Raw genomic sequence first — 72,089 nt, forward strand, 5'->3', positions numbered from 1 at the left:
TTTTAATACATTTTCATATTTCTTTGTAACTGAAATTCTGTGAAAGAATGATAATAAAATAGGAGTGTAAGTCGTTGTTTTTCTATCATGAGCCGATGTGCTGATGATGACTGTGAGTAATCAAGTCAGCATGTGTGAGTCATCAAGTCAGCATGGTCTTGGTGTTGTAAACAAGTCAGCATGATGCTGAGTCATCAAGTCAGCATGACTATGAGTCAACAAGTCAACAAGTCAGCATGATGCTGAGTCATCAAGTCAGGATGGTCTTGGTGTGTTAATACATTTTAAGTAAAGGGTATCTTGGGTATTTTCACAATCTTGTAAAGCCTATAAAGGTTTAGGTTGGGAAGTAGTTTAGTAAGCTCTTATCTTATCGAAGTCATTTGTATACACTGTGATATACTGAGTTGGGGATTGCGAAAACACAAGAGTTTCTTGAGAGGAAACTGTTTCAATCATGTTTGTTAAGCCCAAAATATACCTAAAATATCATTAATATTTACATCATTATTATTACAAATTTATGTTGTTTATATCTGTTTAGATTACTTTTACTCTCGAATATCTTTCTTTCTTGCAAGGTACCTAAATATTTGGTAAAATCCAAATAGGAACGAAAAAGGATCTAAAACAGAAGAAAAACCCTACAAAAGGAGTCAAAGACGACGTAAATCGAAAGCACCAAGTCGAGGACACGAACGAAAGCAAAGAAGTGAGAAAACTCACCGTGCCGCGACAGTGAATCCCCAACCCGCGGCCGCGACACGCGTGGTTTAACCATTTCCCCCCTTCGTCCAAAGCTCAACTTAATGCTACGTCATTCACGGCCGAGGATTCCTATCCTCGGTAAGTGCAGAAATTTTGCAAAGAGCATTTAACACATGTTGAAATCCAAGAAACGCGTTCGTTCAAGTGGATAAAGACGTCCTTTCACAACGGACACGACTCTTAACCAAAGGATACATCACTTCAAACACAACCCTTCAACATCTATAAATAAAGAGTTGATGTTGAGGAGAAATATGATATGAAATGTTATAATATAGATATAGAATCAGAGCGTAGAACTTATGTCTAAGTTCTAAGTAAAAACATTTCGAGAGTTAGAAATTAGATTCTGTACAAAACAAGATGAGGTACACATATTGTTTATAGTTTAATTACAACTCAGTAGCGTTTAGACATTGTTCCAGTTTTAGTTTGCATCATGGTAGTGGCCGACCGAATCCCTATTACGAAGTTATAGCGAGAAGATTGAGTAGAGTGTTCACCCCTGAGCCTGACAACCTCTAAGGAAACCCAAGGAAAGGAACCGATCAAGCCGTTCACTTGCACGCCCTCGAAGAACTCGATGCTCCATGTTCTCTGTAAACTTGTATCAATTTATATTTCATCTAATAAAGTCCGTTCTATTCGACAAATCGTTATGCAGCACTTATGGTAACCAATCCAATATAAGTGAGGCTGGTGTTTGTTGGTCCCTTGTAAGGTTGCAAATATAGTTCCAAGGGGGGGTTAGGAACTATTTTACCTTTTTTAAAATAATTAGGGCAGATTTCTTTTCTTTGAGAAAAGATTATATAACAGCGGCGCTTAGCAATCAGCAAGACACTGGCTTAGTCAACTAGTGACTAGGACAGCTTCGTTGCTTAGGTCAGGAGATAGCACTTAGAGTCTATTCCTGAACCAACTCGTTGGTAGCGCACAACTCAGCTTGACCTCTTTTACTTGGTCAGTTTTAGTTTGTTTTAAGCAAGCAATATCAATAAGGAGTTAAGGTTTAGAAATACTTCACTCAGCAGATTTATCCAGGTTCGGCTTCTTCTAAGCCTACGTCCTGTCCTCGGAACACTTCCGAGATTTCAAATCCTCTACTGAGCTCTTTAAAGGTAGAGCCTCAAACCTTTTACAAATCAGAAGCTGAGTATAACAAGAGTACCTTCCTCTATACCTCTACTCACTTCTATTCTAATTCACCAAGTACTAAAACCGAGTACTCAGCTTCTCCTTTCTACTTCTAGAAATGATAAAGATTTGTCCTAAACAACAATTGCTAGAACACCTTAGATGATTGAGGATCAATCACTCTAGACTTTTACACAAATGAATAGACTTGTAGTGTAAGAATTTGCTTTGCTTTTGATGGAGAACTTTTGTATACGTTTGATCAGCGTAACGGCTTTTGCTCAAAGTTCTCTGTTGAATGTGGATTCTGAATGCTCTATTTATAGAGAGCTGTGAGAGCTTCTGGTTATTTCGAATTTCGAAATAACCGTTGGAGGGAAACGGCTACAGGTCGTTTTCACTCAGTCTGCCAGTAGTTCTCTTAGCCAATCAGATTCCAGCGTCTTCTGTTCTTCGGTCAGTGTGACAGTATGTTCCTCCATTTTGGGTAACGTCAACCAGACAGCTTGCTGTGTCTTCTGATCTTTATTTAAAGAGGAAACACTTTGTCTGGAAGCTGTCTTGTGGTCAGCGGCTGTCTTGAACGTTTTGTCGAGACAACTCAGCAGCTTCATGCCGAAGTTGTCTACGTGGATCTTTTCGATCCTTCTTTGCTCAGCATGCGTTTCACTACTTCAACGGCAGTGTTTTGGAAATACGCGGGCTGAGTGCTCTTGGGCTTGTTTGACTTGGGCCTTGGCTTCCGTATAGGGCTTGAGCCTTATGATCTTTATGTCTTATAATCAATTATAAACTCAACATTGAACAAACACATTAGTAACAATAAATCAAAGCATTTAAACTTAGTGTGTTGTAGAATATTTAATTTCACTTAATTAATTTTGTCAAATCAAAATCCTGTGGAAATGTGTTTCAACAAACTCCCCCATTTTGATGTTGGCAAAACTAATCAGCAAGGAACTCAGTATGAGCTCCCCCATGATGGTTGACCTTATATCGTTTAGTAAACTCCCCCGTAAGGGTAGCACTACTGACTTAGTTTTAAGTGCAACATTTAAGAATTTAAATGAGTGAGACTAAGGTCAGTGTTTCGGTGAAGGTCAGCTATATTACATATTCTATTTACTCAGTCTTAAGCGGAAGTTTTAGATATACAGAGCGCGCCGAGCAAATTATTGTTCAATGAGTTCTTTATCAGAATGTTTCATAAGATCATAGTATGATGTCAAACATGTAATCAGCATATCATTTAGTCAATAAATATTATAGATGTTAAGCATAGCTGATATAAATATTGATAGAAGTCAGCAGTTACACGGCAGATAAAAATAGCACATATAGCACACATTACAGAACGTTAAGCCCTAGTCTAACTATTTCTTTTTCTTGCCCTGTGTCTGACTTCTCTCGTACCGACGTCGCTCATGCTGAGCTCTAGCAGCTTGCGCTTTCTCCCCCGTTTTGTCAACTTCAGGGAGTTTAAACGCATTGGTTAAGACAGCGCGAGTCAGTTCTTGTGAAAGCTCTTTGAGTTTGTCGGCACTGTCATTGACCCCATCAAAGATGGCAACGCCATCAGTCGATACTTCGACTAGTATATGAAGATCAGCAGCACTGAGCATATTTACACTGAAGGCTTGTGCTTTGGCTTGCCAAATAAGAGCTTCAGTGAGACCAGCAAAGACTTGGTGGAAGGTTTTCAAGAGTGCTGAGTCATAATGAGCACGCTGGATATTGTTATGACGGATGTGATTGAAGGATTGCTGTGCAAGAGATAACAACTCATTTTGCTTCATCGCGTCAGTATCCATCTCTTGTTTGTTGAGATTAAGTAACCGTATGGCCTCACCAATTTGCTCGACTGAGCACTGACTATAGGATACCATTTTCTCATTTGTCTTAAGTTGCTCAGTATGAAGCTGAGCAAAGAGCATCTTGAGTTCTGAGGAAGTGGCGTAGTCAGTGTTCACAGCAGACAACTTCTAAACTTGCTGATGGAGTGAGTTCAGATGTTGGATTATTGACAGCTATATCTCTGCCAACTTGGCAATTGAATCCTGCTTAGCTTGCTGGCTTGTAATGATAGGACAACATTCAGCAGATCCTTGAGTCCCTTGACTTCGTTGAGAAGTAGAGTGACTTGAGAGAGCTGAGTTGCATAAGGAATTGAAGATCCAGCAATAGGCGAAGCGGAATGTTGAAGATCGTGAATGAGTGCTTGTACTGAGTCAAGGAGCTTTTTCCCGGACTCAGTGGCATCCTGATGTACATCAGTATAACCAGAAAAAAGTGGGGTGAAAGGAGTACCATGGTCAGTGACTGGATGACTTGGCTCAATCTGCACTTGAGTTGGAGGTAAGTGTGATCGATCAACAGAGAGGTGGTTGATGGAAGTCATAACCCGAACACTGTCAGTGCTGACGGCAGAGGGATGAGGAGTCAGCATCATGCTTGAGGAAATAGCATGGGCAGTGCTTGGTTCAACCTGACTTGTAGAAGTGGTTGAAGTGTTATGCTCGGCATGTTCCTGTTGAGAAGAAACAGAGGCTTGTTTTTCCAACGGCGTTGTAGTAGAGGAAGTTGAGGGCCGTTTGAAAAACTTTAATTGGACGGTAGAAGGATCCTTTGTTGTCTTGGAGAGGACAAGTTCAGGAATGGATGGTGGTTGCACATGAGGGTTACTGACTATTACCTCACTGGCCTTAACCAGTTTTCGCCTTCTACGTGGTGGAGTGGTATGATGAGCAGGTTCTTTTGAGTGAGTAGGAGAAGGTTCCTTTTGCTCAGTATGAATCTGGTCAGCTTGCTCTTCAACTTGTTCAACTCCCGCAGCCAACTTAGTGTCAGTCTGCATAGCTCCACCTGCTAACCCAGTGTTAGCATTCTCAGCTTCTATTGCACTGTCATATTTCTCAGAGTCATCAGCGTCATCCTGACTGCTGGCTTCAACTTCTTCTTCTTCAGCAGTGCTATCTCCATCAAGCTCTTCCTCTACTTGGGAGATGAAGTGGTCATCTAACTGGACGTCTGTTCCCTCAGCATCAGTACCTTGGCATTGAGTGAAGTAAGAATCACCTGGTACAATAAAGTCCATCGGTATGACGTCGAGAGTGGCCAGTGTTGAAGACTTCTGCTTCTTCTGAGGGAGCTCAGCAGCTTCCTCAGTGTCAGGCTCATCTTGCCTGCTTCTCTTCTCAGCTGACTTTCCAGCTGACCTCTGCCTCTTTGCTGGAGACACAACATTAGGTGTCTCAGCAGATTTTCTCTTGCGGGAAGCTGGGGCCTTAGTTCTTTGCCCTTTCTTAGGCTCAGCTATAGTCTCCTCAGTCTGATCAGCTTGGCCAGCAGCAGCAACAACTTTTCCTTTCTTCAAGGGCTGCCCATATTTCAGTGCCCACAGCGAGGCAGCTATGATCTTGGTTCCTCTGACGGATTCGTCACCTTTGAGGTCAATCTTGTGGTCGATGAGGATCCTGGTAATGATTGATCCCAACCTCATTGTACCTGTGCTGCGTAGGAACCCAGCAACTAGGAAGACCGGTATGTTGATGGGGGTGTACGTCAGCATGTGCCATATGAAGCACTGTTCAAAGTTCGTTGCGGAGGTCGTGCTGTTTATCTTAGGGTAAATGAAGTAGCTCAGCAGGTAGTGAGCCATCTTTTGGTGCTGTCCCATTGAAGATGCTGAGATCTCGCCTGAGTGACCCTTAGGTTTGCAGAAAGTATGGACGTAGTTGGTCTTGTCCTGATCTCCAGACTTCCTCAGCCTTACTCCCTCAGTTTTAAGCTGGAGGAGATTGCCTATGTATAGAGGGTTGATGAAGATAGTCTTTCCTTTTACTTTAGTGCTTAGATAGTCAGGGGAATCACTGGCAACCATGAGATTGTGGTAAAACTCCCTTACCAGGTCAGGATACGTTTCATCTCTGACAGAGAACAACCCAGTCCATTCGTTCTTTGCAATCCATTCGGCAAACGGTTGTTCATGTTGGACAAATTGCTCAGAAACCCATCTTGAGGGCTCAACTTTCCAATCGAGGACACTTTCGAAAACTTTGGAATAGGTCCGTACCTTCACAGCTTTTTCTTTTCCAGGGTTTTGATCAGTTTTACCCTTGCTAGAGATGGAAGGGTTTCGTGGAGGTTCATTGGAGCTGGACTTATTTTGTTCGGCACCGGAGACGTTGAAAGATGGCTCAGTCATTCTTCTAAGATGGAGAGAAATAGAGGTATTTGAGAGAGAGAGGTTTGAGTAATTTCTTAGCCTTAAGAATTTGTTAAGCGTAAGGAGTAAAAGATGGGGAAATCCCGATAATTTATAGACGAGTTGAACGGTGTGGATCTTAACCAAATCCATGTGTCAGTTTTGCCTTGGGATCATGTATCGACAAGGATCCTGACATTTATGACACATTACGGCGAATACGTCATCCTAGGTTATACACGTGCTTTGAATTTATGCTAACGGGTTAATCACTCAGTATTAGAATGTCAAGCGTTTGATATTCTGAGTGGTCAGTGCATTCTTTAAGGATGGTTTTAAGTTCAAGTTCTAAACTAATTTACTCAGTGTGCAAGATTACTCAGTATTGTATATTCAGTGAGTTTCAATGACATACTCAGCAAACAATAAATCATTCAGCATGTAATTCACTCAGCATTCAATATTCATTTAGCACAGAAGTTTACTGAAGAGCATTAAACATACCAATTGCTTCTCTCAGTATGCTAAATTGCTCTCGTGCTAGAGGCTTTTTAAAGATATCAGCAAGCTGCTCATCTGTTGGCACATAAGTCAGCTTAATTTCTTTCTTGAGTACATGATCTCTGATGAAGTGATGTCTTATGCTGACATGCTTCATCCTGCTGTGCTGGATTGGGTTCTTTGAGAGGTCAATTGCACTTTTGTTGTCGCATTTGACTTCAATTGTCTTTGTTTGAACACCATAATCTTCAAGCTGTTGCTTAATCCATAGGACTTGAGCAACACAGCTTCCAGCAGCAATGTACTCAGCTTCAGTTGTGGACAGGGCTACTGACGCCTGCTTCTTGCTGAACCAAGATACAAGACAGCTTCCTAGGAAATGGCATCCTCCAGAGGTGCTTTTTCTTTCCAGCTTGTCTCGTCCATAGTCAGCGTCAGTGTATCCGATGAGTGTGAAGTCATGAGTATTTGGATACCACAAACCTGCATTTACTGAGCTTTGCAAATATCTAAGGATCCTTTTTACAGCTATGTAATGGGATTCCTTAGGATTAGCTTGATATCTAGCGCAATAACATACTGAGAACTGAATGTCCGGCCTACTTGCTGTTAAGTAAAGTAAAGAGCCAATCATACCTCGGTATAACTTGCTGTCTACTGACTTACCATTTTCATCAGCACAGAGGATAGTGTCAGTGCCCATAGGAGTGGATATTGGCTTACAATGTTCTAGTTCATATTTCTTTAATATCTCCTTGGCATATTTAGCCTGACTGATGAATATGCCATTCTTTCCTTGCTTAATTTGAAGTCCGAGGAAGAAGTTGAGTTCTCCCATCATTGACATTTCGAATTCAGTCTGCATTTGTTTGCTAAATTCCTTGCACATAGATTCATTAGTAGCACCAAATATAATGTCATCTACATATATTTGTGCCAGCAGGGTATCTTTACCCTTTCTCTTAATGAATAAAGTTGTATCAGCTTGACCCCTGACATAATCTCTAGTCAGTAAGAAGTTGGTCAGCCTCTCATACCAAGCACGTGGTGCTTGCTTGAGGCCATACAGAGCCTTTTTGAGTTTGTAAACGTGGTTTGGGAACTTAGAATCCTCAAACCCTGGAGGCTGATTGACATAGACCTCCTCGTTTATTACTCCATTAAGAAATGCACTTTTAACATCCATTTGAAACAGTTTAAAATTCATATACGATGCATATGCACATAAAATCCTAATAGCTTCTAGCCTTGCCACTGGGGCAAAGGTCTCACCGTAGTCAATACCTTCTTGCTGACTGTAGCCCTGAGCTACAAGTCTTGCCTTGTTTCTGACTACGTTTCCTTGTTCATCCAGCTTGTTCCTGAAGACCCATCTCGTTCCAATGGTCTTTTGGCTCCTAGGATGTGGCACTAGCTCCCATACATTATTCCTCCTGAATTGATTGAGTTCATCTTGCATGGCATTCATCCAGAATTCGTCATTCTCAGCTTCAGCAAAGTTCTTCGGCTCCTGTACTGAGACAAAAGCTACATTGCCGAGATACTTCCTTAGTTGATTCCTTGTCATCAGCGTATTTCCAGCTGAGTCAAGAATTGCATTTTCTGAATGCCCTCTTGGGACTCTTATCTCCTTGGGTAAATTTATGTCTTGTTCTTTCTGTGTTTCAACATTCTCTGCAGAAGTAGATTGGTCAGTGAAAGTAATTTTAGGTTCACTCTTACTCTTGGTCAGCCGTTTTGTGAAGGACTCAGTAGCTGGTTCTTGATCAGCAAGTGCTGAGTTTGGTTCATCTTTTATCAGCGGCTGGTATCTTCCTGCAGGGTCAGTTTCATCGAATTGCACATGTATAGATTCTTCTAATACTTGAGTTCTCTTATTAAAAACTCTGTATGCTTTGCTGTTTGTTGAGTAGCCTAGAAAGATAGTCTCATCAGCTTTTGAATCAAATTTGGCTAAGCTATCTTTGGTATTCAGAATAAAACATCTACAGCCAAAGGCACGAAAGTAACCAATGTTGGGCTTTCGTCCTTTCCAAAGTTCATAAGGGGTTTTCTTGAGTATAGGTCTAACTAGAGCCCTATTCAGAATATAGCATGCTGTGTTAACAGCTTCTCCCCAAAAATACTTTGGAAGCCTATGCTCATCCAGCATTGTCCTGGCAATCTCAACCAGAGTTATGTTCTTCCTTTCAACAACCCCATTTTGCTGAGGCGTTCTAGGAGCAGAGAAGTTGTGGTCAATACCGCTGGCTTCACAGAATTCAACAAACTTTTGGTTTTTGAATTCTCCACCGTTATCACTACGGATATGAGCTAATTTTAGGTCTTTCTCATTTTCAATTTTTCTAACCAAGTTTGAAAATGTCTCAAAGGTCTCATCCTTGCTGGTCAGCAAGATAACCCACGTAAACCGAGAGAAGTCATCTACAATGACCAAGGAAAATCTTCTTCCACCCAGACTCAGCGGCTGGACTGGACCGAAGAGATCCAAGTGTAGTAACTCTAACGGACGTTTAGTTGAGACAATGTTTTTACTATGAAAAGATTGTTTGGTTTGTTTTCCAGCTTGGCAAGCATGGCATAGTTGATCTTTTTGAAATTTAAGTTCAGACAGTCCCTCAACCAATTGCTTTCTTGCTAATTTGGCCAGGAGGTCCATGCTTACATGACCAAGTCTCATGTGCCATAGCCAGGAATTTTCTTCCTTTGTGAGTAAGCATACAGTTTTTGAAAACTTCTTTTCTAGGTTTAGCATGAAGACATTGTCTATCCGAGGGGCAGTTAAGATTAACTCATTTGTTTTTCCCTCATATATTTTACATCCAGTATCGTCAAATATAACTTTTCTCCCATTATCACATAGCTGAGCTACGCTGAGTAAGTTATATTTGAGTCCGCTGACTTGGGAGACAGATTCAATAGTGGGATTACCTCCAACGGTGCCTGATCCTACTATTTTACCCTTTTTGTTGTCTCCAAAACTTACGCTTCCTCCTCGTTTACGTTCAAACGTGATGAATTGAGTTTCATCACCCGTCATATGCCTTGAGCATGCGCTGTCAATATACCACATTTTTTACTTCTCGGCACATCTCAGGCTTACCTGCATTGTGATCAGTTTCCTTTAGGTACCCAATTCTTTTTGGGTCCTGACTTGTTAGGTTCAACAGGTAAAGCATCATATTTTATTTTGTGGCGGTATATATTGACAATATGGCCACTTTTTCCACAGAAATCACAACTGACTTTCTGTTTAGGACTCTTTACTGACTTGTCAGCACCCCAGTGCTGAGCGTGCCAGCACACCTTAGTGGTGTGTCCTAACTTCCCACAAAAGTCACACTGAACTCTTCGCTGGGGATTTCGTCTCTGCTGAGTACCTTGATACTGAGTTCTCAGAGGAACATGGTTTTTGTTTGGAACCTTAAATTGGTTCTGGAGGGTTGTGACGTCCTTTCTCAGTTTCTTTGAAACTGACTAGACTTCAGAGACATACTCATGTATGATTTTCATATTATCATGCAGAGTTGAGTTGTCCTGAAGAAGGAATCTGAGGTCACTCAGTTTAACCTCTTCTACTTCATCACAGCGCCGGCTGAGTGCTCTAATCTTTTTATTACACTTTTTGACAAGTGTATAGAGATCACTCAGGGCATTACCCATTTCATTTCTGAGTTGAGAGAGTGAGATTACCTCATTAGATTGCTCTTCATTTTCTGACTTATCAGATTGGTCAGCATGCTCAGAAATGCATGGCTCAGCAAGTTCGTCAGCCATGAAGCATATCTTTGCTGACTCTGTGGCCTCAGCTTCAGTTGATGAAGAATCATCACTGTCACTCCATGTTGCCACCATTGCTTTCTTTTTGTCTTTCCTCAGAGTTGGGCAGCTTGACTTGATGTGTCCGGTTTGATGGCACTCAAAACATGTAATGGGCTTTGAGTTGTCCTTCTTGAATTTGCTGTCACTTGAGTCAGCCTTATACTTGTCAAATTTTCTATAAGGCTTTTTGGAGTATTTGTCATTCCTTTTGAACAACCTCTTCATCTTTCTTGTGAACATAGCCATCTCCTCATCGTCAGTTGAGCCATCATCGGTTGAGTCAGCTTTCATGACAAGTGACTTTTGTTTCTTGTCTTCGGATTTTTCCTTCACCTCGAAATTCTTCATGGATATCTCATGGGTCAGCAGTGATCCGATGAGTTCATCGTATTTATAGGTGGTTAAATCCTGAGCTTCTTCAACTTCTGTCTTCTTGGCTTGCCAGTCCTTAGGAAGACTTCTGAGTATCTTCTTGACTTGTCCTTCTTCAGTGAAGATTTTTCCAAGTCTCTTGAGCTCATTTATGATGTTGGTGAATCTTGCATTCATCTCAGAAATCCCCTCATCATTGTTCATTTCGAACAGCTCATACAATCTCATTTGCTGGTTGACCTTGGACTCCTTCACCTTGTTGGTTCCTTCGTAGGTCACCTCCAGCTTTCTCCAGATCTCCTGTGCGGACTCACAACCTGATATTTTGTTGTATTCTACAGCATCCAGGGCACAGTGAAGCATATTTATAGCCGAGGCGTGGTTTTGCAGCTTCTTGAGATCATCCTCTGTCCATTCAACCTCAGCTTTTACAACTGACTGGCCAGCAACAACTTTCACAGGTACAAACGGGCCTTGGACTATAGATAGCCAGGCACTCATGTTTGTAGCTTGAATGAAGTTCTTCATCCTATTCTTCCAAAAGGTATAGTTTGACCCGAAGAATAGGGGAGGCCTGGTAATGGACAGCCCCTCAGGTAATATCTGAGTTGTCTGGTTTTTAGGGAGAAACCGAGTGCTGTTTTCACCCATGGTATGGATCAACTCAAGGTTGTTAGACCTTTAGTAATGAGCTATTAGGCTCTGATACCACTTGTTGGTCCCTTGTAAGGTTGCAAATATAGTTCCAAGGGGGGGTTAGGAACTATTTTACCTTTTTTAAAATAATTAGGGCAGATTTCTTTTCTTTGAGAAAAGATTATATAACAGCGGCGCTTAGCAATCAGCAAAACACTGGCTTAGTCAACTAGTGACTAGGACAGCTTCATTGCTTAGGTCAGGAGATAGCACTTAGAGTCTATTCCTGAACCAACTCGTTGGTAGCGCACAACTCAGCTTGACCTCTTTTACTTGGTCAGTTTTAGTTTGTTTTAAGCAAGCAATATCAATAAGAAGTTAAGGTTTAGAAATACTTCACTCAGCAGATTTATCCAGGTTCGGCTTCTTCTAAGCCTACGTCCTGTCCCCGGAACACTTCCGAGATTTCAAATCCTCTACTGAGCTCTTTAAAGGTAGAGCCTCAAACCTTTTACAAATCAGAAGCTGAGTATAACAAGAGTACCTTCCTCTATACCTCTACTCACTTCTATTCTAATTCACCAAGTACTAAAACCGAGTACTCAGCTTCTCCTTTCTACTTCTAGAAATGATAAAGATTTGTCCTAAACAACAATTGCTAGAACACCTTAGATGATTGAGGATCAATCACTCTAGACTTTTACACAAATGAATAGACTTGTAGTGTAAGAATTTGCTTTGCTTTTGATGGAGAACTTTTGTATACGTTTGATCAGCGTAACGGCTTTTGCTCAAAGTTCTCTGTTGAATTAGGATTCTGAATGCTCTATTTATAGAGAGCTGTGAGAGCTTCTGGTTATTTCGAATTTCAAAATAACCGTTGGAGGGAAACGGCTACAGGTCGTTTTCACTCAGTCTGCCAGCAGTTCTCTTAGCCAATCAGATTCCAGCGTCTTCTGTTCTTCGGTCAGTGTGACAGTATGTTCCTCCATTCTGGGTAACGTCAACCAGACAGCTTGCTGTGTCTTCTGATCTTTATTTAAAGAGGAAACACTTTGTCTGGAAGCTGTCTTGTGGTCAGCGGCTGTCTTGAACGTTTTGTCGAGACAACTCAGCAGCTTCATGCCGAAGTTGTCTACGTGGATCTTTTCGATCCTTCTTTGCTCAGCATGCGTTTCACTACTTCAACGGCAGTGTTTTGGAAATACGCGGGCTGAGTGCTCTTGGGCTTATTTGACTTGGGCCTTGGCTTCCGTATAGGGCTTGAGCCTTATGATCTTTATGTCTTATAATCAATTATAAACTCAACATTGAACAAACACATTAGTAACAATAAATCAAAGCATTTAAACTTAGTGTGTTGTAGAATATTTAATTTCACTTAATTAATTTTGTCAAATCAAAATCCTGTGGAAAGGTGTTTCAACAAACTCCCCCATTTTGATGTTGGCAAAACTAATCAGCAAGGAACTCAGTATGAGCTCCCCCATGATGGTTGACCTTATATCGTTTAGTAAACTCCCCCGTAAGGGTAGCACTACTGACTTAGTTTTAAGTGCAACATTTAAGAATTTAAATGAGTGAGACTAAGGTCAGTGTTTCGATGAAGGTCAGCTATATTACATATTCTATTTACTCAGTCTTAAGCGGAAGTTTTAGATATACAGAGCGCGCCGAGCAAATTATTGTTCAATGAGTTCTTTATCAGAATGTTTCATAAGATCATAGTATGATGTCAAACATGTAATCAGCATATCATTTAGTCAATAAATATTATAGATGTTAAGCATAGCTGATATAAATATTGATAGAAGTCAGCAGTTACACGGCAGATAAAAATAGCACATATAGCACACATTACAGAACGTTAAGCCCTAGTCTAACTATTTCTTTTTCTTGCCCTGTGTCTGACTTCTCTCGTACCGACGTCGCTCATGCTGAGCTCTAGCAGCTTGCGCTTTCTCCCCCGTTTTGTCAACTTCAGGGAGTTTAAACGCATTGGTTAAGACAGCGCGAGTCAGTTCTTGTGAAAGCTCTTTGAGTTTGTCGGCACTGTCATTGACCCCATCAAAGATGGCAACGCCATCAGTCGATACTTCGACTAGTATATGAAGATCAGCAGCACTGAGCATATTTACACTGAAGGCTTGTGCTTTGGCTTGCCAAATAAGAGCTTCAGTGAGACCAGCAAAGACTTGGTGGAAGGTTTTCAAGAGTGCTGAGTCATAATGAGCACGCTGGATATTGTTATGACGGATGTGATTGAAGGATTGCTGTGCAAGAGATAGCAACTCATTTTGCTTCATCGCGTCAGTATCCATCTCTTGTTTGTTGAGATTAAGTAACCGTATGGCCTCACCAATTTGCTCGACTGAGCACTGACTATAGGATACCATTTTCTCATTTGTCTTAAGTTGCTCAGTATGAAGCTGAGCAAAGAGCATCTTGAGTTCTGAGGAAGTGGTGTAGTCAGTGTTCACAGCAGACAACTTCTAAACTTGCTGATGGAGTGAGTTCAGATGTTGGATTATTGACAGCTATATCTCTGCCAACTTGGCAATTGAATCCTGCTTAGCTTGCTGGCTTGTAATGATAGGACAACATTCAGCAGATCCTTGAGTCCCTTGACTTCGTTGAGAAGTAGAGTGACTTGAGAGAGCTGAGTTGCATAAGGAATTGAAGATCCAGCAATAGGCGAAGCGGAATGTTGAAGATCGTGAATGAGTGCTTGTACTGAGTCAAGGAGCTTTTTCCCGGACTCAGTGGCATCCTGATGTACATCAGTATAACCAGAAAAAAGTGGGGTGAAAGGAGTACCATGGTCAGTGACTGGATGACTTGGCTCAATCTGCACTTGAGTTGGAGGTAAGTGTGATCGATCAACAGAGAGGTGGTTGATGGAAGTCATAACCCGAACACTGTCAGTGCTGACGGCAGAGGGATGAGGAGTCAGCATCATGCTTGAGGAAATAGCATGGGCAGTGCTTGGTTCAACCTGACTTGTAGAAGTGGTTGAAGTGTTATGCTCGGCATGTTCCTGTTGAGAAGAAACAGAGGCTTGTTTTTCCAACGGCGTTGTAGTAGAGGAAGTTGAGGGCCGTTTGAAAAACTTTAATTGGACGGTAGAAGGATCCTTTGTTGTCTTGGAGAGGACAAGTTCAGGAATGGATGGTGGTTGCACATGAGGGTTACTGACTATTACCTCACTGGCCTTAACCAGTTTTCGCCTTCTACGTGGTGGAGTGGTATGATGAGCAGGTTCTTTTGAGTGAGTAGGAGAAGGTTCCTTTTGCTCAGTATGAATCTGGTCAGCTTGCTCTTCAACTTGTTCAACTCCCGCAGCCAACTTAGTGTCAGTCTGCATAGCTCCACCTGCTAACCCAGTGTTAGCATTCTCAGCTTCTATTGCACTGTCATATTTCTCAGAGTCATCAGCGTCATCCTGACTGCTGGCTTCAACTTCTTCTTCTTCAGCAGTGCTATCTCCATCAAGCTCTTCCTCTACTTGGGAGATGAAGTGGTCATCTAACTGGACGTCTGTTCCCTCAGCATCAGTACCTTGGCATTGAGTGAAGTAAGAATCACCTGGTACAATAAAGTCCATCGGTATGACGTCGAGAGTGGCCAGTGTTGAAGACTTCTGCTTCTTCTGAGGGAGCTCAGCAGCTTCCTCAGTGTCAGGCTCATCTTGCCTGCTTCTCTTCTCAGCTGACTTTCCAGCTGACCTCTGCCTCTTTGCTGGAGACACAACATTAGGTGTCTCAGCAGATTTTCTCTTGCGGGAAGCTGGGGCCTTAGTTCTTTGCCCTTTCTTAGGCTCAGCTATAGTCTCCTCAGTCTGATCAGCTTGGCCAGCAGCAGCAACAACTTTTCCTTTCTTCAAGGGCTGCCCATATTTCAGTGCCCACAGCGAGGCAGCTATGATCTTGGTTCCTCTGACGGATTCGTCACCTTTGAGGTCAATCTTGTGGTCGATGAGGATCCTGGTAATGATTGATCCCAACCTCATTGTACCTGTGCTGCGTAGGAACCCAGCAACTAGGAAGACCGGTATGTTGATGGGGGTGTACGTCAGCATGTGCCATATGAAGCACTGTTCAAAGTTCGTTGCGGAGGTCGTGCTGTTTATCTTAGGGTAAATGAAGTAGCTCAGCAGGTAGTGAGCCATCTTTTGGTGCTGTCCCATTGAAGATGCTGAGATCTCGCCTGAGTGACCCTTAGGTTTGCAGAAAGTATGGACGTAGTTGGTCTTGTCCTGATCTCCAGACTTCCTCAGCCTTACTCCCTCAGTTTTAAGCTGGAGGAGATTGCCTATGTATAGAGGGTTGATGAAGATAGTCTTTCCTTTTACTTTAGTGCTTAGATAGTCAGGGGAATCACTGGCAACCATGAGATTGTGGTAAAACTCCCTTACCAGGTCAGGATACGTTTCATCTCTGACAGAGAACAACCCAGTCCATTCGTTCTTTGCAATCCATTCGGCAAACGGTTGTTCATGTTGGACAAATTGCTCAGAAACCCATCTTGAGGGCTCAACTTTCCAATCGAGGACACTTTCGAAAACTTTGGAATAGGTCCGTACCTTCACAGCTTTTTCTTTTCCAGGGTTTTGATCAGTTTTACCCTTGCTAGAGATGGAAGGGTTTCGTGGAGGTTCATTGGAGCTGGACTTATTTTGTTCGGCACCGGAGACGTTGAAAGATGGCTCAGTCATTCTTCTAAGATGGAGAGAAATAGAGGTATTTGAGAGAGAGAGGTTTGAGTAATTTCTTAGCCTTAAGAATTTGTTAAGCGTAAGGAGTAAAAGATGGGGAAATCCCGATAATTTATAGACGAGTTGAACGGTGTGGATCTTAACCAAATCCATGTGTCAGTTTTGCCTTGGGATCATGTATCGACAAGGATCCTGACATTTATGACACATTACGGCGAATACGTCATCCTAGGTTATACACGTGCTTTGAATTTATGCTAACGGGTTAATCACTCAGTATTTAGAATGTCAAGCGTTTGATATTCTGAGTGGTCAGTGCATTCTTTAAGGATGGTTTTAAGTTCAAGTTCTAAACTAATTTACTCAGTGTGCAAGATTACTCAGTATTGTATATTCAGTGAGTTTCAATGACATACTCAGCAAACAATAAATCATTCAGCATGTAATTCACTCAGCATTCAATATTCATTTAGCACAGAAGTTTACTGAAGAGGATTAAACATACCAATTGCTTCTCTCAGTATGCTAAATTTCTCTCGTGCTAGAGGCTTTTTAAAGATATCAGCAAGCTGCTCATCTGTTGGCACATAAGTCAGCTTAATTTCTTTCTTGAGTACATGATCTCTGATGAAGTGATGTCTTATGCTGACATGCTTCATCCTGCTGTGCTGGATTGGGTTCTTTGAGAGGTCAATTGCACTTTTGTTGTCGCATTTGACTTCAATTGTCTTTGTTTGAACACCATAATCTTCAAGCTGTTGCTTAATCCATAGGACTTGAGCAACACAGCTTCCAGCAGCAATGTACTCAGCTTCAGTTGTGGACAGGGCTACTGACGCCTGCTTCTTGCTGAACCAAGATACAAGACAGCTTCCTAGGAAATGGCATCCTCCAGAGGTGCTTTTTCTTTCCAGCTTGTCTCGTCCATAGTCAGCGTCAGTGTATCCGATGAGTGTGAAGTCATGAGTATTTGGATACCACAAACCTGCATTTACTGAGCTTTGCAAATATCTAAGGATCCTTTTTACAGCTATGTAATGGGATTCCTTAGGATTAGCTTGATATCTAGCGCAATAACATACTGAGAACTGAATGTCCGGCCTACTTGCTGTTAAGTAAAGTAAAGAGCCAATCATACCTCGGTATAACTTGCTGTCTACTGACTTACCATTTTCATCAGCACAGAGGATAGTGTCAGTGCCCATAGGAGTGGATATTGGCTTACAATGTTCTAGTTCATATTTCTTTAATATCTCCTTGGCATATTTAGCCTGACTGATGAATATGCCATTCTTTCCTTGCTTAATTTGAAGTCCGAGGAAGAAGTTGAGTTCTCCCATCATTGACATTTCGAATTCAGTCTGCATTTGTTTGCTAAATTCCTTGCACATAGATTCATTAGTAGCACCAAATATAATGTCATCTACATATATTTGTGCCAGCAGGGTATCTTTACCCTTTCTCTTAATGAATAAAGTTGTATCAGCTTGACCCCTGACATAATCTCTAGTCAGTAAGAAGTTGGTCAGCCTCTCATACCAAGCACGTGGTGCTTGCTTGAGGCCATACAGAGCCTTTTTGAGTTTGTAAACGTGGTTTGGGAACTTAGAATCCTCAAACCCTGGAGGCTGATTGACATAGACCTCCTCGTTTATTACTCCATTAAGAAATGCACTTTTAACATCCATTTGAAACAGTTTAAAATTCATATACGATGCATATGCACATAAAATCCTAATAGCTTCTAGCCTTGCCACTGGGGCAAAGGTCTCACCGTAGTCAATACCTTCTTGCTGACTGTAGCCCTGAGCTACAAGTCTTGCCTTGTTTCTGACTACGTTTCCTTGTTCATCCAGCTTGTTCCTGAAGACCCATCTCGTTCCAATGGTCTTTTGGCTCCTAGGATGTGGCACTAGCTCCCATACATTATTCCTCCTGAATTGATTGAGTTCATCTTGCATGGCATTCATCCAGAATTCGTCATTCTCAGCTTCAGCAAAGTTCTTCGGCTCCTGTACTGAGACAAAAGCTACATTGCCGAGATACTTCCTTAGTTGATTCCTTGTCATCAGCGTATTTCCAGCTGAGTCAAGAATTGCATTTTCTGAATGCCCTCTTGGGACTCTTATCTCCTTGGGTAAATTTATGTCTTGTTCTTTCTGTGTTTCAACATTCTCTGCAGAAGTAGATTGGTCAGTGAAAGTAATTTTAGGTTCACTCTTACTCTTGGTCAGCCGTTTTGTGAAGGACTCAGTAGCTGGTTCTTGATCAGCAAGTGCTGAGTTTGGTTCATCTTTTATCAGCGGCTGGTATCTTCCTGCAGGGTCAGTTTCATCGAATTGCACATGTATAGATTCTTCTAATACTTGAGTTCTCTTATTAAAAACTCTGTATGCTTTGCTGTTTGTTGAGTAGCCTAGAAAGATAGCCTCATCAGCTTTTGAATCAAATTTGGCTAAGCTATCTTTGGTATTCAGAATAAAACATCTACAGCCAAAGGCACGAAAGTAACCAATGTTGGGCTTTCGTCCTTTCCAAAGTTCATAAGGGGTTTTCTTGAGTATAGGTCTAACTAGAGCCCTATTCAGAATATAGCATGCTGTGTTAACAGCTTCTCCCCAAAAATACTTTGGAAGCCTATGCTCATCCAGCATTGTCCTGGCAATCTCAACCAGAGTTATGTTCTTCCTTTCAACAACCCCATTTTGCTGAGGCGTTCTAGGAGCAGAGAAGTTGTGGTCAATACCGCTGGCTTCACAGAATTCAACAAACTTTTGGTTTTTGAATTCTCCACCGTTATCACTACGGATATGAGCTAATTTTAGGTCTTTCTCATTTTCAATTTTTCTAACCAAGTTTGAAAATGTCTCAAAGGTCTCATCCTTGCTGGTCAGCAAGATAACCCACGTAAACTGAGAGAAGTCATCTACAATGACCAAGGAAAATCTTCTTCCACCCAGACTCAGCGGCTGGACTGGACCGAAGAGATCCAAGTGTAGTAACTCTAACGGACGTTTAGTTGAGACAATGTTTTTACTATGAAAAGATTGTTTGGTTTGTTTTCCAGCTTGGCAAGCATGGCATAGTTGATCTTTTTGAAATTTAAGTTCAGACAGTCCCTCAACCAATTGCTTTCTTGCTAATTTGGCCAGGAGGTCCATGCTTACATGACCAAGTCTCATGTGCCATAGCCAGGAATTTTCTTCCTTTGTGAGTAAGCATACAGTTTTTGAAAACTTCTTTTCTAGGTTTAGCATGAAGACATTGTCTATCCGAGGGGCAGTTAAGATTAACTCATTTGTTTTTCCCTCATATATTTTACATCCAGTATCGTCAAATATAACTTTTCTCCCATTATCACATAGCTGAGCTACGCTGAGTAAGTTATATTTGAGTCCGCTGACTAGGGAGACAGATTCAATAGTGGGATTACCTCCAACGGTGCCTGATCCTACTATTTTACCCTTTTTGTTGTCTCCAAAACTTACGCTTCCTCCTCGTTTACGTTCAAACGTGATGAATTGAGTTTCATCACCTGTCATATGCCTTGAGCATGCGCTGTCAATATACCACATTTTTTACTTCTCGGCACATCTCAGGCTTACCTGCATTGTGATCAGTTTCCTTTAGGTACCCAATTCTTTTTGGGTCCTGACTTGTTAGGTTCAACAGGTAAAGCATCATATTTTATTTTGTGGCGGTATATATTGACAATATGGCCACTTTTTCCACAGAAATCACAACTGACTTTCTGTTTAGGACTCTTTACTGACTTGTCAGCACCCCAGTGCTGAGCGTGCCAGCACACCTTAGTGGTGTGTCCTAACTTCCCACAAAAGTCACACTGAACTCTTCGCTGGGGATTTCGTCTCTGCTGAGTACCTTGGTACTGAGTACCTTGATACTGAGTTCTCAGAGGAACATGGTTTTTGTTTGGAACCTTAAATTGGTTCTGGAGGGTTGTGACGTCCTTTCTCAGTTTCTTTGAAACTGACTAGACTTCAGAGACATACTCATGTATGATTTTCATATTATCATGCAGAGTTGAGTTGTCATGTAGAAGGAATCTGAGGTCACTCAGTTTAACCTCTTCTACTTCATCACAGCGCCGGCTGAGTGCTCTAATCTTTTTATTACACTTTTTGACAAGTGTATAGAGATCACTCAGGGCATTACCCATTTCATTTCTGAGTTGAGAGAGTGAGATTACCTCATTAGATTGCTCTTCATTTTCTGACTTATCAGATTGGTCAGCATGCTCAGAAATGCATGGCTCAGCAAGTTCGTCAGCCATGAAGCATATCTTTGCTGACTCTGTGGCCTCAGCTTCAGTTGATGAAGAATCATCACTGTCACTCCATGTTGCCACCATTGCTTTCTTTTTGTCTTTCCTCAGAGTTGGGCAGCTTGACTTGATGTGTCCGGTTTGATGGCACTCAAAACATGTAATGGGCTTTGAGTTGTCCTTCTTGAATTTGCTGTCACTTGAGTCAGCCTTATACTTGTCAAATTTTCTATAAGGCTTTTTGGAGTATTTGTCATTCATTTTGAACAGCCTCTTCATCTTTCTTGTGAACATAGCCATCTCCTCATCGTCAGTTGAGCCATCATCGGTTGAGTCAGCTTTCATGACAAGTGACTTTTGTTTCTTGTCTTCGGATTTTTCCTTCACCTCGAAATTCTTCATGGATATCTCATGGGTCAGCAGTGATCCGATGAGTTCATCGTATTTATAGGTGGTTAAATCCTGTTTCAACTTCTGTCTTCTTGGCTTGCCAGTCCTTAGGAAGACTTCTGAGTATCTTCTTGACTTGTCCTTCTTCAGTGAAGATTTTTCCAAGTCTCTTGAGCTCATTTATGATGTTGGTGAATCTTGCATTCATCTCAGAAATCCCCTCATCATTGTTCATTTCGAACAGCTCATACAATCTCATTTGCTGGTTGACCTTGGACTCCTTCACCTTGTTGGTTCCTTCGTAGGTCACCTCCAGCTTTCTCCAGATCTCCTGTGCGGACTCACAACCTGATATTTTGTTGTATTCTGCAGCATCCATCGCACAGTGAAGCATATTTATAGCCGAGGCGTGGTTTTGCAGCTTCTTGAGATCATCCTCTGTCCATTCAACCTCAGCTTTTACAACTGACTGGCCAGCAACAACTTTCACAGGTACAAACGGGCCTTGGACTATAGATAGCCAGGCACTCATGTTTGTAGCTTGAATGAAGTTCTTCATCCTATTCTTCCAAAAGGTATAGTTTGACCCGAAGAATAGGGGAGGCCTGGTAATGGACAGCCCCTCAGGTAATATCTGAGTTGTCTGGTTTTTAGGGAGAAACCGAGTGCTGTTTTCACCCATGGTATGGATCAACTCAAGGTTGTTAGACCTTTAGTAATGAGCTATTAGGCTCTGATACCACTTGTTGGTCCCTTGTAAGGTTGCAAATATAGTTCCAAGGGGGGGTTAGGAACTATTTTACCTTTTTTAAAATAATTAGGGCAGATTTCTTTTCTTTGAGAAAATATTATATAACAGCGGCGCTTAGCAATCAGCAAAACACTGGCTTAGTCAACTAGTGACTAGGACAGCTTCATTGCTTAGGTCAGGAGATAGCACTTAGAGTCTATTCCTGAACCAACTCGTTGGTAGCGCACAACTCAGCTTGACCTCTTTTACTTGGTCAGTTTTAGTTTGTTTTAAGCAAGCAATATCAATAAGAAGTTAAGGTTTAGAAATACTTCACTCAGCAGATTTATCCAGGTTCGGCTTCTTCTAAGCCTACGTCCTGTCCCCGGAACACTTCCGAGATTTCAAATCCTCTACTGAGCTCTTTAAAGGTAGAGCCTCAAACCTTTTACAAATCAGAAGCTGAGTATAACAAGAGTACCTTCCTCTATACCTCTACTCACTTCTATTCTAATTCACCAAGTACTAAAACCGAGTACTCAGCTTCTCCTTTCTACTTCTAGAAATGATAAAGATTTGTCCTAAACAACAATTGCTAGAACACCTTAGATGATTGAGGATCAATCACTCTAGACTTTTACACAAATGAATAGACTTGTAGTGTAAGAATTTGCTTTGCTTTTGATGGAGAACTTTTGTATACGTTTGATCAGCGTAACGGCTTTTGCTCAAAGTTCTCTGTTGAATGTGGATTCTGAATGCTCTATTTATAGAGAGCTGTGAGAGCTTCTGGTTATTTCGAATTTCGAAATAACCGTTGGAGGGAAACGGCTACAGGTCGTTTTCACTCAATCTGCCAGCAGTTCTCTTAGCCAATCAGATTCCAGCGTCTTCTGTTCTTCGGTCAGTGTGACAGTATGTTCCTCCATTTTGGGTAACGTCAACTAGACAGCTTGCTGTGTCTTCTGATCTTTATTTAAAGAGGAAACACTTTGTCTGGAAGCTGTCTTGTGGTCAGCGGCTGTCTTGAACGTTTTGTCGAGACAACTCAGCAGCTTCATGCCGAAGTTGTCTACGTGGATCTTTTCGATCCTTCTTTGCTCAGCATGCGTTTCACTACTTCAACGGCAGTGTTTTGGAAATACGCGGGCTGAGTGCTCTTGGGCTTGTTTGACTTGGGCCTTGGCTTCCGTATAGGGCTTGAGCCTTATGATCTTTATGTTTTATAATCAATTATAAACTCAACATTGAACAAACACATTAGTAACAATAAATCAAAGCATTTAAACTTAGTGTGTTGTAGAATATTTAATTTCACTTAATTAATTTTGTCAAATCAAAATCCTGTGGAAAGGTGTTTCAACAGTGTTTTCATTAATACGCAGTTGAATTCAAAATCATTACAAGGAAACTTTGTTGAACACTTAGGCAAATTATCATCTCGAAAGAGTTTTAATTTGAGCAAGGGCAACTATCCCGAAAGGGTTTTGTCGCGTTCAAAGCCAATTAATTAGAGGTTTCGTCATTTATTTCATCATCATAATTGATACAAAGTTTAAGTTGTTTTCTTTGCTTAATGCAAATGAATACATTCATTTGTTTTTCTAAAAAGTTCTAAATGTTCCTGTTTTGTAAAATTCATCCCTAAATCAGAAGATCTTTCTAACAATCGATATATTCTAATATATAATCTTATTCCAGCATTTTCAAGTACTCAAAGTTCACAAATTCAATTAAATAAATTTCACTTTTTCAATTAAACAAATTTCACTTTTCATTTACAATTAATAGTAAATCTAACAAGTTCGAAATTAACAGATTCAAAAATAAGTTTTTTCGTTAAAAAACGTATCCCTGTGGGATCGATATTTTTATTACTACAAGCGAAACCGTGCACTTGTGGAAATCGCTCAACAAGTTTTTGGCGCCGTTGCCGGGGATACGCCAAAATTTTTGACAAAATTTTTATTTTTCGCATTTTATTTTCGAATCTAGGTTTACCATTATTTTTATACAACTTTTATATTTTATTTATTTTCAGTTTATATAACATATTTGTTTTCAATTTTGTTTTGAAGGTAGTTTGGCTCGTGTAACAATTTCAAGTTCATGCGCAGTTCGCGAAATTCGGGCACACCACCAGACCCTTTTGATCCAGAAATTGAAAGAACACTTAAGAAAAACAACAAAAACAACAAAAACAAAGACAAAACACCCTTAAAAACCAAAGTAGACCAGCCAGAAAATATGACCGATCCACCGACACTTATGGATTATGCTAGGCCAGGAATGGCCGGTAACCCTAATGCACATTTGACAAATTTTTTAGAAATTTGTGATACTTTTAAAATTACTGATATAACAGCCGAAGCAATCAAACTTCGCCTCTTTCCTTTCACTTTGAAGGATAAGGCAAAAATTTGGTTAACTTCTATGCTTGCTGCAACATTTGAAACTTGGGACCAATTAGCCCAAGCGTTTTTATCAAAATATTTTCCCTTAGCAAAAACCGCAAGAGTCATCAAAGAGTTGACATCTTTTACACAAAATGATAATGAAACTCTTTATGAAGCTTGGGAACGTTTTAAAGAACTTCAACGTTTATGCCCACACCACCAACTGCCAGATGCACTTTTAATGCAGACATTCTATAATGGATTAAATCCTACGACTAGAGGTTCATTAGATGCTATCTCTGGAGGGTTATTTATGAAGAAGACGTCCGCCCAAGCAAGAGATCTTTTGGAGGAAATGGCAATCAACAGCAGTATGTGGCCCGCAGAGCGTGGACATATACCAACGGCGAAACCATCATCCTCAGGTACATCATCGGTTAAAGGTATAATGAATCTTGATCCAGTAGCAATGTTACAAGCCCAATTTTCTGCCTTATCGCACAAAATTGATAAGTTTATGGCACCATGCGATCCTAATGATCCAATCCAGAGAGACATTGATTACGAAGGTATGAATGAGATAGAACAGGTAAATTTTGTCCAAGGACAAAACCAAACTACTAATCCTTATTCTAATACTTATAATCCTGGATGGAGAAATCATCCTAACTTTAATTGGAAAGATGGTAATAATAATAATAATGCAAATGCTAATCAATATCGTGTAAATAATTATCAAAATCAAACAAGAGATACGATTAGCACTTTATCTTCGAAAATCGACAAATTTATAGATGCTATGAATGGAAAGGTAAGTAATCAAGACGATGGTTTTAAACGGATCGAAAGTAAATTCGATCAGCTTATCAAAAACCAATCATCTAGCATCCATAATTTGGAGGTTCAAATTGGACAAGTTGCTAAATCAATTCCATCCCGCAAAGAGGGAAGTCTTCCCAGCCAAACAGAAGAAAATCCGAAAGAGCATGTTAAGGCTATCACTCTTCGCTCAGGGAAAAACTACTTAGGTCCGGAAATGCCCGGAAATTCAACTTTACCTGGAAATGATTTACCAAAATCCAAAGAAGATACATTAAAACAAAAAAATACACCAATTGACTCTAATACGAAACCTTTTGTACCAAAACCACCTTTTCCACACAGGGTCCGAAATAAGGACCATGATAAACAACTTTTATCATTTTTAGATAAGCTTAAAAATTTGCATATAAATTTAACATTCATGGATGCAATTACGCAAATTCCTAACTATGGAAAATTCTTGAAAGATTTAATTTCAAAAAAGATTAGTTGGGAAGGAATTTCATCCATTTCACTTACTGAAGATTGTAGTTCGATAGTATCAAGCAAATTACCTACTAAACTCAAAGATCCCGGATGCTTTATCATTCCGTGTACATTGGGAAATATGGAATTCCCAAGTTGTCTTTGTGATTTAGGAGCTAGTATAAACTTGATGCCATTGTCTATTTTTGAAAAATTAGGTTTAGAAGAAGACATCAAACGTACCAATATGGTTTTGCAATTAGCGGATCAATCCACTAAAAGACCATATGGTATAATTGAAGACGTTTTAGTAAAAGTTGACAAGTTTATTTTTCCTACTGATTTTGTTATCTTAGATTTTGCTTATGATGCTAATTGTCCGCTGATCTTTGGTAGACCATTCATGAACACGGGACGTGCTCTAGTTGATGTGTCGGAAGGAAAAGTAGTTTTAAGAATAGGTGACGATAAGGTCGAGTTTGATATGAATCAAGCAATGAAATATCCTATGGAGGATTTCGCCTGTATGAAGCTTGATTTAGTTGAAGAATGTGTTAATGACATTGTTCAAAGAGAAGAAATAATAGAACCTATAATGAGTGAAGAATTAGAAGATAAGGACCCAGAGCCTTTGATTCGAGAAGATGGACCAGTTCCGCCTTCAGTAGTAATTCCACCTAAATTAGAACTTAAAGAATTACCGAACCATCTGAGATACGCTTTCCTAGGCGGAAGTGATACTCTACCTATAATCATCTCTAACAAATTAACAGGAAATCAAGAAGAAAAATTGAAAGAAGTTGTTAGAAATAGAATAGGAAGTATGGGATGGCAAATTTCAGATTTAAAAGGAATTAATCCTAGTATTGTAATGCATAGGATTCACCTAGAAGAAGATAAGCCACCTAAAGCGGATAGACAAAGACGTTTAAATCCGAACATGAAAGAAGTAGTAAAAAATGAGATTACTAAACTTTTAGACAATGGAATCATTTATCCTATTTCAGATAGTGAATGGGTTAGTCCAATCCATTGTGTACCCAAAAAGGGAGGCATAACTGTAGTAAGGAATGATGAAGGTGAATTAATACCTACGCGAACCACCACCGGTTGGAGGGTTTGTATAGATTATAGGAACCTAAATAAGGCAACTAGGAAAGATCATTTTCCTTTACCTTTCATTGATCAAATGATCGAAAGGATAGCCGGTCATGCATTTTATTGTTTTCTTGATGGCTATTCCGGATTCTTTCAAATATATATTTACCCGGATGACCAAGATAAAACAACCTTCACATGCCCTTATGGAACATTTGCATATAGGAGAATGCCTTTTGGTCTATGTAATGCACCGGCAACTTTTCAACGTTGTATGACTACAATTTTTAATGATTTCATCGAAGATATCATGGAAGTATTTATGGATGATTTTTCAGTTTATGGAGATTCTTTTGATGCATGTTTAAAAAACTTAGATAAAGTTCTTTCTAGATGTGAAGAAACGAATTTAGTATTAAATTGGGAAAAATGTCATTTCATGGTTGACGAAGGAATTGTTTTAGGTCATAAAATATCTGAAAAAGGATTAGAAGTGGATAGAGCGAAAACTTCAGTAATAGAAAAATTACCCCCACCAACAACTGTCAAGGGAGTAAGATCATTTCTAGGACATGCAGGTTTTTACAGACGATTTATAAAAAACTTTTCTGTGATTTCCAAACCACTTACTAATTTGCTTATGAAGGATTCAACCTTCGATTTTAATGAAGATTGTATTAAAGCTTTCGAGACATTGAAAACAGCTTTAGTCAGTGCACCCATAATTGCTAAACCCGATTGGGATTTGCCTTTTGAAATCATGTGTGATGCAAGTGACCTAGCAGTAGGATGTGTTTTAGGTCAAAGAAAGGATAAAAGATTACATGTTATTTATTATGCAAGTCACACATTGTCCGGTGCATAGTTAAATTACACAACAACAGAAAAAGAGATGTTAGCCGTAGTATTTGCATGTGATAAGTTTAGGTCATACTTGTTAGGATCTAAAGTTATTATTTATACAGATCACGCAGCTTTACGTTATGTGTTTGCTAAGAAAGATGCAAAACCGCGTCTGATTAGATGGGTTTTGTTGTTACAAGAATTTGATATAGAAATTAAAGACAAAAAGGGAGTAGAAAACCTTGTCGCCGATCATCTATCAAGACTAGAAGATGAAAACGGTCCTATAGGTGAAACTGTCGGTATACGAGATGATTTCCCCGATGAACATCTCTATCAAATAGAAAGTATCATGTCACCATGGTATGCAGATTTTGCTAATTATCTTGCAACCGATATTGTTCTGGAAGGATTATCTTCCCAACAAAGGAGGAAATTTTTCTTCGATATTAAACAGTATTTTTGGGAAGATCCCTTTCTATTCAAATCATGTGGTGACGGGATAATTAGGAGATGCGTCGGAGAAAATGAATACGAATCTATAATAACGGAATGTCATTCCAGCTCATATGGAGGACATAATGGAGTTAATAAAACGGTAGCTAAAATATTGGAATGTGGTTTCTTCTGGCCTACGATGTTTAAAGACGTTGGTTCATTTATTACTCGTTGTGATAAATGCCAAAGAACGGGAAATTTAGGAAGGAAAGATGAGATGCCCCTCAAAAACATATTGGAAGTTGAAATCTTCGACATGTGGGGAATTGATTTCATGGGACCTTTTCCGCCTTCCAATGGTAAAACTTACATATTAGTAGCCGTTGATTATGTTTCGAAGTGGGTTGAAGCAATTGCAACCCCTACGAATGATTCTAAAATAGTTGTTAATTTTCTTGATGATATATTTTGTAGATTTGGTTGTCCTAGATTCGTTGTAAGTGATGGCGGTACCCATTTCATAAATCGAAATTTTGATATGCTTATGAAAAGGTATGGAGTACGCCACCGCGTGTCAACGCCATACCATCCTCAGTTTAATGGTCAGGCGGAGATCTCAAATAGAGAACTCAAATGGATTCTAGAGAAAACTGTTTCGTCATCAAGAAAAGATTTGTCACAAAAACTCAATAATGCGCTATGGGCATACCGTACTGCATTTAAATCACCAATAGGAATGACTCCGTATCGTTTAGTATATGGAAAAGCATGTCATTTACCAGTTGAATTAGAACACAAAGCCTATTGGGCTATTAGAAAACTTAATTTTGATTTACAACAAGCAGGAAAGAAACGTTTGCTCAATTTAAATGAGTTAGATGAGTTACGTCATCTATCGTATGAAAATGCGAGGATTTATAAAGAAAGAGTGAAAAAATGGCACGATGCCAAGATCAAAGTCAAACACTTTAATGTGGGAGATAAGGTGCTGTTATTTAATTCACGGCTTCGTATATTTCCAGGAAAACTTAAGTCCAGATGGACCGGACCGTATTTAGTCGTCAAAACATTCGACTATGGTTCTTTAGAACTTGAGGAAACCAACGGTAATCGTTTCAAAGTTAATGATAATAGATGTAAAATTTATTACGAAAATATTTCCGAAATAGGAACTAATTTCGTAACAAGATTTCCTGACATATAAATCATTTCATTTTTCTAATAGTTAGTTTTTATTATTTTTATTTTTATTTTGTTTTGTTTTAGATTATATCATTTTATATTAGAATTTTAGATATATAAAAAATATATTCAAGTCATGATTTTAATTAATTTTTAGGAATTTAATGTGAATTAGAAGAAATTTTGTGATTCTCAGTTGAGAATTCAAATATATAGAATTCTTAAGAAGGTAAGAAATTTTCTGAACTTATAGAGAATTTAAAATTCTCAGTTGAGAATTTGGGTATGACTAGTGGCTAGGAAAATTTCTGGACTTACAGAGGATTTGGGATTCTCAGTTGAGAATTCTGACTTCAATAAGTTTCAAATTGACAGGAAAATTTCTGAACTTACCGAGGATGAGGATTCTCGGTAGAGGATAAGAAATTAGGGGTTTTGACAACTGATTTCCGCAAGGAAATCAGCGTGTCGCGACCGCGGGTCAGCATCCTCGGTCGCGACACGGGGAATTTGTGCAGAAATTCACCCTTGTTCTTCAACTTTTCAGCAGACACAACTTTTCGGAAACGAATAATTGCGTTTCTTCATTTTTAAAAGGTCTGTTTTATGCCTTTTCACTTCAAAACAACACCTCTTTTCGTCCTAAGATCTTATAAATAGGTTCTAGAGGTTCAGTTTTCTGTCATTTTCTTTTCATCTCTATCAGAACAATTCTCTGATTTTCTTACCATTCAACAACCCAGAAATTAAGTTCAGAACCTTTCTTCCTTACTCATTCCAAACACCATGACTTCCTCAAACGCTTCATCTAAGAAAATTATTGCTTCACGCAATAAGCGTGTTGATTTATCAGAGCATTATGGATGTAACTTTCCCATCTTCAATCATGATGAGGGAAGGCGCTTCTTGAGGCTTCGATACACATTCTTTGTCGGAATGTTATACATGGATAACTTTCTCAATGCTCAATTAGGAATTAAAGACGATATGAGTCGCTACATGGAACGCTTAGGATGGACCAGATTTGTTGATATGAAGTTTCCTATAATTGGAGACTGGATATTAGAGTTCTTCTGTACGGTTCCTTTTGTTAACAAGCGTAGGGTGCGTCTTAGTTTTCGTCGGGATGGCAAAACTTTCACTTTTGGATATCCTGAATTACATGCTTGGTTTGGTTTTCCCTTGAAGGATACTACCAAACGTCATCATGGAAGAGACATGAAATCCACTGATATTTGGCGAATGCTCACCGGGATCTGGCCTTTCAATCCTAAACTTGCCTATAATAAGTCTTTTTACTCCAGCTCTATGCTGTATTTGCATAAATTTATGAGTCACAGTATGTTCGGTCGCACGTTCAGTAGTGTCGTCCAAGAAACTGATCTTTATGTACTTGGAGATATATTTCAAGGCAACGTGGTTGATTCTTCTAAGATTCTGATGGAGGGTCTTGTTGCCGCGTCTAGATCCAAGGCTAAGAAGGTTGGGTTCGGGAATATTATCTGTGGAATAATACTAGGGACCAAGGGAAGTATTTCTGTTCCTTGGAGTGATGTTGAATCTTTCCCGACACTAGACTATGAATTTTTAGAATATGAAGGTCTAGTGAAACGAGTTTTTCGATCGGGACCAAATTTTCTTTCTGCACCAGAACGTCAAGCCTTCGTGCAGATGAAAATAGACCGCTATAAGTCTAAGAAAATCCCGATTGAAAGGGACGAATTTTTAGCATAGCTTTTATTTATTTTGTTTGTAAATATGTTGTACATATTTCTATTTCAATAAAACTTTCTCTTTTGCATTATTTCCTGTTTTTGATTATATGGTTACATTTAATTTCATAATTCTACACTAATGCATCTATTAAATGCAAACTTAATCCATTCATTACTAATTAAATGTTAATAACTAAGTTTCAATTCCTTAAATAAAGATTCATTTAACTTACATTAATAAATGAACATAAATGCTTCAATTAATTTGAGTTCCAAACCTTTCCTATTCATTTAACATTCATTAATTAAAGCATTTTCATTTATTTTTCCCATTAATAAGGATAAACCTTTGGTTTTCCTTATCATTTAATGTTTTACATTTATGTTTTTAAGTACAGATAACATTTTCAAGGAGTTCAGGATAGGATTTATCAAGAAATTACACAAATAGGAGTTAATATGCAGAATTTGGGTGACCAAAGGATGATCCGCGGTCGAGAATTACTGAATTCTCGGTAACTTCAGCAATTTCCTTCAAAAATTCAGAAAACAATTCGCTGCCAAACGCGCACCGCGGCCGCGGATACACATCCTCGGTCGCGACACGCGTTGTTTATGCAACACCTAGTCCGGATTTTTGGCCTATTTTTCCACCTCTTCCTATTCAACCTCTACCTATTACTCTTCCTATTCAACCTCTACCTATACCTCTTCCTATTCCTACTCTACCTATTAATCTTCCTATTCAACCCTATATATACCTATTACTTACACAAACCTTACATCACCTCCAACTTTTCCCAATACCTTACTTTTACTCTTCCCAATTTATTCATTACCCTTTTCAATCACCTAAACCTTTCAATTCAAGTCTCCATACAACTTCTACTTCATCTTCAACCTCGAGCTTTTCTCTCTTTTCATCTTTTTCTCTAAACCCTAACCACCATAACCATGCCTAGAGCAAAGCGTGTTGGACACAAGCCGGCTGTCACCGAGGCTAATCGCCTTCGTATTAGTTGCGGGGCTTATTTCGACATTCATTCTGAGGAAGAAGTTGGACGTTTCAAGCACTTTTCAAACCCCAATCGTAAGTTCGTGGACATGCAGTTTCTTGACTTTGATTCGGTAAGAAAGTTGAACTTCACTACACAAATTACTGCTTTTATTGAAACTTTGGGATGGGAAACTTTTGCTTCTATGCGTTTTCCCCAAATTCAAGAATATGTGGTTGAGTTTTTAGTTACTTTGAAGTTGAACAAACAGAGAACGACAATTTCTTTTAGGAATAATGGTACTACCTATACCATTGATTATGAGGCTATGGGAAATATGTTTGGTTTCCCTACTAGTGATTTTTATGATAAGCCTCGGGATTTTGACAATAACTCTTTTTGGCAAACTCTTTCCGACCAAACTTCTTTTGACTCTAAAAACACTTCAAGCAAGTTGATTAAGGACAATTGTGTGTTCTTCTTGCACAAGTATTTGAGTTTTTCACTTTTTGGTCTTGTTGAGAGTTCGAAGATTCAAGTCCGGGATTTGTTTGTTTGGGATTGTTTGTTCAAGGGTTTAAGGGTTGATAGCATTGGAATGATTTTTGACAATTTGTATCGTGCTTCGAGGGCTCACACCACTCAAGTCCCTCTCGGCAATTTAATCACCGCTATTGTTTTGGGAGCACGGGATCGACTCGGCATCGGATGCTTTCGTTTTTCCGTCGCCGAAATGTGGAAACTTCACCAACACCTCCGGATTCCCCGCCGCATGCTTAGGTTTTATCTTTTTTTTTCATCTTATCTTGTTTTAATTTCAGTTTCGTACATTTTTATCTTTATTATGTTTCGTACAATTTCACTTTCCATTTCAATTTAGTTCTATGTTGAATGTTTTTCTTTGCTATATCTTTCATTTCTTTTCGTCTGTTTTATCTTTAATGTTTTATCTCCATTTTTGCACCAATGAGGACATGGTGCAATTTAAGTGTGGGAGGAGATATACATATATCATTTTTATGCAAACGAATGAATGAATGAATGTATGCAACACTTGTTTTCAAAAAATACAAATGCAACGTATATTGCAACACTTTTTTAAATATATTGCAACAAATGAAAAAAAACTTAACATTTTTTATGAAATATCATTTTTACATTTATCAAATTAATCATAAATTAAATTTCTTTTATGATTATTTTTAGGTTATCATTATCGATAGAAATAATATATTTCTATACGGGTAATATTTTTCAAATTTTTCACAAATCTTCGACACGATTTTAAGTAAAAAATTGTCTCGAGTGAATGTATTTAAGTAATAAATTCTTTCATTTTAATCTCTATTTTATATCATGAAATTCATGATACAATAAATCTTATTTTAAATTTTTAATTAGGTTTATAGGCATTAAATTGAACTAACAATTTTTAGCTCGGTTTTGATTTTGTCTTACATTAACACCAATTGAAGTTTTTAAGGAAACTATAGCCATAATACATGTTGAATTTTAAGTCAATATAGGATGAATGTGCTAATTTTCTTTTTCCCAATTTATATTAATCAATAAATCGTATTCTTAACTTTTGGCCACGATTGAGACCAACCTTATCACAATCGAGGTATGAAAGGGAAGAAATTAATAAGCGTACTTTTGGCCACGGTTGCGACCACCCTTATCACAATCGAGGTATGAAAGGAACGTTTAAATAAGAAAAAATTAAGCGTGTTTAAAGTTTAAAGTAACGATTGCGTCCACCCATGGCATGGTCGATACCTCTTAAGCGAACACAAACAAATGCATATAAAGTTACGATCGAGACCACCCTTATCACGGGCGTAACTAAGCAAATAAACTTAATACTCATATATAATAATTCAAGTTTGGGAAAGGAAATTTGGTGCTTTGAAATGCCTTGAGATGAAAGACTCAATAACATGCGTGCTTACATCGTCCCGAATACTTCAATTTAAACATTGAAATACAAGACGAATGATATATCGTATTTATACTAAGTTAGTTTGATATTTTGCGTATAAATTTGCCATGCGAAGTTAGTCTTTTCGGCTTAACTAATTTAAAAAGTAAACACAAAGATATATGTTTTATTTTCATAAAGAGATTAGTTAAGGAATAAGTTCAGTGAAATTTTGCTCGGGACTAGCAAAAGATTAAGTGTGGAGATTTGTTAAGCCCAAAATATACCTAAAATATCATTAATATTTACATCATTATTATTACAAATTTATGTTGTTTATATCTGTTTAGATTACTTTTACTCTCGAATATCTTTCTTTCTTGCAAGGTACCTAAATATTTGGTAAAATCCAAATAGGAAAGAAAAAGGATCTAAAACAGAAGAAAAACCCTACAAAAGGAGTCAAAGACGACGTAAATCGAAAGCACCAAGTCGAGGATACGAACGAAAGCAAAGAAGTGAGAAAACTCACCATGCCGCGACAGTGAATCCCCAACCCGCGGCCGCGACACGCATGGTTTAGCCATTTCTCCCCTTCGTCCAAAGCTCAACTTAATGCTACGTCATTCACGGCCGAGGATTCCTATCCTCGGTAAGTGCAGAAATTTTGCAAAGAGCATTTAACACATGTTGAAATCCAAGAAACGCGTTCGTTCAAGTGGATAAAGACGTCCTTTCACAACGGACACGGCTCTTAACCAAAGGATACATCACTTCAAACACAACCCTTCAACATCTATAAATAAAGAGTTGATGTTAAGGAGAAATATGATATGAAATGTTATAATATAGATATAGAATCAGAGCGTAGAACTTATGTCTAAGTTCTAAGTAAAAACATTTCGAGAGTTAGAAATTAGATTCTGTACAAAACAAGATGAGGTACACATATTGTTTATAGTTTAATTACAACTCAGTAGCGTTTAGACATTGTTCCAAGTTTAGTTTGCATCATGGTAGTGGCCGACCGAATCCCTATTACGAAGTTACAGCGAGAAGATTGAGTAGAGTGTTCGCCCCTGAGCTTGACAACCTCTAAGGAAACCCAAGGAAAGGAACCGATCAAGCCGTTCACTTGCACGCCCTCGAAGAACTCGATGCTCCATGTTCTCTGTAAACTTGTATCAATTTATATTTCATCTAATAAAGTCCGTTCTATTCGACCAATCATTATGCAGCACTTATGGTAACCAATCCAATATAAGTGAGGCTGGTGTTTTCATTAATACGCAGTTGAATTCAAAATCATTACAAGGAAACTTTGTTGAACACTTAGGCAAATTATCATCTCGAAAGTTTTAATTTGAGTAAGGGCAACTATTCCGAAAGGGTTTTGTCACGTTCAAAGCCAATTAATTAGAGGTTCCGTCATTTATTTCATCATCATAATTGATACAAAGTTTAAGTTGTTTTCTTTGCTTAATGCAAATGAATACATTCATTTGTTTTTCTAAAAAGTTCTAAATGTTCCTGTTTTGTAAAATTCATCCCTAAATCAGAAGATCTTTCTAACAATCGATATATTCTAATATATAATCTTATTCCAGCATTTTCAAGTACTCAAAGTTCACAAATTCAATTAAATAAAATTCACTTTTTCAATTAAACAAATTTCACTTTTCATTTACAATTAATAGTAAATCTAACAAGTTCGAAATTAACAGATTCAAAAATAAGTTTTTTCGTTAAAAAACGTATCCCTGTGGGATCGCTATTTTTATTACTACAAGCGAAACCGTGCACTTGCGGAAATCGCTCAACAATGTTGTAATCTCCATTTATTAGTGAAGTTGCTGGATGTAGGCATTTAAGCCGAACCAGGGTAAATTCTGTGTGTATTATTTTGATTGTTGTTACAAGATCCAATCTGCGATCTATGAAATCGTTTATCTGTGTGGTTGATTGATCGTTCGAAGTAGAGTTTTGTTCAACAATTGGTATCAGAGCTAATCAAGAATAGATCAATGGGTTTCACAAAGATCGAGATCGAGCGTTTCAACGGTAAGGGTGATTTCGCGCTATGGAGACAGAGGATGAAAGCAATCTTGGTCCAGATGAAGGTTGCGAAGGCTCTAAAGGGGGAGAAAGAACTTCCCGCGACGATGACGAAGGAGGAGAAAGAAGAGCTTCTTGAATTGGCTTACAGTACGATCATCCTGTATCTTGGTGACAAGGTGCTTAGAGAAGTCTCTAAGGAAACCTCAGCTGCTGGGGTTTGGCTCAAGCTTGAACAGTTGTGCATGACGAAGACGCTCACCAATCGAGTTTATTTGAAGGGAAGACTTTTTGGTTTCAAGATGAATGAGGACAAGCCAGTCGAAGACTATCTTGATGATTTCTCAAAGATCATAATTGACCTAGAGAACATAGAGGTAAAGATTGAAGACGAAGATCAGGCCATAATGATCTTGAATTCCTTACCCCATTCTTTCAGTCACTTCGTTGAAACAATGAAGTACGCGAGAGAAACACTAAGCCTGGAAGAAGTTCTTATGGCTCTAAAGTCAAAAAAGATTGAGGCCAGCACCAACACTAAAGCTGCGGAAGGATTGCTTGTTCGCGGAAGGTCTGAGAAAAAGGACTCTCACAAGCCAAAGAACAAGAACGAAAAAAGGTCCAAGACTCCATCCTCAGGCACTAAAGAAGGCAAAGTCTACAAGTGTTTGCACTGCCATAAAGAAGGACATTTCAGAAAAAATTGTCCTGAAAGAAAGAAGAGCCAAGGCCAACCTAAAGATCAAGGCGAAGCCGCCGTGGTAGAAGAAGGTTATGAGAGCACTGAAGTTCTTGCTGTCACTGATAAATATCCAAACACCGACTGGATCCTGGACAGCGGGTGTATGTTCCATATGACTCCCAACAGGACGTGGTTCGAAGAATTTCAAGAAGAAGGTGGGAGGGTTCTTCTAGGCAACAATAAGTTGTGCAAGGTACTGGGTCAAGGCTCCATCAGGCTGAAGATGTTCGATGGCCAATAAAGGATTATGTCCGGTGTGAGGTATGTGCCAGAACTGAAAATAAATTTAATTTCTTTAGGTACGCTTGATAAACAATGATACAATTATAGAGCCGAAGGGGGTATCATAAGAATAGCTAGAGGATCTTTAGTTTTTATGAAAGGTACCATGAGTAATGGCATGTACACTCTCTTAGGTAGTATTGTGTTAGTCTCTGCAGCAAATCTCACCGAGTCCAAAACAGATAGAACCACTCTTTGGCACCTTAGACTAGGTCACGTGAGTGAAGTAGGTTTACATGAACTTAGGAAGCAGGGTTGTTTTGGTAAAGATCGCATAGGAAAAATAGATTTCTATGAGAACTATGTCTTAGGGAAGTCTAGTAAAGTCAAGTTTCCTAAGTCAGCAACCCATAGAACCCAGGACATTCTTGAATACATTCACTCTGACCTATGGGGGCCAACAAGAACTAAGTCTCATGGTGGGAGGACCTATTTTATGACCCTCATTGATGATTACTCTAGAAGAGTATGGGTTTATATTCTAGCTCACAAGAATGAAGCCTTGCAAACGTTCAAGGATTGGAAAGTGCTTGTGGAAAATCAAACAGGAAAGAAAATCAAAAGATTGAGAACCGATAATGGTCTGGAGTTTCTTGACAAAGATTTCATCACTTTGTGCAAGAAGTCGGGTATAACCAAGCATCACAATGTTCCTAGAACTCCACAGCAGAATGGCCTAGCAGAGAGGTATAATAAGACTATCATAGAGAGAGTTAGGTGCATGTTAATCCAATCCAGTCTCCCTAAGTATTTCTGGGCTGAAGCAGTGCAAATTGCGTTTTACCTAATCAATAGGTGCCCATCATTTGCTATAGGTTTTAAAACACCTATGCAAATGTGGTCAGATCACCCAGAGGATTATGAAAAACTTAGAGTGTTTGGTTGTTCGGCTTTTGCACACGTTAGACAAGAAAAACTAGAACCTCGGGCTCTAAGATGTGTTTTTATAGGCTACCCTATAGGAGTCAAGGGCTATAAGTTGTGGTACCTAGAACCTGGTTATAAGAAATCCATAGTGAGCAGAAATGTAGTGTTCAATGAGATGGATTTTCCTTATCAGAAAAACTAAGAGAAAACTCAGATAGAATCGAGTATTCCTGAAACCATTCAAAACCTTGAGAGCATTAAGAATGAGGTGGAGCTTGAAGAAAATAGTGAGAACACCCGTCAAACCGAGCAAGAAGTGAGTGGTGGTAATCCTACTGAATCCAGTCAAAGCTATAGACTTGTTAGAGACCATGAAAGAAGAGTCCCTAGGGCCCCGGTTAGATATGGTTTTGAGGACCTTGTAGCTTATGCATTTAGTGTTGCTAAGGAAGTACAAGAATCTGAACCTGTAACATATAGGGAAGCTGTGAATTCGGTTGATAAGGAACAGTGGCTTATCGCAATGAAGGATGAGATAAAATCTCTTGATAAAAATGAGACTTGGATTTTGGTAGATAAACCTCCCGATAAGAAGTTGGTCGGGCCAAGGTGGGTGTTTAAAAGAAAAGAAGGGATACCCAGTGTAGAGAGACCTAGGTTTAAAGCTAGGTTAGTTGCCAAAGGGTTTACACAACAGGAAGGTATAGACTTTAATGAAATCTATTCTCCGGTTGTTAAACATAGGTCTATTAGGATTATTCTCTCTCTTGTAGCCCGTTTTGACCTAGAGTTAGAACAGTTAGATGTTAAAACTGCTTTTCTTCATGGAAACCTAGATGAGGTCATATATATGCAACAACCAGAGGGTTTTGAAATAGGAGATAAAGACCGGCGGGTATGTTTGCTTAAGAAATCTCTATATGGTCTGAAACAGTCCCCTAGACAGTGGTACATGAAGTTCGATGAGTTTATGATAAGTCAGGTCTTTCATAGGTCTAGTTATGACTGGTGTGTGTATAGTAGAAACCTTAGTGATGGCTCTAAGATTTATCTCTTGTTATATGTTGATGACATGCTTATAGCTTGTCACAATAAAGCAGCCATAAATCAGTTAAAGACACAACTAAACACACGGTTTGAGATGAAGGATCTCGGGTCAGCACGGAAAATTTTAGGAATGCAGATTTCACAAGACAGAGGAAGAAAGAAGCTATTTCTAAGTCAGTCAGCTTACCTGAGCAAGGTGTTAGAACGTTTTAGTATGACGGATTCAAAGGCCGTACTCACTCCACTTGCAAGTCACTTCAAGCTCATCAGTAAGCAAAGTCCTCAGACAGATGAGGAAAAACAAGACATGGAGAGGGTGCCATATTCCAGTGCTGTAGGCTGCCTAATGTATGCGATGGTCTATACACGCCCAGATTTGGCTCATGCTGTGAGTCTCATAAGCAGGTTCATGGCAAATCCAGGGAGAGCACATTGGTCAGCAGTGAAGTGGGTTCTGAGGTATGTCAAAGGCTCATTAAGTAAAGGTTTGAGTTATGGTGGAGCTGAGGCCTTAGTGGATGATGTAGCAGGGTTTGTTGATTCTGATTATGCTGGTAGCATTGACACCAGAAAATCTCAAACCGGGTACGTGTTCACAGTGTTTGGAACGGCAATAAGTTGGAGGGCAAATCTACAGTCAGTTGACTTTGTCAACAACCGAGGCAGAGTTTATTGCCGTCACAGAGGCAGTAAAGGAAGCAATGTGGCTGAGAGGGGTCTTAACGGAACTTGGAGTGACACAGATTGATGGTTTGAAGATTTACTGTGATAGCCAAGGAGCTATACATATGTCAAAACATTAAGTATTTAACGAGCAATCCAAACACATAGATGTGAGGATGCATTTCGTCAGGGATGTGATTAGCACTGGTACTGTTCAGGTGGTGAAAGTGGGAACTGAGGATAATCCAGCCGACATGTTGACCAAATCTGTTTAAAGTAATAAATTTGAACATTGCTTGAAACTGGTTAGGATGGTCAGTGGTCCTTGAGCATATTTTCTTCACTAGTTGATGGGGTGATTAGAAAGACAATGTGGAGATTGTAAGTCGTTGTTTTTCTATCACGAGCTGATGTGCTGATGATGACTGTGAGTAATCAAGTCAGCATGTATGAGTCATCAAGTCAGCATGATGCTGAGTCATCAAGTCAGCATGGTCTTGGTGTTGTAAACAAGTCAGCATGATGTTGAGTCATTAAGTCAGCATGACTATGAGTCAACAAGTCAGCATGATGCTGAGTCATCAAGTCAGCATGGTCTTAGTGTGTTAATACATTTTAAGTAAAGGGTATCTTGTGTATTTTCACAATCTTGTAAAGCCTATAAAGGTTTAGGTTGGGAAGTAGTTTAGTAAGCTCTTATCTTATCGAAGTCATTTGTATACACTGTGATATACTGAGTTGGGGATTGGGAAAACACGAGAGTTTCTTGAGACGAAACTGTTTCAATCTTGTTGTAATCTCCATTGATTAGTGAAGTTGCTGGATGTAGGCATTTAAGCCGAACCAGAGTAAATTCTGTGTGTATTCTTTTGATTGTTGTTTCAAGATCCAATCTGCGATCTGTGAAATCGTTTATCTGTGTGGTTGATTGATCGTTCGAAGTAGAGTTTTGTTCAACAAGGAGATTAATTAAGAAATATATTAGAATATAATGAAAAATAAAAAATTGAATTAAACTACAGTTAAAATTAAATATTATATCTACGATACAAAAGAATTACAATCTATATTAAACAAAAATTGAATTAAACTACAATTAAAATTAAATATTATATCTACGATACAAAAGAGTTACAATCTATGTTAAAATGTAAGCAACATCAATATATTATATAAACTATAAACTATTACAATCAATACTTTTCTAATGTTACACATGAAGAAACTTTATTAATTCAATATGTTATATATAGAAAAATAAAATTAATAAGAATTAGTCACAAATTCATCTTGATGATAATTATTTTGCTTGATGGAATTTTATGATAATCAAGTATTTGAATACAATTTTTCATTATGTTACAATAACCAATATATCCAATTGACTCAGCTTAAATTGATGATTTCTCCTATTTTTATCTCGTAATATCTCATCAAGACATTCAATCAACTTGTTCTTCATTCTTTCATTGTATAGAATATTAGTCAAGCTCGCAGATATCACTTATCTGGCTTCATTAATATTTTCTAATAATTATATATTCTTGAATTTCGTAATGAAGAAAAACAAACAAAAGAATAGAAAACAAAAATATATGGACAAAAAAGATAATTAGGAGAGAACTATCCTCCTCTCATTTTTTTTCGAAAATAAGAGGGAATGTCAAGATATAAACATATAAAGAGGAGAGTGAAAATATTTTTTACCCATTAATTAAAATTTTTATTTTTTCTTAATGAAGTATCAGGTCCATAAATTAATTTTAGTTAAATAGAATTAAATGACAATTGTAACCACTCAGTACAAAATTAATATGTGAAATTAATTCTATTAATTAGAATCATTATGCTCAACATTTGAGGATTTAAAGAAATTCAAATAATAATATTTTTTAATTAATATTTTCCAACAACTTGTCCTATGGTCATGTTTCATTTTCATCTGTTAAAAACTCTTGAAATACTAACAATTTTGTACAAACCACAATATAATAGTTAAAAACTATATAAACCAATGTTGCAAAAGCAATTATCTCAATATCGCATAATTAATGTACATTTTTAGGATCTTGAGCATCAAAATTTATTTTTATTTACATTCATTTTGAATTCGTATCTAGCATAATCAAATTCTTCAAGAATAAACATCTTTTCAAGTGTATTAGACGCTTATAATCTCTTTGTCTAAAGAACTGAGAAAAAATAACTTCTTGATGATGATGATGATGATAATAATAATATAACATAATTTATAATTGAAATAAACTTCATTGTAAGTATAATATTTCAATACATATTTAATATTTTCTTCAATATGCCTTCAACTTCAATGAACAACTATTATGTAAAATTTTATATCTATTTGTACCAAAATGCATAAAAAATAAAAAAAATATAATCCATTTCAGTAGATAAACTCAAACTAAAAAAATGAGTGGATTTCAACATATTCCGAATTAGAAAAATTAATCTAACTTCAACTAAAGCTAACAATTGAGTTTATATAAAGCCGAAAATCTAAATTTAGTTAGAGTTAATAATCGAAACGATAACATCTAACAACATGTACTAAAAAAGAATGCAAATATACAAGATCTTTATTTTAGTCATTTTGAAAGGAAAAAAAAAGACAAATAAAAAAAAGAAAACATAGATAAGGTAGCGAGATGTATGGAATCTGGGTAACGACAGAAATGGAATTTCATCTTTGAAAGATGAAACTAATAAAAATAAAACAACAACACAATTGAGAACAAAAAATAACTACAACATATGAAAAAATTGAATAATTACCTTGGAAACATAAGAATTTCTTGTAATTTTTAAAACTTTTGTGTTTTCCAATTTTAGTTGTCCATGCATCTTCTATTTCTATAAGATTTATTCAATTGGAGATATCAGTTTGAAAAAAAAAGACAAATAAAAAAAAACATTGATAAAGTAGCGAGAGGTATAGAATTTGGGTAATGACAAAAATGGATCTAAAAGATGAAACTATAACAACTATTGTTTAATAAAAATAAAAACAACAACACAATTGAGAACAAAATAACTACAACATATGAAAAAAATCTCCAATAATTATCTTCAGAAATATAATACTATCTATCATGACCAATGAATATATGGTGGAATACTATCTATCATGCTTTATATAAAAGTTTATTTGTGACTTGGATTTTCTTTACTTTGTGTTTTTTCATCTTCTCGTAACTCTTACTATCTTTTATTATTTTAATTAATAGGCTAGTTAGTTTAATATACTATAAATATAAATTTATTATTTTTAATTAATCAAATATTTTTTATTTTGTTTTCTTACTACGTTGACAACTCATCAAAAAGACCTCTAAAATACTTCTCCTTATTTCTCTCTGTTTCCGCTATTATTGATGCGCGTTTTACGTATACGTGCATGTGAAGGCAAGTGTACCCTAGTCGTGTATCAAGTAATAAAGTGTAAGTAGAGTATCGTTCCCACGAGGATGGTGATTATAAGTATTAATCTTTTTGCTCACTATCTATTATTTAAACAACCGAAATGTAGAGTTTGTTGGACAACCAAGCTAAGACTTAAGCAAGAAATGAAATGAAATTACACAAATTAAGTGAGAGATCGCTTATAATAAAAGAAACTAAGACTTCTAGCTTCACTTAACCTCTTTACTTGGTAATAACACCTAACCCTTTTTAAGTTGTTTTGTACCTTCGATTTATTACTTTCCCTTGGTCCGGTCCAAGTAATAAATCTAAGATTTGTACTAAGATTTGTAATAAGATTTAATCTAAACTTTTTTAACCTACTTTACCTTGGTCCGGCTAAAGTGATTACTTAAGATTCAAGAAAAACTGCTCGAGTAATTAGTTCTAAACTTTCGATTAATTACTTTCCATTCGACCGGCTCAAGTAATTAATCCAAAGAAGCATTAAGTTTTCTTATTTCCAAACCTTCGATTTATTACTTTCCCTTGGTCCAACTCAAGTAATAAATCAACGATTTGTAATAAGATTCATGAAAAAACCTTAGAAAACCAATAAGCCACACTAAATGGTCATTAGGTCCAACTTATGAATTTCGATTAATCAATTTAATCACGGTCAATATAAACGATTAATTATATTCAAGTAGAGAGTTGGCCCATCTCCTACAAGCATTAAGAATCATAAGTTAGTTCTCAAAAAGGATAAAGATAACTTAAATAGATTAAACGTAATCACCATATAATTAAGGTTAAGATCCGCTTTTAGCCTTAGTTAAGGAGGTTTTAGCCCATGATTAGATTAAAACACACCTTAGAAAAATAGATAATAGAGTTCATATTAATAAAAAAAGATTAAAGTTTAGAAGAAACCGTAATAACGATTGCCGAACGAACTTCTTCGGTAACTTAAAACTTACTTTTATTAGATGAATTTTTGCACAAACAACACTTTAACAACAATAACAACAACACAAACAACTGATTTTTAAGGAGAAAAATCAGCAAAATAACATTATAGAGGGAAGAATTAAGCCTAAGCTTGGTGTGTTTTCAAATGGCACCCAATGCCTCATTTTATAGTAAAATGACACACATAATTCCAAAGACCAAGTCATCCTTATGGCCTCCCACTCCTTATCATCTGAATTTAGCATTTAAGAGAGCATGGGGGACGATTTTAATAATTTAGGAGTTGAAATGTGTAAAGATGTGAAAGAAATCTTATGCTTCAACATATTCATCAACTTTGGATAATTTTCTGGGCCTGATGCACTTAGAATTTGGAGATGATTATTATTAGTCATTTGTTCATCTTTCTCTTAGCTTTCCAACACATTTTGAATCGCCTCAATCCGAGTCCGTATGAGGGAGATAAGTTGAAAATACGAAAATGTGTCAAATCTGTCCTAGTGTAAACAATTGGACTTTATCTTACAGCACCTATCCGCGACGAAGTGTATGCTGGGTGTCACTAAAATTCCTTTTTTCTAGCCCCGTTTACTCCCGAGTTGTCGCCTTAAGCCTCGACTTGGTTATTTGTGCCGAAAACCTTGCGAAAGTACCTAAAAAACACACAAATTGGCTTAGATACATAAAATGAAGAAAATATACAAAAACTATTTAAAATTTATTAAAATAGTACAAAATAACTAGTAATTAAATATTAAAAATGCTATAAATTACGACGATAACAACATATAGTATAGATATAGATGGAATATGATCTAAACTTTTTCTTTTCGTTTTTAGAAAAATGCAATTAATAAACTTATAAAATTTACTTCTAAGGTTTATAGTCTGTTAGGATTAATTGGGTATTAATTACACTATGTTATTTTCCCTTTCACACGACACAAGATACATGACAGACATTTGTTTTCGTGTCGTCTGATATTTTTTCGTGACAGTATTTTACAATTATGTCATCTGAAGGCTTAATTAAAAACATGATCGATTCTCATGTGCGCTACGATTATAGTCTTCTGTTATTGCAAAGAAACGCGATTTCGATTGAAAAGTCATTTAACCATCAGATGACACTTATTAAATTGAACTGTTATTGTTGTGAGTAAACAAAAATCTAAAATTTTCTAACTTTCCGGGCGGAGCAAAAAGTACTCAATTTTAACGCGCCCAAACTTTTATAGGCCATATAAAAAAGAGAGTTAAAGACCTAATTTCTTCTGCGTCCTTAATTTCTTATATCCCCCTCCTAAAATTCCATCTCACCTTGCTCCCTCCATCTACTAGTGTGCTTCGTTCATGTTCCGAGTCTAACAGAGGTAAAATGGTTTGAGTTTCTATATTTGATTAATTCTACCATTTGAGTTTAGGTTTCATTTATAAAATGGTTTGCAATGGGATAGTTAGTTCGTATTCTAAGTTTAGGTTTTTTTTTTTCTGTTCTGGGTTTCGCTCCTTTGTTTATGTTCTAGGGTTCTGGGTTTCAAAGCTTTGTTTCTGTTCTGAGTTTCTGGGTTTTGTTTCTGTTCTGGGTTTCTGGGTTTTGTTTATAGGTTTCGTTTTTTCTGGGTTTCGTTCTGCGTTATAATTGTTGAATCTATGTTGATTGTTGATTAAACATGTTGCAATATGAATTGTTGATACACACTCGTTTGATTAAACATGTGGGTTGTTTTGTGTTGGTTGTGTGTTTTTTGAAGCTTGCCCATTGAGATTCTAATTCATGATTTTGGAAAAAAATGATTTACTTGATGAAGCCCCTAATGTAAAATAGTTGTTTCTTCGTGTTCTGAGTTGAAGTTCGAGTGAGAGGTGTTTGAGTTGAAGTTTGTGTTCGTGCTAGAGGTAAGTACTGCCATTTGGGTTGATTTTGAATTGGTTCTAAACTAGTACTACTAGAGGTGTTCTTTCGTGCTACAGAATGGTCGTTTATCAGAGGAAGAAGCTCGCTTTTATGCTGCAAAAGTTGTGGATGCTCTTGAATATGTAGATAGTATGGGATTAATACATGGAGATATCAAGGTAACTTTTGGATCCTTGTGCTTTCTTGATTGGCATCTGAAAATTGCTTAAGCGTTTTTAAATTGCAGCTAGAGAACTTGCTGCTTATAGCAGATGGACATATTAAAATTGCTGATTTTGGAAGTGTGAAGCCAATACAGGATAGCCGCATTACTGTCATTCCAAATGCAACCTCAGATAAGGATAAAATATTATCATCTATAAATATTTTGACTATGCTTTGAGGCTTGGAATAAATTAGTTTTTGTTGATTCTCTGCGCAGATGATAAGGCTTGCACATTTATGGGTACAACTGCATATGTACCTCCAGAAGTCCTCAATTCTTCACCTGCTACATTTGGGTAAGGAAATAATCATATTTGAATCCTCCTCAATTGTTTCATCAGTTTGATGTGCTTTATGTTGTTTTCGCTCTTCATAGAAGAGGATTCATTGATTTGATGCCATGGGTTGTTATAACTCAATAGCCAGTATATTTCATTTTGCAGCTCTCTAAGCAATAGAGAGGAAACTTGATCGGACCAGCCTTTTAATTCGTCAATGGGGAAACGGATCAGGGTACTCTACTTTTGTTGCTTAATCAATTCCCATAACTTACAGATTGACTGCATATCTATCATGGCAAAATCTAGCGACTACTTGTTTGAAAATGAAAGGAAAATTTTATTTCTTTTCTGTAGTTTTTCTCCTTAATTGGGTCTTTAGGTTAGTCCTTATTACTTGATTATTAGCTAAAAGGAATAAAAAGCTTGAGTGGAACTTCCGATTACTTGTCTGTGCTGTATGACATTATCTAGATATGTGTACATCACTTTATTCCCAGAACAATAAAGAATTACATAGAACTCTGTGAGTCCTTCAGTAATAGTTTTTCAATTTTGTATCATTAGGAATGGGGGCAATTCCTAGACTGTGTTGTATGCTTGATGTATCCTTTATATATGTTGATGTTGTTTGAATCATTCATATGTTCTTTCGAGGTCTTGGTACGCATTTGATGCCTCTTAATAAGAATTGCAGTTTAGTGATGCCAGACTAAATCTATTTCACTGTGGCAAGCAATTAAATATTGAGCCGGGGTGGCACTGCTTTCCATAGGTACATCAGTACATTATTTTGTCCATGTTATTTTATTCAATCAGTATAGTTTCTGAATATTAGTTCTTACAAAATGTTGCTCAGCACAGGTCTTACCATACTAGTTGATTCGATAATGTGGAAGAAGTCGGTGTGACCTGAATTTGAAGTTCTTTGGATCAAGTTTGTACTGAACTGCCGTTCCGAGTGGGGTGTATCCTCTTTCCCTAGAGCATTTCATTTGATTGTTTCTTGTTTATTTAATAATGTTGCACTTTAGTATGTTATCTGACTCAGGACCAACTAGCCATAATATGCATGGTTAATAGTTTGCACAACCCTGTATATTGTTTGCAATGCCAGACCACTCTAGTTCACTGACATAATGAATTTAATGTCATGGGGTTACTTTTATGTTGCCCGTAATTTGTTTGATCTGAAGTTCTACAAATCATTTTATATGATCTGAGTTGTTGATTGAGTTTCAGTTTCTCACATGTTTTGGGAGGTTAGGAAATATATAGCTACAATCTAGGTCCTTCATTGCCTTCATTGTACTTTAATTGTTTAACTAATATGTTTTTGGTAGTTGTTGAGCCTTGTCTTTATTTGTATCGTGATTTGTATTTATACTATTGTAAATTCATTATATTTATATTATTGTATTTATACTATTTTATATTATTATATTTATACTGTTGTATCTATGTTATTTATGTGAGAAAATGCATATATCATTTGTGTAATATGGTTTGCTTTATGTTATTTAAGTGATAGCAGGAGGTTCCTTTTCAGTGTTTTTTAGTGGTCATATGAACTACTTAATGATTTATATTATGCATTTTTAGTATGTTGTAACCTACTCAATGGTTATATATAAGATTGTGCTATTTCGTACATAATGTGCAGTTTTATTAGTGTTAATGTTTTGTTAGCTTTGCTGAGATAAAAGACAACATTTTCTTCTTGATTTTTTTGCTAAATTTCATGATCCAGATTGCAAGCCAAAATCACATAGATTAATGTAGAAGCCAAACCTTGCAATGTTCGTCAGCAAATTAAGAGAGCGGGTAATACCCTATCTTGATGTTGTTTTTGTTTTCCTAATTGCAAGTGTTGAATATGACATTATTAAATATACGACATTCAATTCTTAGATGCTATTTTACTGCCTTTTACCTTATGGCAATACAGTTTCAGAATTTTTGGGCAAAATATCAACTTTGGTGGTGTGGTCTTGCACGAGATATGAAAGTCCGCAGAGAATGGGCAAAACAAGTAATGTTATTGAAGGCATGGTGGAGTTTTTGTTAGGCTAAGTTAAATGTTAGCTTATGTTATGTACATTATGGCACATTTGTGATTTTGTTGGTTTTAAGTCGAATTGTGTACATGTATAGTTTTTAGGCTTCTTATATAGTTAAATGTTAGCTTTGTAATGATAAACCTTTGGTTAGGATTGTGATCTTCACATATGTACAAGTTTATTGTTATATATAAAGGTTATTTGCACATTATTTACAAGAAACTTTGGTTATTTATACAGGTTAATGGAAGAGGTAAAAACAAAACAAAAAAACAATGACAAAATTCTTATAAGAAAATGTCATACTAATTACGTTCCAACAACAAGATTTAATACAAATTATGTCATGTGAATTACGTTACAACGACATTCAGGAAAATAAAAACTGTCATAACATTAACATAATAGCTTCATCTTAACTTGATATTTTGACAAATTATTTAAAAATGGTGTCATGAGATCATATATTCAATGACAGTTGTTATTAGATAAACTCATATAATTAGTGGTCAGATGACAGGTCGCTATTTGGTCGCTATCATGTGAGGCTATTACGGATGACAGAACGCGACCGTCATTTGAAGTACCATCAAATGGCAACGAGCCCTGTGAGAAATTTATATCTTACGAGATGACGGTTTTTAACCGTCATCTGAAGGGGGGTTTGGCATAGTGTTAATCTGACCTGCCCGAAATCGAACGAGCCAAGCCCATTTTAAAAGATGGAGGATTAGGGTTTTAGCTTCCTATAAATAGGCTTAACCCTAATCATCACATAAAGATAAGAAAGGTTGAAAGGTTGCCTCCTCCCGCTTCCTGTGCCTCCTCTCTCTCTCTCTCTCTCTCTCTCTCTCTCTCTCTCTCTCTCTCTCTCATTCTTCTTCACTTTAGTCTGTGGATTATTCAGTCTTCCCCGACTAACGATGTGTGGCTGTCTATTACCAGTGGTATAAGATCATGGTGCTAAGATCCGCTTCCGCTACTCTGAGAGATCCTAAAGGTTCTACTATTCAATAAGGTACGTCCGGACCCATATATCCCAAATGGATTAATTGTCCTTAATCCCTTCATAATCAATGCCAGTTTATCTTTATTACTTGATAGAAAATTTTAATAGAACTAGTTTGATTGTTATTTGACTATCATAGCAGACATTCTAAATAAGTTTATTAATAAATTGAAGTAGTTTTGTATATTTTGGCATGCCGTTGTAACTGTGTTAATAACGTTTTAAAATATTTTAGGTAGTTTTACATGATTAATTTATATGTGGCAAACTTAAGTATTGATATTTAGGTATGATTTTTGTAACTATGTTAGTAACACGGTAAACGTTCTAAACATAATTGATGTTTGAAAAATACGATGTGTCATTTAAATAATTATTCAAATAATGGTGAACCAACATGTTCAAATGTTCTGTTAGGTAGAAGTAGAATTGATCTTGCTTCGAACATTAAAAAAAATAAAAGTTTATCATTTCAAACATCATCCCATATAATATTAATCTCTCACACTAAGTATTATAAAATTTATATAGAATTTATTTTATTAAAATTATTTTGAAAATTATAAAATTAAAAATAAAACTATATAAAAAATGCAAATATAATTTTTTTTTTATCTTTTTATCAATATTATTGATAAAATTAAAAACAACAATTCTGAAAAAAAAAAATTCATAATAATACTAAATTAGTTTTAAAAATAGTATAATAACTAAAAAAATTGAGGGAATACATAATAGATCATTTTTTATTTTGAAACTAATATATATAAAAATATAAAAATATTTGTATATATACTATTAAAAATTCATTCAATAGCATGATTAAATATGAAAATTAAAATATAAGTAATGAATGAGTAAGGAATCCAAATGATTTAGGTGATATTTATTATTGATTTGTTTTGAAGCAAATAACAACATTTATACAAGAAAGGAAAGAGAAAAGGCGGGTTAAGGAAATGACACCTATACTAGAAAACTAAATAGCAAAGCCGAAATTGAATAAGAACAAAGAGAATTAGATAGGGTGATGATTTGTGACTCGATCATTTGACTAAGATCAAAATATTGAAGTTGTATAGGAGAGAGAAAGGGGGTTGGGATGAGCAAGCCTTCTAGAAGATTATTCCTTGAATGCTACCATTTGGGAATTGAAAATATGTGGCTGTTTGTTGCTATTTCTTCTTCTTCTTCTTTTGGTTTTCATCTTCTTTCACTAACTTTCATCTTCCTCTCTCTCAAATAGTTGATGTGTATCTTATTATCCCCCTCAAATTTGGCCAGGAATGGATTGAGAAGGCCAAGTTTGGAGACCAGAAAATGCAAATGAGGGGAATAGTGCGCTTTAATAAACAGATTAATGATTTGGAGGGCGGATGGAATAGGCATAAGGCATATTAAACCAGACTGAATTCGTTCACGAATACAATGGCAATCGATGTCGATGTTCTTTGTGGGCTCATAAAACACTAGATTCTAATGATGTGCGTAGCAGATGTATTATCCCGGGAGAGCAAGGTTGGATATGGTTGTTGCAGAGAGAGATCATGAAGTAAATTGATCAACCAATGCGATTGTAGACACCGAGTCGGAAGACCTGTGACGAAAACCTGAAAACAAGACGGTTGAAGCGATTGATTCCGGAAATTTTGAAAAACAAAAAGTATATAAAGAATGATAAGTACGTAATAAGGAAGAAAGAATTACGGCGGCCGGACGCCCGCTCGACGTCCATCGGATGCACGTGTCCAACCACAGATGGCACGCGCTCGACGTCCGCACGATGCACGGGCCCGGTGGCGCGGAGCGCTCTCTCGTCGGCCACGGGGCGTGCGCGCCCGGCAGCGCAGAACGCGCGATCGACAGCCGCGATGCGTGGGCGCCCGACGGGACGGAACGCATGCTCGACGGCCGCGGGACGTGCGCGCCCGGCGGCACGAGACGCGCCCCGGCGTCCGTTGGGCGAGTGCCCAACGACGTCGGGCGAACGCCCAACGGTGGTTGGGCGCGCGCGCCCAACCTTGCGTTGGGCGCTCGCCCAACGCTGTTGGGCGATCGCCCAACAAGTGTTGGGCGCCGCCCAACATGCCTTGGGTGGCCGCCCAACCCCCTTGGGCGACGCCCAATTCTCTTCGGGCGTCGCCCATTCCGCCGGGGATCCGTTTGCCTATAAAAGGCACGGATCCCCATGCATTTGGGAGGAGGAGATTTTTGGAGCCTTTCTCACTCTAGACATTTTTAGAGAGAGAAAGTGCTTTTTTTTTGAGAAAAATATTTTTTTTCTCAAAAATTCCGAATTTCCCAAAGTTAAATTTTTACTAAAAAAATACAAAAAACGGAAAATCACGACTCGTGGAATCAATCGGCTTCGACTGTCAGATACCGAATTTAAGGTATTATCCGAGGACTAGACTCTTTTATTTTATTTAATTTATTTTCTTTTATTCTATTTATTTTTATGTTATAGTTTTTATTTATTTAGTTATTCATTTATTTTATCACGTTTTATTTAATTAGCGTATTTATTTAATTTTTGTCTCGTGTTGAACAAAATTTGGTTTTGTTTTAAAATAAAAAACCCCGTTTTAATATCCCAATACGAACCGTGATCCGATAAAAAGGTAGTTCGGGTATTGAAAACGTTGTAATTATAAGTTTTAATTTAAAGAATTTCCAAATAACGCTTTAAAGTAAAAAACGTCGTTTTAGGAACTTCCGTTATTGACTATGATCCATCTTTGGTAGTTCGGAAATCCAAAACGATTGAATTAGATTTAATTTAAAGCTTTTTGAATAAATCTGGAAATAATTGGAGTGTTGCTGTAATTTGCCATTTCTGTCACTAATTGCTGTTTACCGACGGATTTTCCGTCGGTAAATCTGCCAGAATGTAAAAAATGCCGTTTTAGTCCACCTTTCTTAACTTTAAAGCTTTCAATCCTTTAAATATATATGTATAGTTATGAAATATATATTTTCAAACTATTTTAGATATTTAGCATATGTAGTTATTTAGGAGGTTTGTATATCATTTTTATTCTATTTTTAAATATAAGTATGTGCATACATATATTTTCCTTTTTTATTCATTTGGGTTATATTGGGCTTTGTTTTAAATGTTATTTACTTGAGCATTTTGGAGATAATTAGTAGATATTAGTGGGTAAATATATATTATTTTTGACATTTAAAATAACATTAGGTATGTATACATATAGTTTTGGGATATTTGGTCTATATTAATTATTATTAAATAAAGTTTGTTTACCATGTTAAATGTTTAAAGTATAAATGTATTATGTTTAGTATTTTCATATATGTATTATATAATCTCTTTCCATTAACTTTTATTTCATATTTTTTTTTTTTTTGATTAAAATGTATATATATATATATATGTTTACATTACTTCCTTTATTCTTTTGGACCATTTATGGGTCCATATTTCAAATAGGTTTTACTTGGGAGTGAATTTTGATTTAATGCGTTTATCATTGTGATTATGACAAGTAGAGAATCCATTAAAGAAAAAGGGGAAAATAAATCACAAAAGAGTTTTCAATTTAATTATTTAAACTAATGAATTTTTAGATTTCCTAAGGTAAATAAATAGAGTCTTCTTGACGTTTCAAATCGTTTCTCAAAACACCACGTTTTAAAACCTTAATCCGTTCCAACGACAGATTAAGCGAACATTGTAATTAAAATCGTTTTCTTTGTGAATAATAGAGTTTTGAATCGTTTTCTCAAAGGATTTGTACAAAATAAAATTGACTTGTATGTTTAACCACGTTTTCTTATTAAAGGTTTTTGTCTCAACGTTTTCAAACACTCGAGTCGTTCCAACGGCGATTCGGGTGAATTTCATCAGACGGGGTTTTAAAAGCGCACCTAAATCGTTCCAACGGCGATTAAGGTGCGAACCATGTAAATAAATTCGTTTTGGGTAAATAAATTAGCATAGAATTAACACGCAACACGACATGTAAATCACGTTGTAACTAAATCACTTCTTCCTTCCCCCCTCTCTTTGTATGTATATCGAACTGATGTAAATGGGTGATTCTCCACTAATGTGGCTTTCTAATAACATATGCTCAAAATGGTTTCTAAAAAGAGAAAGAAAAGGTTTCAAATGAATTTTAAACTTAAAGAAGTATACGATTAGTCCGTTATCGCCTAACATGCTGAGTAGGAGGCCGGTGGTTCATAACCGGGCGATGTCAGGGGTGCCTAGTAGCCTTTCTCCGGAAAGGAGCTAGCCTTCTCGGCTCGTACCTAAGTTTCCCGAACCCACACCGGTCTCCCGCAAGGGATCGGTGTTCATTTTCCCATTCGTGGGTGGCGACTCTTCCATATCTCCGAGCTCAGAGATATGAAAATGAGAATTAATACAAAAGAAACTATATGTATATAAAAATAAAAGATACAATATATTTATACTTTAAAAATGTGAAAGTAGTAAGTAAATCTTATAAAGGAGAAAATAACATTTACCCAAGAATAATTTCATTCAATAATCAATAAAATAACCCAAGTATCCCAAAACTACATATATACATAACTATTATAGTTTTAAATGTCAAAAATTACATATACTAATATCGATTAATTATTTCTCATAATACCCAAGTAAATAACCTTCAAAATAGAATCTAATATAACTCAAAATGAAGAAAAGAACATATATATATACATATACCTATATTGTAAAATAGAATAAAAATGGTATACAAATATTCTAAAATAATTATATATGCTAAAGGTCTAAAATAGTTTGAAAAACATATATTACATAACTATACATATATATATATTAAGGATTAAAAGCTTAAAAGTTAAGAAAAAGGGACTGAAATGGCACTTTTTACGTTTTGGCAGATTTACCGTCGAAAAATCCGTCGGTAAACAGCAATTAGTGACAGAATTGGCAAATTACAGCATCACTCCAAATGTTTCCAGATTTATTCAAAAGCTTTAAATTAAATTTAATTCAATCGTTTTGGATTTCCGAACTACCAAAAATGGATCATAGTCATTAACGGAAGCTCCTAAAACGATGTTTTTATTTTAAAACATTATGTGGAAATTTCCTTTTAAATTAAAACTTATAATTACAACATTTTCGAAACCCGAACTACTTTTTTATCGGATCACGGTTCGTATTGGGATATCAAAATGAGGTTTTTTATTTTAAAATAAAACCGAATTTTATCAACACGAGACGAAAATTAAATAAATACGCTAATTAAATAAAACGTGACAAAATAAATGAATAATTAAATAAATAAAAACTATAGCATAAAAATAAATAGAAGAAGATGATAAATTAAATAAAATAAAGAGTCTAGTCCTCGGATAATACCTTAAATTCGGTATCTGACAGTCGAAGCCGATCGATTCCACGAGTCGTGATTTTCCGTTTTTTGTATTTTTTAGTGAAAATTTAACTTTGGGAAATTCGGAATTTTTTGAGAAAAAAAATATTTTTCTCAAAAAAATCACTTTCTCTCTCTAAAAATGTCTAGAGTGAGAAAGGTTCCAAAAATTCCCTTTCTTTTTGCATTGGGATCCGTGCCCCTTATATAGGGAAACGGGTCCCGGAGACTTTGGGCGACGCCCGAGCAAAATCGGGCGTCGCCCAACCAAGCGTTGGGCTATCGCCCAACTTTGTTTGGGCGGCCGCCCAACATCGTTGGGCGGCCGCCCAATGCAAGGTTGGGCGCGCGCGCTCAACCATCGTTGGGCATTCGCCCGACGTCAGTGGGTGCTCGCCCAACGGCCGCAGGGGCGCGTCTCGTGCAGCCGGGCGCGCACGCCCCGCAGCCGTCGAGCGTGCGTTCCGTGCCGTCGGGCGCCCACACGTCGCGGCCATCGAACGCGCGTTCCGCGCTGCCGAGCGCGCACGCCCCGTGGCCGACGAGAGAGCGCTCCGTGCCACCGGGCCCGTGCATCGTGCGAACGTCGAGCGCGCGCCATCTGTGGTTGGACACGTGCATCCGACGGACGTCGAGCGGGCGTCCGGCCGCCGTAATTCTTTCGTACTTATTATTCTTTATATACTTTTTGTTTTTCAAAATTTCCGGAATCAATCGCTTCAACCGTCTTGTTTTCAGGTTTTCGTCACAGGTCCTCCGACTCGGTGTCTACAACTAACCTTATTCTTTTTGTTGATAATTTGTTATTCGTTTACTTTATGCACACCCGATCTAAAAGTGATTCTCTTGTGCCTATTGATCTCGAAATTGAACGTACTATTTGTAGGTTACATAGAGAAAGAATGACAAATCTCCACGATGGAGCTAACCAGCCCGAGCTCAACCAACGGGGGCCGGAACAACCTATGAATAACGATCGTAATGGTGAAGGCAACGACACGCGTTCGATGTTGGAGATTCTTGCTCCACATCGTCCTCAAATCCGCCACGGAATCGTTGCCCCCACCATTCCGGCTGACACATTTGAAATAAAGCCTAGCATGATCCAATTAATCCAACAATTTGGTCAATTCGGAGGGGAACCCCATGAAAACCGTAACGAACACCTTGATAAATTTCTTATGTGTGCCGAAACTTCACGGCAAAATAATGTTCCGGTAGAGGCCGTCCAACTAAAACTTTTTCCTTTTTCCTTGACAGGGCAAGCGTTGGAATGGTTGCACTCATTAGAGGCGGGATCAATCACATCATGGAAGGAACTCGAAAAGGAATTCCTATCTTACTACTTCCCGCCCTCTAAAACGGTTAAATTGCGAAAAGATATCACTTCCTTTCGGCAACTTAGATACGAGGCCCTTCACTCAGCTTGGGCTAGGTTCCGAAAGCTACTCCAAAACTGTCCCCATCACGACATACCTAAGCACGATTTAGTAAGTACTTTTTATCATGGTCTAACACTGACTAATCGTGCAATTATTGATTCCGCCGCAGGTGGGGATCTGTTTCGTAAGTCGGCAAGCGAGGCATATGAGCTCATTCACGAATTAGCTAGGAAAAGCATCCAATGGCAAGAAGATCGGCTTGCCAGCTCCTCGCAACACCAAACCTTTGCCGTAGAAGACGAGGCTCCTACCACCTTCATGGTCGAAATGAACAAAAAACTGGACGCCTTAATGGCGCAAATGAGCCTCCAAAACTCAGCACAAAACTTAATGTGCTCTCATTGTGGTGGTGGCCACCAAGGTAAGGATTGTCAAGCCGGTAGCCCTTTTGCCGGTGACTTCGAAAGCGTAAGTTATGTAGGGGAGCAACAAAGGTATAATTCTCATCATAACTCTTATCGTAGCACGCACGCTTTCCACCACCATAACGATAACAATCACGGATGGAGGTTTCAACACATGTCATCTTACGATAACAGGCGAAACATGTTGAAGCCACCATCCGAACCCCATGGTAAAATTATGGGGCAAGGGTTGGGCCAATCTCATCTTAACTAAGAAGAAAAAAATTCACATCCCCCTAGCAGTGCGCAAGACATAATAGTAATTGATCTTCTTAAAGAAATATCTTCCCGTCTTGCTAACAACGAAGCATTTTGCAGGGATTTGGAACAACAAGTGGCCCAATTAGGTCGCCAACAAAAGGGACAGCATGGGTCTCCCCCGACTAACACCGAACAAGACCCGAGGTCGAAAGATTGGGAGACCGCACAAGCAATAACTCTCCGTAGTGGTAAGGGTTTGGAACCACCGGTTCCGAAGGCGACCCCCCAAGCTCCACAGGTAAGTAATGAACCGGAAGTGGTAAGCAACCCCGGTTCGAGTCCAGAACACTCAACTTCCTCGGAAAAGAATAAAAATGTGTGTGACCCAATTAGAGCTTACGTACCAAAGCTCCCTTTTCCACAACGACTTAAAAAGGAAAAATTGGATCACCAATATGGCAAGTTTTTGGAAATCTTTAAGAAACTTCATATTAACATCCCCCTTGCGGAAGCATTGGAGCAAATGCCCACATATGCGAAGTTTCTTAAAGAAATCCTTGCCAAAAAGAGGAAGTTGGACTATAATGAAACGGTAGCGCTCACGGAGGAATGCTCCGCAATCATAACAAACAAACTCCCCCCTAAACTCAAGGATTTAGGTAGTTTTTCTATCCCTTGCACGATTGGAAATGTTGAGTTTAGAAGAGCTTTATGTGATTTAGGTGCTAGCATAAATCTAATGCCTTTATCTGTATTCAGGAAGCTCGGCCTGGGGGAACCAAAGCCTACCAATATGACGCTCCAGCTGGCCGATAGATCCATTGCCCGGCCAAAAGGAGTGGTGGAGGATGTCTTAGTAAAAGTGGACAAGTTCATTTTTCCCGCCGATTTCGTGGTGCTCGATATGGCGGAAGACGACTCGGTACCAATCCTCCTAGGTCGACCGTTTCTTGCAACCGGTAGGACTCTCATTGATGTCCACGAAGGTAAGCTCATCCTACGGTTGCAAGACGAAGAGGTAGAATTTAACGTTTACAATTCTATGAAATTTCCATCTAATACTTTGGCGGATTGTAACTTTCTAAATTCCGTAGACTCTATTGATCTTTTTGTTGAAGAATTTTATGGAAGGGCCTTTTCGGAAACCTCTTCGGGAATAGATAATAATGAGCATTTGGATGAGGAGCCATTGAACAAGTCATTTGAGTACTCCTCCGAAATAGAACGATGTTTGTTGGCAAGAGGCCGGTTTGAGGGTCTGGACCGAGATGGCAGAGCAAAGCCGAAATCCTCTCTCGAGGAGCCTCCGACTTTGGAACTTAAACCCTTGCCTCCTAATTTAAAATACGTGTTCTTGCAACCTCCTAATTTCTTACCAGTTGTTATTTCTTCACTTTTGACAGCAGAAATGGAGGAAGCACTTATCGCGGTGTTACAAAAACACAAAGGCGCATTTGGATGGACCATTCACGACATAAAAGGGATAAGCCCCACCATTTGCACACACCGCATCTTTATGGAGGATAAAGTCAAGCCCTCCGTGCAGCCGCAATGACGGCTTAACCCCAATATAAAGGAGGTAGTGAAAGTCGAGGTAATCAAACTCCTCGATGCAGGTATAATCTTCCCTATCTCTGACAGTCCATGGGTTAGTCCGGTCCAATGTGTCCCCAAAAAGGGAGGCACAACGGTGACGGAAAATGATCAAGGGGAATTAATCCCCACACGAAAGGTAACCGGGTGGCGAGTATGCATTGATTACAGAAAGTTGAACGAAGCCACCCGAAAAGATCATTTCCCCTTACCATTCATCGACCAAATGTTGGAAAGAATGGCGGGTCATAAATTCTTTTGCACCCTCGATGGCTTATCCGGCTATATGCAAATTCCTGTTGATCCGTCGGATCAAGAGAAAACGACATTCACTTGTCCATATGGGACATTTGCATATAGGCGGATGCCATTCGGGCTTTGTAAAGCTCCCGCCACCTTTCAGCGATGCATGACGGCTATATTCTCTGAAATGATTGAGGACTTCATGGAAGTCTTCATGGACGATTTTTCTGTTTTTGGGTCGTCCTTTAATACTTGTTTGAGCAATCTTGATAAATTCCTCCAACGTTGCGAAGACACTAACCTCGCTCTTAGTTGGGAAAAGTGTCAATTTATGGTTCAAGATTGTATTGTTTTGGGACACAAAGTGTCCGGGGAGGGGATCGAGGTCGACCCGGCCAAGATCGAGGTAATTGAAAAACTACCTCCACCAATTAACGTAAAAGGAATTCGGAGTTTGTTGGGTCATACGGGGTTCTATAGACGGTTCATCAAAGACTTCTCTAAGATAGCAACTCCCTTGACCCAGCTCCTCATAAAGGATGCAGAATTTAATTTTTCCGACCAATGTTTACTCGCGTTTAACACACTTAAGGATAAGTTAATTAATGCACCTATCATGGTAAAACCCGATTGGAACCTCCCCTTTGAATTGATGTGTGATGTGAGTGATTTGGCTGTCGGTGCATATTTGGGCCAACGGGTGGACAAACTCTTCCGCCCTATCTACTATACGAGCAAAACGCTCAATGAGGCCCAACAGAACTATTCCATCACGGAAAAGGAGATGCTTGCTGTTGTTTTTGCTTTCGATAAATTTAGGTCATATCTTGTGTTATCCAAAATTATCGTATACACTGACCACGCAGCTCTCAAGTACTTGATGACTAAGCAAGACACCAAACCACGCTTGATACGGTGGATCCTACTCCTACAAGAATTCGACATCGAAATCAGAGACAAAAAAGGAGTGGAGAATGTTGTGGCTGACCATCTCTCCCGCTTACAAGGCGAGCAAGGCGAGAATTCAGAAGCAATTGAAATTAAGGAGACCTTTCCCGACGAGGCACTCTACGCGGTAACATCTTTACCTTGGTATGCCGATATGGCAAACTTCAAAGCCGGTAATGTTCTTCCTCCGCACCTTACATATGAGCAGCGTAAGAAATTCTTTCACGATGCTAAGCATTATTTTTGGGAAGAACCCTTTCTGTTCAAATGTTATGCTGATAACATTATTCGTAGGTGTATACCGGAAGACGAAGTTAATCATGTGCTCCATATGTGCCACACCAAAGAGCCGGAGGGTCATTTTGGCCCTAGTCAAACAATGGCAAAAGTCTTACAATGTGGATTGTATTGGCCTACTTTATCCAAAGATTCCCACAACTTTGTCAAATCATGTGACGCTTGTCAAAGGAGCGGAAACATTTCCCGAAAACATGAAATGCTCCAACAGGGAATCTTAGTTTGCGAACTCTTTGACGTATGGGGGATAGACTTCATGGTACCTTTCCCTAAGTCGCACGGCAACGCTTATATCCTTGTAGCGGTTGATTATGTCTCCAAATGGGTGGAGGCCGTTGCCTTACCTTCAAACGACTCTAAGGTGGTAGGGAAATTCATAAAGAAGAACATTTTCACTCGGTTCGGGACCCCTCGGACTATCATTAGCGACGGGGGATCCCACTTTTGTAACCGACAATTTAACCAACTCCTACTTAAATATGGGGTTGCACACCGAGTTTCCACGCCCTACCACCCGCAAACTAGTGGGCAAGTTGAGGTTTCCAACCGAGAACTAAAACGCATTCTAGAAAAAACGATTAACGCCTCTAGGAAAGACTGGAGCTTGAAGCTCGATGATGCTCTCTGGGCTTACCGCATGGCGTTTAAAACGCCCATCGGGATGTCCCCTTACCGTTTAGTCTTTGGAAAGTCATGTCATTTACCCGTAGAACTAGAACATAAAGCCTATTGGGCGCTGAAATTTTTAAATTTTGACATGCAGGCTGCAGGAGAACACCGCCTCCTCCAACTCAGTACTCTCGATGAACTCTGCTTGGGGTCATACGAAAATGCCAAACTCTACAAAGAACGTACCAAGCGGTGGCACGACAAGCATATTCAAATTCGAGAGTTCACCAAGGGGGATCAAGTCCTCCTCTACAATTCTCGCCTCCAGTTATTCCCCGGTAAATTGAAAAGCCGGTGGTCGGGACCGTACACCATCGTCAACGTGCATCCCTCCGGAGCAATTGAAATCCAAGGTCCCGACAATGCACTCATACGAGTCAATGGCCACCGCCTAAAGGTATACCGCGGCGGTGACCTTCCACAACAAGAAGAAACCACATCCCTCGCACCACCTTAAGCTTGCACATCATGAAGGAAAGTCGAGCTACTCCGACTTTAAACGTAGCATCGGTTTGGTTCTCTCAAACCCTCTGTATATATCTATTAGAATTTCTTCTCTTCTTTTGCATCTCAGTCGCGGAAAGTCAAATCCCAAATCAACATAGTACGCGGGGCGTCCCCCTACGCACGCCTCGCGTATTTGTATCTCTGCTCTGAAATTCTTTCTGGGATATTGCTTACGCAGGGCGTAATTCTTCTTACGCCCCGCGTATGATTGCCTTTCCGTGTCTTCTAAGGTCCAAAAACTCAAGCACGCGGGGCGTCTCTTCCTGCGCCCCGCGTATTTGAGCCTCTGCCCAAAATCACCACAGAACATGGTGGTTACACGGGGCGCCCCTGTGGGCACGCCCCACATAACCTCTAACCCCTAAGGGTCTTCTTTTTCTTCCTTTTTCACTTTATTTTTGTTTTTGTTTTCATTTTTGCGACGCCCTTGGAATAGGCGTCATTTTAAATCACGCGGAGGGACGTGCAACCCCGCACTAAACGTTTGTTTTGCACTACCAAAAACAAAAATAAAAATAAAATAAACAACAAAATAATTAAACTAATTTATTGTTTCCCTTAAATTCTCCCGACACGCTACCTCTCCTTCGGAAATTAATTAAAGTTCCGTTATTTGTCACACAAAAATAAAAGTGTCGGAACATAAAGGAATGATTCAACTAAGAAATTTTAGTCTTGATTTTGAAATCATAGAATTTGTACAAAGCTTAGGTTAGTACCAAACTAAGACATTGAGTCTTAACCCAATTGTCACCTCCATAATGAACCGTAAAAAGGCAATAAAAACGGGACGTTCGAGATTCTAGCGAAAACTCGATAGTACACAATTTAAAACCCGAATCTTTGTGAGGTATTTTTGAGCCTAAAAGAGTTCGTACGAGAACTCTAATTCTTTCACAATTTTTTCGAGAGCTTTGACTTCACTCGACTCATAGAATTTGCATCTAATACCGGGTTAAGTACACTTATTTTTGGTAAAAAGGCAATAGATGATAAACCGAACCCACTTAGGCTAATTTTTCTTAATTCATTTTTCTCATTTTTCATTAACTATTAGGAAAACCCCTTGAGCCTATTAACCAACTTTTTTTTGTTAAATACCCTTTTAACATTTAACCCTTTTTCCTCTTGTTCAAATACCGACAAAATCAATTTGCGTCTAAATCACTCGAAAAAGTCACGGCCTTAACAAACAAGCATCAAAAGCCTTCAAAATATTGTTTTTGTGCCTCTATCAAAACAAAAGATGCAATAAAAGACAAAAAGGCATTCTCAAGCTCCACCCGAGCAATTTTGAAGTATACTTTGAAAAAATTTCTAAGGCCAAAATAAACAAACACGGTCCAACCACAAAACGGTATTTTCGAACTTGAGTGTCTTTGAACTAACCACTAAAAAGCCACCCACATTACAACCCCCCTCCGGGTTCATTTTTAATATTGCCTAACCACTATGTAGGAGGAAAAACCCGGATGACAATGCAAATTCGACATGATCTCGAGTAAGTGCAAAGAAGAGCGATAAAATACAAACCCACCAAAAACATTGAGTGTAAGAGTGAAATCCCTTAGTGAGGTACTATCGGGTTTTCAAAAGATAATCAACCCCCGTTGATATTGCCTATTAAATCTTGATCATGGAGGTTTCAAACGAGTTTTTGTACTCAATTGTCGGCGTAGGCACTTACCGAAACCTTTGTACAAAACCGTAACTTTGAAATCCTGCACTTAGCAAAACCAACCTTTGGTTTGTTTCTTAATTTTCTCAATCCCTTGTCTTTCGATTTCTTTTACTTGAGGACAAGTAAAACTTTAAAGTCCGAGGAGGTTTGATAGGCGTATTTTACCCCTATCTTTTAGCGTGATTTACGGGATGATTTTGGATAGAATAAGTAAGTTTAATTGTAAAAATAAAAGTATTTTGAATAAATAAAGAAATAAAAATAAATCTCGTACTTTTAGTTTAAATCCGTTATTTTTTATTAGTTTAGAAAATAAAATCGTCAAGCTAACTCGGCTCTTAAAGTGTTGTATTTCAGGTACAAAAAATGAGCAAGAATCTACCTCATACGCGGGGCGTAAAAACCCATACGCGGGGCGTGAAACATGGTGCCAGAAATAATTGCCTTATCCGCAAGCACCATGTGGAATTGACTCAGCATACGCGGGGCGTATGACATTTTACGCGGGGCGTATGACATTTGTCGGCAATAATTGGCCTAATCCTGAAAGTCAGACTGCATTGTCTCCCATAGTCAACCACCTATAAGCGGGGCGTACCATTCTATACGCAGGGCGTATAGGGGAGTTCTTTAATGCAAAAAGATCAGGGATACATTTACGCGGGGCGTATTCCATCTACGCGCGGCGTAAAACACTCCAGTTCCAGCAATAAACTTCAGAAACTCAAACACGCGAGGCGTACTTCAGCTATGCAGGGCGTGTTTGGGACAAATAGACACGGAATTGGTCCACACGCAGGAGATTTCTGACAGAATGGGCATCTACGCGGGGCGTACACCTATTTACGCGGGGCGTATCATGGGTTTTCTGCACTAAATAATGTTGCTCCATGCTTGTACTTTATGAAATTACCAAATTGCCCTTGCTTGATGTGTATAAATAGATAGCTCTCCAACTCCAAAAAGACACCAATTACATACTAGAGAGCTATACTATACTCTTTTCTTTACTTGTAATTTAGATTCAAGTTTGTTGTAGTTAAACTCTCCCCCTCGAGAGCTTGTTCGGTTGCTCCGACGTTCCACTAAAGTTCCGCTCCATCATTCATCACCGAGCTCGAGAGTTCCACCTCTATGACCTAGGAGACGGCTTTGAGTCCGGTTAGCTAGTTCCAAGGGCGGATTCTCCCTTTTTACTTGCTAATTAGCTTGTACTCTTCCTATGTACTAGGCGTGGTTGTATTTCATCTATACACTTTCCATATTTATAATTTATGATTCATAATCTCTATTTCCCTTTACGTGTTGATGTTTATTGCTTGTTTTGATATTGATAATTGACCATTGTGTAGGAGCACGCGATTACCGCCGCCATCCGGGCTATCTTTAGGGAATTATATAGGTGTCGCCTTACCGGAAGTGACGCTCCGGAAACCGTAGGAATTGACAAGCCACGGAACTTACGGGCCCTAATTTATAGTTCCCCCGCATTAGACACGCCTTGACTAGGAATCACGTAGTCTAAGCACTTCACGGGTTGGTCTTACTATACTTGGTCATCTTTGCAAGAATAAACCATTTTCCGTATACATTTAGAGTCGTTATTTATCGTAGTTATAACTTATCGTACACGTCCCACTTCATAGAGTTTTAGCTACACAAACCTGTGTCGCCAATAGCTAGGAATAGTGTGTAATTGTGTCTTACTTTACCCCAAAGTAATCATCGCTTAAATAACTTACGAAACCGAGTAGTTTAATACTTGTAATTATAAATCCCGTGGATTCGATACCCGGTCTTAACCGGATTATTGCTTGATACGACGGGGTACACTTGCCCCTAAGTAGTCGTGACGTCTAGTGAATTTAGAGCATTTATAAAGATCAAATCCATAGTCCCGTAGCTCACACATATCACACCAACATTCCGCACCAAACACACACACTAGACTCACGGCGCATCAGAGCCCGAGGACCTTGATGATGAAAATTGTATTACTGCTTTGTTTGAATCAGACGATGTAATCACCCATACTATCAATGAAATGAATTCTGATTTTGCTTACTTGCTTGATGTTGATCGTGATCATTCCATGCATTCTCATTCATATAACATGCCTACATTTGAAATCAATACAATAGAAATGTCAACTTTCAATCTTGGTACGGATGAAAATCCTAAACTTATACAAATTGCTCAAGAATTAACTATTGAAGAGAGAAAATAATTCGAGAGAATAATTAAAAAATACGAAATAGTGTTCACATGGACATACGAAGACATGCCTGGAATTGATCAATCAATCGTAACTCACCGCATTCCAACTTACCCCGAAGCGAGGCCCTAAAGCAGAAGCTCTGACGCATGAGACCAGAATGGGCAGATAAGATCAGAGAGGAAGTGAAGAAGCAGTTAGAAGCAGGGTTCATCAAAGTAATCGACTATCCCCCTTGGGTCGCAAATGTGGTGCCAATTGCAAAGAAGGACGGCAAAGTGAGGATGTTCGTTGATTATAGAGATCTTAACAAGGCATGCCCCAAGGATGAATTCGCACTACCTCATATTGACGTGCTGATCGACAGTGCAGCGTCAAACGTCTTACACACGAATGTGGATGGTTTCATGGGCTACATGCAAGTTCAGATGGCCGAAAAGCACAAAGCAAAAACCTCGTTTACAACTGAGTGGGGGACATACTGTTACAGGGTAATGCCGTTTGGTTTGAAAAATGACGGGGCAACTTACCAGCGAATGGCCACAGCACTGTTCCATGATATGATACACAAGGAGGTTGAAGTTTACGTGGATGACATGATGGTCAAATCAGAGACAAGAGAGGGGCATTTTGCCGCGCTTGAGAAGTTTTTGGCCCGAATTGCAGAATTCAAGCTAAGGTTAAACCCGAAGAAGTGCTTTTTTGGCGTTTCGTCGAGGAAAATCTTAGGCTATGTAATCGAAAATAAGGGAATCGTGGTAGATCCCGATAAGGTAAAGGCTGTACAGGAGATGCCGACGCCGAAAAATGAGAAAGAAGTGAGAGGGTTTCTGGGGCAGGTTCAGTATATCAGTCGGTTCATAGCGAGACTCACCGCAATCTGCGAGCCAATCTTTAAGTTGTTAAGGAAAGACCAACCCACAATCTGGAATGATAAGTATCAGCAAGCTTTGGAAAGCGTCCGGAACTATTTGTCTAATCCGCCAGTGCTGAGACCGCCTAAGCTAGGAAAGCCGCTTCTCCTCTATGTAGCGATCGAGGAGCGATCTATTAGGGCAATGTTGGCTCAAGAGGGAGACACCAGTGTGGAGCACGCGGTGTATTATTTGAGTAAGAAATTCCTGGAGTACGAGCTCAAGTACAACATGATCGAAAAGACATGTGTGGCAGTAGTATGGTTGACAAAGAAACTATGGCACTATTTCCAATCGTATAAAGTGATCATTATTTCTCGGATGGACCCTGTGAAGTATCTGTACCGAACTCCATCCTTGACAGGGAAGTTAGCCCGATGGTTGTTGCTTTTGTCCGAATTTGACATTGAATATGTGACGAAGAAAGTTATCAAAGGGAGGGCCGTGGCAGAGTTTCTGGCTAACCAACCCTTGAATGCAGAAGAGGAAGAAGTAAGCTATGATTTCCCTGATGAGCACCTGAACGCAATCGAAGTTATACCATGGAAAATTTTCTTCGACGGAGCAGTTAATTCGAATGGAGCCGGAGTAGGAGTACTACTTACCTCACCGGAAGGAGAAAGAATCCCGATGGCAAAGAAGTTATCCTTCCCTCTCACCAATAATATGGCCGAATATGAGGCGTGCATTTATGGTTTAGAGTCATTAGTGGCACTGGGAGCATCATATGTCGAAATTTGGGGTGACTCAAAGTTGATCATCGAACAGGCACAAGGAAACTGGGAAGTCAGGGAAGAAAGGCTACGTCCATATCTAGATCAGCTAGAAGGATTGGCTCAAAGATTCAAGGAATGTCGTTTTTATCATATTCCTCGAGCACAGAACCAGGCGACGGATGCCTTGGCCACTCTGGTGTCAGTTTGGGACAATCCCCGGAACCTTGCCTCGAAACCGTTGGTATTGAGGAGATCTCACAAACCATGCTACGAAGACGTAATGCTGTTAGGGGCAGAGGAAAAACTGTGGTATTTCAATATCGTGAACTTCATGAAGAGTGGGACATATCCGGCAGAGTCAGAACCTAGGGACCAAGCTGTGATTAGAAGGCTAGCTCGTCAGTTCGTCATCCACAACGACTTGCTTTACAAAAGGCATATCGATGGATTACAACTAAGATGCTTGGATGCGGGAGAAGCCCGCGAGGCAATGGAATCAGTACATTCAGGAATTTGTGGGGCCCATATGGGAGGAGCGGTACTAGCCAAGAAAATCATCAAACAAGGCTTCTATTGGCTCACCATGGAAAGAGATTGTAACGAGTATGCAAAGAAATGCCACGATTGTCAAATCCACGGCGATTGCAGTCATCTTCCGGCCATGGAATTACATGTGTTAGCACCTATTTGGCCATTCGCTGCTTGGGGCATTGACATCATTGGCGAAATAAGGCCTAATGCTTCGAATGGACATAAGTTTATTGCAGTCGCCATCGATTATTTCACCAAGTGGGTAGAGGCAGAGTCGTTTAGCAAACTGGGATCCAAGCAGATGAGAAAGTTCATCGAGAAACACCTGATCACCAGATTCGGAGTGCCTCATCACATGATTACGGATAATGCGGTCCAGTTCCAGGGGGAAGTAAGAAATCTCTTCCGAGAATATGGCATTGAACATCACAAGTCCTCTCCGTACCGTCCACAAGCTAATGGAGCAGTAGAAGCAGCTAATAAGAACCTTAAGAGGATTCTCGTAAAAACGGTGGAATCACATCAGAATTGGCATGAGCACCTCCCACTCGCGTTATGGGCTTATCGCACGACAGTTAGAACCTCAACGAGGGTGACGCCATTCTCTTTGGTGTACGGAACAGAAGCAGTCTTGCCGATTGAGATCGAAAAGCGATCGTTGAGAATCGCAGTAGAAGCAGAAATCCCCGAGACGGAATGGGTGAAGAGGCGATGTGAGAAGTTGGCTCTAGTTGACGAGAAAAGGATGGAAGCCCTTTACCATGTACAGTTATATCAAAGAAGGATGGCTCGGGCTTTCAATAAAAAATTCAAGACCAGCCCTATCAAAGAAGGAGATTTGGTGCTGAAACAGATCCGTGTGACGCACACCGACCCGAGGGGGAAGTTTAGGCCTAACTGGGAAGGTCCATTCGTCGTGAAGAAGATACAAAGCAAAGGAGCGGTGAAGTTAACCACAATGGATGGTATGGAATTCTCCGAACCTACCAACTTGGATAGGCTCAAGAAATACTTTTCGTAAAAAAAAAAGAAAAAAAGAAAAAGAGAAAAAGAAAGAAAAATTCCAGATAGGTTGAAAACCCACAAAGGGCGACCTATGCAACAATAAGGGAAATCCCAATGGGTGAAAACCCGAAAGGGCACTCATTTAAAAATTCCGGGATAGTAAAAGGAGAGGAGAAAAATCGCCGGGATCCGAAAACCGAAAGGCGGGTCCTGGCAACAATAGTTATAACTTGAGCAATTACAAAAACACTGTATAAGAGGCTAAGTATTTCTGTTGTTTGTAAATAAAGAAAGGCATGAATATATTCGAAGAGAACGATTGGAATAATTAAGATTAACTGAATGCGTAGTGATATAAATCAAGGGTTTTCTTACTGAAACCTAGCCTACTCCAAAAGACATAATCAACCAACTTCACTAAAGAGTACAAATACCACATGTGGTTTATTGGAAAGCATAAAATGGGACGGCCAGCCCAGGACCTCAACCCTCCTAGGCCCTACGCTTGGCTTCGGCCTTCAAAGCCAACACCCTCGCCTTGTAGGAATCGTCTATGGCAAAGGTGGCCCCAAACCTCGGGATGAAGTATGAAGAAGTCCATGAGGCGAGGATCTCCGAGGTATAATTGGGCCACGAACAACAGCTATAAGTATCCGAACGGTTATCCCAATTAGCCTCCAACGTCGCCAGGCCACGGGCCGTCAGAGGAAGGACCTCTATCGGCCCCGAGTCCGGAATAAATGCTTGGAGCACATTGTACTGACGTGACACCCGGGGGGGATAACAGCAAGAGGACGAGCGAAGACCAGCGCAAAACATTCTCCTCCCACCAAAGCCGGTCGAGACCCTAGTCAAACGCCACCAGGGGCACATCCACATGATATCTTGATCGGAAACACCCTCCAAGGAAATTCTCCATTGATCAAAGGACAAGCATCGCATCCTCAAGGTCCGATGGAGGTGCCATTTGGGAGAATACGACGAATAAGACCCACCGAGGTCATACCGAGTCAATGGGGGAGTTATCATTTGGAACTTTTCTTGGAGCCAAATCTAAAAAGGAAAAAAAAGGAATTAACTAATGGAACTCAAAAGGATATATACGAGAGCATAGAATATACCTGAAGTAACAGAGGGCTCCCGGATAGATGGGAGGATCGTCCAGCCATCCAGCTTCTTTTACAGTTATCTAAGCCCAACAGTGTCTCCATGAGGATGGTAGGATAAACAAAGTAACCGTTTCCCATACGGGTGAGCAAAGTCAGAATTTGGTAATCCCCTTTTCCAGTGGAGGATACAAGGAGATAATGGCTGAGAAGGAGAAACCTCACCGAGTTTTTAAAACCGACAATCGAAGGGAAGATGCTCAGTATATGGGAGAGGAGATCCGGCAACTTGACAAAGTGATGCTGATCTGTCAAGGAATGAACCCTCGCTTTGGAAAGCTCGAGAAGGGAGCACATCAATCTTGGGTACGGGGGATTAAGATTAGGAAGGGCTAGTCGAGGAGGAGCAGCAAAATGAAAATCCATAATAGCCTCAAATTCTTCTAGGAGGGGACATAGCTCTTGAGGATCGAAGCGAAACACATGGTAGTCAGGATCCCAAAAGGTGATGGCAGCCCGGATCAGGAAAGGATCTATTTTGACATCCTGTAAATACTTCAAGCCGACCAACTGAGGACAGTCGAGAGTGTCCCAATCAAGACGGCGCATGAAAGAGCGAAGAACGTCGGAATTGGAATCGGCCATGATGAGAGGTGTGGGAGAAATGAGAAAGTGGAAGCCTTATTTATAGGCAAATAAGGTGATGTCATGGGCGTTAATGATGTCATGGGCGTGGATGATGTCACAGGTGTTGATGATGTCATGGGCGTGAGAGTAGGCGATGTCATGAGCACAAAGAATAAAGAATAATAATAAACATAAATGTCGTAAAACGTCGGTTGTGTACGTTCATTTCATGCATACATGCATACACCACTACATTCCCGTAAATAGTGAAAAATGTACGATTTGACATAAAGGTAAAAAGTAAATAATTAATTACCAGGTGCACAGACCTCCGACTTGCAGTCCGTTTCAGCCTGTATTTCTCCCAGACAGCAACCAATATTGTCAAGATATGAACTCTAGACAACAGCCAATTTTTACAGAACAGTGACACCAGTCAAAATACAGACGACAGTCAACAGAAAAACAATCATTAGTCTATATCATTTCAGACTAAAACATGTTCCCATTAAACCTCCGAGACGCTAGCTCCAGTGAGAAAATACAGACAACAGTGTTGTAAGAGAATCCAGAAACAATCCTCGCTTTTGAGCCATCTGACTCACGGTCGCAGACCGGAGTTGCTTTTGAGCCATCTGACTCACGGTCGCAGACCGGAGTTGCTTTTGAGCCATTTTACCCGCGGTCGTGGACCATGGTCGCTTTTGATTCATCTGACTCACGGTCGCAGACCGGAGTTGCTTTTGAGCCATTTTACCCGCGGTCGTGGACCAGGGTCGCTTTTGAGCCATCTGACTCACGATCGCAGACCGGAGTTGCTTTTGAGCCATCTGACTCAAGGTCGCAGACCTGAGTTGCTTTTGAGCCACTTTACCCGCGGTCGTGGACCAGGGTTGCTTTTGAGCCATCTTACTCTCGGTCGTAGACCAGAGTTGCTTTTGAGCCATCTTACTCAAGGTCGCAGACCTGGGTAGCTTTTGAGCCATCTTGCCCGCGGTCGTGGACCAGGGTCGCTTTTGAGCCATCTTACTCACGGTCGCAAACCGGAGTTGCTTTTGAGCCATTTTACCCGCATTCGTAGGCCAAAATCGCTTTCGAGCCCTCTTACTCACGGTCGTGCACCGAAATTGCTTTTGAGCCATTCTTACCCATAGTCAACGTACGCTGGATTCTGAGAAAAGAACATTCATCGACGGCCGCTCCAGAGGCGAGGGTAAAAAGAATCGAAGAACGACACCCGAACGCGCAGCGTGAAGGTCAAGTATGCTCCCTCCTACTCTTTACGTGTCTTTTACTTTTATATGTTTTACATTGCATGTGTTACGTTAGCAAAAAAATGTTTTCGAAACACACACATCACTGTCAAAATAGAAAAGTAGGGGCAACTGTAGACACCGAGTCGGAGGACCTGTGATGAAAACCTGAAAACAAGACGGTTGAAGCGATTGATTCCGGAAATTTTGAAAAACAAAAAGTATATAAAGAATGATAAGTACGTAATAAGGAAGAAAGAATTACGGCGGCCGGACGCCCGCTCGACGTCCGTCTGATGCACGTGTCCAACCACAGATGGCACGCGCTCGACGTCCGCACGATGCACGGGCCCGGTGGCGCGGAGCGCTCTCTCGTTGGCCACGGGGCGTGCACGCCCGGCAGCGCGGAACGCGCGATCGACAGCCGCGACGCGTGGGCGCCCGACGGGACGGAACGCACGCTCGACGGCCACGGGACGTGCGCGCCCGACGGCCGTTGGGCGAGCACCCACCAACGTCGGGCGAACGCCCAACGGTGGTTGGGCGCTCGCCCAACGCTATTGGGCGATCGCCCAACAATTGTTGGGCGATCGCCCAACAATGTTGGGCGGCCGCCCAACTATTGTTGGGCGATCGCCCAACATGCCTTGGGCGGCCGCCCAACCCCCTTGGACGACGCCCAATTCTCTTCGGGCGTCGCCCATTCCGTCGGGGATCCGTTTGCCTATAAAAGGCACGGATCCCCATGCATTTGGGAGGAGGAGATTTTTGGAGCCTTTCTCACTCGAGACATTTTTAGAGAGAGAAAGTGATTTTTTTTTAGAAAAATATTTTTTTCTCAAAAATTCCGAATTTCCCAAAGTTAAATTTTTACTAAAAAAATATAAAAAACGGAAAATCACGACTCGTGGAATCAATCGGCTTCGACTGTCAGATACCGAATTTAAGGTATTATCCGAGGACTAGACTCTTTTATTTTATTTAATTTATTTTCTTCTTCTATTTATTTTTATGTTATAGTTTTTATTTATTTAGTTATTCATTTATTTTATCAGGTTTTATTTAATTAGCGTATTTATTTAATTTTTGTCTCGTGTTGAACAAAATTTGGTTTTGTTTTAAAATAAAAAACCTCGTTTTAATATCCCAATACGAACCGTGATCCGATAAAAAGGTAGTTCGGGTATTGAAAACGTTGTAATTATAAGTTTTAATTTAAAGAATTTCCAAATAACGCTTTAAAGTAAAAAAACGTCGTTTTAGGAACTTCCGTTATTGACTATGATCCATCTTTGGTAGTTCGGAAATCCAAAACGATTGAATTAGATTTAATTTAAAGCTTTTTGAATAAATCTGGAAATAATTGGAGTGTTGCTGTAATTTGCCATTTCTGTCACTAATTGCTGTT

At 39.0% G+C, this 72,089-nt stretch overlaps 1 long non-coding RNA gene and 1 other non-coding gene across 9 annotated transcripts; one reads left to right on the top strand and one right to left on the bottom strand.

Annotated features, from left to right (window-relative positions):
• Positions 1–24,073: 24,073 nt before the first annotated feature.
• LOC136210086 (small nucleolar RNA R71) lies at positions 24,074–24,180 on the bottom strand. The gene has a single exon (XR_010677794.1). It is a non-coding gene; the product is annotated as a small nucleolar RNA R71 (small nucleolar RNA).
• Positions 24,181–44,767: 20,587 nt separating this feature from the next.
• Positions 44,768–48,107, top strand: LOC136209593 (uncharacterized). Of its 8 annotated transcripts, none has more exons than XR_010677592.1 (6): positions 44,768–44,855; positions 45,311–45,381; positions 45,457–45,558; positions 45,627–45,900; positions 46,048–46,657; positions 46,747–48,107. It is a non-coding gene; the product is annotated as an uncharacterized lncRNA (long non-coding RNA). The 8 variants fall into 8 exon arrangements; XR_010677591.1 differs by having other exon boundaries at positions 44,772–44,855; positions 45,337–45,381; XR_010677594.1 differs by lacking the exon at positions 44,768–44,855 and having other exon boundaries at positions 44,874–45,558; positions 46,747–46,848; positions 47,633–47,706; positions 47,831–48,107.
• Positions 48,108–72,089: the final 23,982 nt, after the last annotated feature.

The sequence above is a fragment of the Euphorbia lathyris genome, chromosome 10, assembly GCF_963576675.1.
Source record: "Euphorbia lathyris chromosome 10, ddEupLath1.1, whole genome shotgun sequence".
Classification (NCBI taxonomy): Eukaryota; Viridiplantae; Streptophyta; class Magnoliopsida; order Malpighiales; family Euphorbiaceae; genus Euphorbia; species Euphorbia lathyris.